The sequence below is a fragment of the Falco punctatus genome (assembly GCF_963210335.1).
Source record: "Falco punctatus genome assembly, chromosome: 1".
In the NCBI taxonomy this organism is placed as follows: domain Eukaryota; kingdom Metazoa; phylum Chordata; class Aves; order Falconiformes; family Falconidae; genus Falco; species Falco punctatus.
The window spans coordinates 118,870,388-118,939,400 of NC_137580.1; the positions used below are offsets into that span (position 1 = coordinate 118,870,388).

Genomic DNA, 69,013 nt, shown 5'->3' on the forward strand with positions numbered 1-69,013 from the left:
TCATGATGTACATCTCATTCCTATTTTAATTGACGCAGTGGTACCAGGCATGGCAAGCTCAGCCTGTAATTAAAATTCCAGTGCTAACCCAAAGATACTCCATCGGAAAAGCTGATTGAAAGCAATAATCTCGACCATTCCGCTGGAGCTTCCTGTCTGAGGGCAATCATGTGGCCTACCTGCCCATTCATTCATGGAAAAAAAGAGCAAACACTTCAAAGCAAGCCTAATGAAAGAACCGAGCAGCAAGGAAGCAGGTTTCCAAGCACCACAAACCCGTGCTCCGCATCTCGCTCCGGCTGTTTCAGGCACAACCCACCCCTGGCATTCGGGGGAATCTGTTCAGCACATCGCATCGGGCACTTCACTTGCCAGTGCCGCTCCCTCGTAACTGCTGGGTCCAAGCCCCAACTTTGCCCTTCCAAGCTCCACGGCAGGGCTAAAAGCTTCAATAAACTTTGTGAGTCTGGTTTTCAACACACAGGTGATTTGAGGGATTTTTTTTTTCCTCCTTTTTTTACATTTTTGTATTTTTTCCTAGCGCCTTCCACGTTAAGTCACAACACTGCTTACAAACCCCACTCCACTCACTTTCCATTAACATGACACCAAAACAAGTAAGCCAAGTTACCTCTCGGAGTGGTGCAAGGTGTTACCGGAGCCCTCGGGCAGAAGATCCTCCTCCAGAACTAAGTGGCCATTCTCCAGGGGTTCCACAGCCCCAGGTGATGGTGTCACCTTGATCCTCTGAATACTCTGGAGGCAGAGTGCTTGGTGTTCTCAATGCTCAACATCAACTACACGCCTCAGAGGTCAGGAATAAAACTTTATTGTTTTCAGATTTCTTATCTGTGTTCAACCGATCAGTTACCTGTCAAAAGTTGTTTGACATCAAGAGGCCAATTGCTGTTAGCTTTTTGTAACAGTAACCAATTAAAAAGTGGCCACAGTACAAGTTTCACTGGAATCAATCCAGGTATCACACAGATTTGTGGTAGGAAAGCAGAAAGGCGTTTGGTTTGCAAACCAAACAGGAGAACAGTTCTCAAAGTGATTTGATATAAAAGCTGAAAAGGAGAGAGAAGCTCAGGGTAACGTACACAGAAAGAGGTACCATGGGGCAGACGAACCAGCTGATGCCTGCGCCGGTTACTGCACGACCAGGGATCAGGGTTTATGAGGAAATCTGCCATTCAAGACCACGTTTTCTAGAAATTGTCACCTAATGATTAGATAAGTCTTCTGTGTTTCCTTCAACTCTACACTTTCCCTTCCTTTTGTAAAATCCTCCTGGCCCTTGGCATACAGAGACAAATGGAATTAGCCAGAATACCAGAAATTCCCATTGTGTTTCCATGTTGCAAAAATTAAACACAAGAAGTTCCTCCTCTTTCTCCTACTTCTTTCCAAGCACAGTCCTCTTGAAAGCTGCTTTGTACTTTGAGAACTCACAAATCAGATCAACTTGGAACAAAGAAGCAAACATTCATATTAAAATAATGGGAATTAACTCCCCCCATTCATCTGACATGCACCTTGCATGGAAAATTCCCATGACAACAACAATCCAATCATTTAAAACAGTTCTGTTTCCACCTCTATTAACTCCAATGCCTAAAAATGGAGAAACAACGCAAAGTCAGGACAACCAGTGCAGAAGAATTAAGGCAGCTAGAACAGATTGTTTCACTTTCCAGCCACAGACCGAGTGAAAACCCAAACATTGCTGGTGGAAACTTCCAAATACTTTATTTAAGAATGGTTCTGCCCATGTGCTGTGTTTCCCGCCCCCCCCCCCCCCCATTTAAATGATCACTGTTACGAAATTACCCGCATTTTGGAAGTGCCTATCACCACAGCACCTGGGCACTTTATAAAAAAAGCTGTCTGGCATGACAGAGATCTGTCACTCAAGAACTTACTGGTCTCCTGTTGCTTATTCCTCATTTCAGATGTGAATGCTGACCGAGGATGAGTAAAAAAGCAGCAGATGAACTCCAGAAAAAGATCATCTTGTTTTCAGGCAAGGTTTAGATCAGAGACAAAATTAACACCAAGAGACCCAACTTCCCATGAAGAACAAGGAGCTATTTCTAAAGCCACCCATGGAGCTAGTTTCCCAGGAGAAGGCTTGTAGGAATAGGTTCTATACTGTATTTAGGTATTTAACAAAAAGTGTATCAATAAAGAAGGATCCTGTTGGCCCAGAGTACAAATTCAGGTTATACTCCACCACAACTGGGTAACCATTAAACATTTGGTAAGGTATATGCTATCATTACGCATAAGGAAAAAGGCTCCATTTTGTCATTTCTGAATGTTACATTTTTTTAAAACAGAGGCTTCTGGGAGTCAGAAGGGAAAGAGAAGTTAGCCCCCTTGGCTACTGTTTCGTAGCCTTCGTGTAGGCAGCCTCACCTTGCTGGTTTAGTTTTGCATCTATTTCTGCCTCTGTTTCCCCATCACATCCAGATTTCTAGACCAAAATACCAAATTATAGAGTCAAATAATGGGGTGGAGAGAGGAATCAAATTGTACCTATGCCCTGGTCCATGGTACATAGATGTGTACCAGCCCCGAACAGGCCACTAGTCATAAAGCAAACTCCAGCTTCTCCAAGCAGAATGGCATTTCTCTGTGCTCCAGATTATTTTCAGCTATTTACAGTGTATGTATGTTTCTGAACAGATTGTTTGTCTTTAATACACTGGGAGAGAATGCAAGTGCACAGACATATACACAGAACACAGGGAAGAAGATGGTAGAACTTCCCTCTGTGGGTTTCAGGTGCAGATATTTGTGTCCTAGAACCTCTTGGAGCTTTTCCTTCAACACAGAATAAAACCTCTGATCCTCAGGGGGTCCTGGTTAACTTTTGAATCCAAAGATGCCCTTTATATAACCCGTGAGGCCACTCTTGGCCTTCTGCTCCACCTTGTCCTCCAGAGGTGGGAAAGCAACATGATTAAGGGCCAGGTCAAAGAACAAGGGTTTGCATGGAATGGGCTGGAAGCCCGGAGGGAAGTGCACGAGGCTGACTTGCTTGCTGACAAGAGAAGGATCCAGACAGAAAGTCTCAAACCGTTCCGAGAGTGGCTGAAAAAGACCGATGCAGAAACACAAATTAAACGTGTATCAAATCAAAGCTGACAATGGCGAAACAAGCAAAGACGATTAAATAGCAACTGGAACAACAGAAGCTGAAATTCTCTTTTGTGACATATTGGGCCCTTGACAATTATTCGAACCCCTGTCAAAGCATCACTGCAGGATCTCTGGAAAACCTTCCCTTGTGCAGGGAGAAAACTGACAGAAAAAAAAAAGATGATGCCACACTAGAAGCTGCAAGCAGCTGCCTAGCTCCTACCTAAGGGGTTCCTCTGTCAGCGACCTTCAGGACTTGCAGAATGAAAACCAGCCTAATAAAATCTCTTAAATACACTAGTCATGACCAAACTCCAGTCAGCATAACATTTCTTGAGTTGTGAGACACATTCAGGTAACAGGTTAGAAGTAATGTTCGTTAAGAACACTACTAGAATTTGCCCAGGCTCTCAGCTCTTACCTTGCCATCCTTGACCTGAGATGGAGACTCGGTCTCATGAGTATCATTTGCATCTGCAAAATTGAAGAAAAAGTGTTAAGAATAACAGGCTAGATCTTGGCATAAAGTAAGACTAACCCAGTCCTGTAAGCTTAGCTATGAACCCTGCTTTCTGGGATACAGAAGACCATACTTTCAGCAGAATCCACTGGCTTTCTAGACTAAGAGGATCACACATACTCATCTAGAGCCAACAGCTCTCCAGTAATGGAGTTTTTCCTTCGCATTGTCACAAGAAGCTCCTAAAGGAAGCACAGATTTTGAGTTAAGCGCAAAGCGGCAGATGGTAAAACCACAGCGTGGTCTGTTTAAACAGCACTAGGACAACAGAAGACAAGGCAATCCACTACTTATTTTGGGTTTCCAGCAGCAGGCACAGCAAAAGCAGCAGCCCAAGAAATCACACAGTTCATCAATACCCCCAAAGTTCTGCTAACCTGGTTGACAACTGACAAGGAGCAGAGCATCACCGCTCTCCCCTTTCTCAGCATTTCTCCCAGCTAGGCAAAACTGGGACGAATAAAGCCAACTTGTTTCCAGTAAAAATAATCAAACATTAAACACAGTGTTCTGTGCAGGTTACCAAAACAGATGCACATCTTCACGAAGTGTTTTTGCATCTCTGGGCAGGCAGCAAGATACCAAATGTCTGGTCACTGGTTGCCTAGCTGCACTACACACAGCTAGAAATGAAAGGGCGGGGGGAGCGTTACAGACATTTTCCAGAGCCGACATAGATCAGAGTGCAGTGGAAAAACCCTTGGAACTTCAGAATTTAAATAGCTGCAGAGCCATTATTCAAGAGACATTAGAGCTCTAGTATAATTCTGCAACTCACCTAATATAGCTGCTGCTTGCAAGGAGTATTTCTCTGCGTTGACTTGAGTGATCAGATCCTGAACATCAGGCAGCTCCTAGATCATCAAAAGAAAATTATTTGAGACCCTCAAATGTGCCAGTGTAAGAGTTAAGACAAAGGTCAAACCTGACAAAGAGCTAAGAAATTAAGTCCTAGTGCTGATAAGCCTTCACAGAAGAGAAAAGCTACAGTACAGTCCTTCAGGCACTACAGAAGTTGTATAATAGAAAATGCACATGTGAGAAAAAGTGGTAAATTGTTATGGAGCTGTTACAGCAAGTCTGCCTCTCCTCCAAAGCAAGCGGCCAGGTGAAGCATTTCCACATGACCAGGAAGTCTCTACCATAATATGTCAAGAAGTCACACTCACATTACTCTTCTCCCCAAAGATCAGTCTTGAATTGTAATGGCCTGACTCCTAATTGACAATAAATCCCAGGACAGAGTTTCTTCATAAACTTCAGCTCCCTTCTACTCACAGGACTGGGTTCTTACCTTCAAGCTGTTCCTATAAGCTCCGGCTCCTGACTGAACTTCACGGGCATATTTCTGCACTCTTTCGTATAAAACAAGAGCTTCGCTCCATTTCTTTACCAGGACATAGGACTGCGCAATGAAGAAACACCTGCAACAGTCAAGAGGGGATCCTTGACATGTTTGTTATCCATACCTTCTGCCAGCTCAAATGACTGATGTAACAGGAGATACTCTTAAGCAGCACCGGCCAGTTTCCCCTTCACAGAAGGGTAGTGGAAACTGCATTAAAGTCCTGTACAGAACACAGAGCTTTCAACCTTTGAAGATGTAATGCCTGCTAAAGAAAACCTGGCTGTTTCTCAGTCACCTGTAAGCTTTGTACACAAGTGTCTTCAATCCAATCTCTTTTTGGAAGTTCTTGTCCTCTTCTAGGCCAGGAAGTTGTGTCAGTTCCACGAGGTTCTGTGCAAAAGAGAGCAACAAATGCAGGCATTTTCCTATGGAATCTGCCAGAGTAAGAGAAAGCTGCCCCTTTTAACAAGTCAACAGTACACTCCCATGGAAATAGTTTCCAGTTTTCTAATTATCAGTATGCTAACTTTGTGAAGAACGCTCATTTAAACTTGTGCAAATTTGCCCTCAGGACAGATTTCCTGACAAAAAACGGAATTAGGACAAAGACTCCTCAGATTTCACATGAAGTAATTTTTTCATAAGGCATTTCCCTTTCCCATTCACAACTGCTTCAGCCACAGGCTCCCACAGTTAATAGAAAATTTATGTGAGAAACTGCTTATGAAGAACAAGTACATTTTAAGTACCTTTAACTGCTACTTTCTCCGGCCAGCAGAAGCTAAGGCAGCTATCAGGGTGCTGCATGAAATAGTTCAAAAACTATTTTTAAAACTGCATTCATGTACAACCAAGGGGACCCATTCTAGCAGCATTTTCGGTTCACAATTAGAAGGGGGGTTCTGTGTTTCACGTAGACGTCAAACATCTTCAACAAGGTGATGGGCGGTTGCTCTTCAGACTTCACAGGCAGTTCACTTGCACGGCTATATTTTCTACAATAACTTTTTGTACCAAAATTCTCCAGTTAGTATGAAGAATTACATTTGTTTCCCCACCATTACCTGCAAAATGATATCGTAAAGACGGATCAGGTCCTGAGGCCGTGGTGTGCGCTTGCCATCCTCTTCGGACCGCTGCTGCTGCAGCAGTGCCTTCTGCAGAGACTTTGCCATGCTCTCATTGCGCTTGATGGCTGTTGACAGCTTGATGTAAGTCAAATAACTAAGCAGATAAAATACCATTAGCAGACTGTCAGAACTACTCAGACATTACGCTTTGTTCTGAAAAAAATGCTCCCCCCAGTCTAAGCTGTTACTAATAGCGGGGGGGGGGGGGGGGGGGGGGGGGGGGGTATATCTGAAGGGTCAACATGAGTCTTAAGTAAAATGTTTTCAAAGCTGCATAAATCAGATCCTTATCTGTACAGTCATCCTTTGATATCTGAGAAGCCCAGAACAAAACCCCATAAAACAAAACCAAACAAAAATAAAATCCTGAGATAAGAACATGACTTCTTCACACTAGTGCAGGCAGCAATGTTTGCCTATTACCTGTGTAAGTACTGGATGTTGGACACCTTCCCAGAATCATTTTCCAAAGAGTGTTCCCGCTGTTTCTGCGGAAATTAAACAAAATACCATGTGATTCACTTAAAACTGGCAGCCAAGGGAAGAAAACATCAGAAACAACTCAAGGTTTGGGTAAATTAGGGAAGTTATAACAGACTTCCAGACAGAAGAATGAGGTCTCCTGCACTGCTATTCACTCTCTCCTGTTCTGAAGAGAATAAAATAAAACATGATAGACACTTCTGCAGCTTTTTATTAAATAAATCACAGTCACATCTATTGTTAAGCACCTTTAACAATAACAGATCTGTCCCAAAGAAATGCTATGTTGTTGAAAGTAAAACACTGATGTTTGCTGCTTACCTGGTCTGGTTTCAGATCTTCCCGAACAGCCTGAATGGCATCTCTACACTCACTGAGTAAAGATTCAAACAAACGTTCCTTTGTCTCCTCATTTTCTGCCTAAGAGCAAAGGGAAGTTAAGACAGATATCATAAATTTTTGTCTTTTGCGTCCCACGATGCAAGAATTAACTGAGGAGATTTAAACAAATTTAAACCCAAATTATGGCTTTTAAGATCCATGGATAGCTAGAACTCCAATCTGTAGCTGCCTGCAGTACGTTCAAGGGGACAAACTGTCCAAAAAACTGTAGCAGCAGTGAAGGCCTAGTGCACACAGCTCTGAGCACCTCCTCCCTGCAACAGCTACCTCCCCAGCACCTCCCTTCCCTTCCAGGATGGCACCCACATTGCTCCGAGAAAGCTGAGGCTGGACTGCACTGTGGGAAAGGCCCTGTAACAGAAGAGCTAAGCATTACTGCCCTGGCAAACTACCAATGTAGACTGCTTTTGTTATGCTGACTTAATTTTTCTCACGTGGTAAGAACGTGCAGATGATTATCTTCTCTGCACTCCCAGTCTAGTAATGCTCACGGTGGCAATAATTTGTTTGAAGCATTTTTAAAAGTAACCCTGTATTTTAGTAGCAGGAGTCACCGAGTGCTTTTCTGCTGTCACCACAAATTTTGTCAAAAAATGAAGCAGCTTTTGGCCTTCTGCCCCAGAAACAAAATTCGACGACCAACTTTTGAAAAACAGGTTGAAGCTTGACCTCTAATGGACTGGCATATCATGTACCTCATTAAACAATGCACCCAAAACCAAACTCCCATTCAGGTGACAGAGACAGTAAACAGATGGGGATCACAAAACAAAAAAAAAGAAACAAAAAAGGAAAAAACCACCCAGAAACAAACCTCAACCTTAGTAATCAAAGGAGGGCTTAAAGCGTATCAGCACTGTGTTATATTGCTTCCGTGTCATGTAATAGCATAAGATGAACTTTGCTGCAACAAATTTGCAATTGTTCAAATGAATAAAAAAACTGCCTAAAAACATGCTCACTCATTTGCCTCCTGTAGAGAGCTCTACCGTCTCTGCCTCTCCTCAGGTTTGCAAGCCCGTTAAGGAATGTTATTTTTACTCCCTCACAAAGCCTCAGGTATCTCGACCTGAGATGAAGGCATTTTTTGGGTTTGGTGGTTTTTGGTTGTTATTTTTTTTAAGAAAGATTTGCTGCAAGAATTTTTTAAGGTGGGACTGACTACTGAGAATAACCAGAGACGAGTCTGACAGCATTCTCAACCTCACCCAGAGGAGCACAGCAATTTCACTGTACGCACAAAAATGAAAACAGACATAGCTGGATCATCAGTCAAGCACAAACAGGGAAAGGGTTGGGCTGTGCAATGAAACAAAGGCTTTCCTTTCTAAGCAAAGCCTCCTAAGGTTAAGCTGATTCTACGCATAAGTACACATATGTTCTGATTTGGGAGATATCACATCATAAAACCAGCATACAAGTGCAACAGCTGGTTATTCAAGTGCCCCGATAGAACAGCACACGTTCACCTTAAAGGGATCAAGGGAACTGATCCCACTTAATCCACTTCTGAAAGTCTAGGGGTGCTCACTTCTAATTTCTTCTTTGTTCCAAAACACTGTGTATCATCTCTGAAAGTTATTACCACCCATTTCTGTTACAGTCCTAGTTACCAGAGATGACCACAGAATCCTTGAGGCAATACCAGACAGGAGCACACTTCCGTTGCTCTGCCCTTTAGCCTTCTCACTTCTACCTGGTTAGTCAACGGGGCCCCTTAAAGTCATCCAAGTCTACAAAAGGGCTGATATAAGTAATTTTAAGCTTGGATTTCTATGTCAATTTGGCTTATTTATTCTGTTTCTCCTATTACCAGTAAGATACTGAAAGCAACGGTATAATTGCACTGAAAATCTTGATTTTTACACAAAACTCACATTTGTGTTCGCTTCTAATCAAACCCTGAAGAGCACTGCTGTTCTGTTAGGGTTCCAACTTAGTGAAGACTAGCAGAAATGTGCCAAAGATCCCAGAAACCACAATGCATCCAGCTGAAGCTGAACTGCCCATCACAGCTGACACAGCAACTGCAGAACTGCTTTCAAAAGGCCAACTTTTAGCCCTCTGGGAATGTAAATACTGCTGCTGCGTGCTCAGCTCTCACCATTACTAGTTGTGACCTGGTAGCACAGAACTCCTCTGTTTAGTGAGGGCTTCCAAAGAACACAAAGCAAGATGAAAACAAATTCACATCACTGTTCTGCCAGAGCTTTATGGAACAAAGAGGGCCGACTGCTAGCCTGGCAGGGTGGAAATTAGACAAGGGAACATGGAACTCTAAGCTGCACTTCCACCTCCTGGCCATACCGATGTATTACCTACAAAAAAATATAAATTCAGCAACATACAATTTGTAACGTTACAACAAAAACTGGTTAACCCTAATGTTTTCTACCCAGCCATACCATGTTTATCCTACTCACGCTATCTTCTTAGCACTGTCTCCTGCTGTGGCCCACTTGCCTTATACCTTTGTAGGGTTTTCATTTTATGATTTAGATTTCTATTTATCATTATTCTGGTGATAAACGATTTTTAAGGCTGCAAAAATCCCATCTTTTGTAGTGACAATTGTTACTAAAGATCCTTTCGCTGCCTTTTCAAACAGCAATGGTGCCCTATGCAGCCACTGGGAAGCAGAATGCACCATCTGGGCACCGTTTCCAAGGAAAAAGTCCCATGTGGAAAACTTGGCTGCAATACTAAAGACATGCATAGCATGTGCCATTACAAGTGTTTCAGAACTATTACATTGGAAATTGATTCATTCAGTAACCCTCTTCCTGCTTCTGAGGATTTACATAAGTCAGGAAGAGACTGCTATAAATCTCATAGCACCTGTTTCACCTGGCAAATTGCTTTTTGTTGCTGAAAAACTTGATCGATATACATCTTTTTTCTTCTGGTTGCTCTGAAGTCAGAGCATTTAAGCAAGATACTTAAAAGAAATCAGAACAGTAATTCAAAACCAGTTACTCTTAAAATTTCTGAGTGACTTACAAGTAATAACGGTTATCAACCTGCCACTGAAAGGAGCACAGAATGTTCAAAAGAGCAGTAATACTCAGAACAGATCTCCCAGACTACCAGTTAGTAGATTGTGGGAGCCACCCCCAGCTGACACTTCAGCTTTGGGTTTTAGTCAATATTCCCACTTTTACTTTTAGCCTTCCAGCCCCATGTTTGACAAAATGCCTTTAGTCCAAGCATCATGTATTATCTTGCACACTGAAGGAAAGAGGACAGTTAGAACGCTGGCACTGGTGATGGTTTTGTTTCTGGGTTACCTGAACAATCGCTGCTTCGTTGTCTGCCAGCCCCAGCAAGAAGATCCTCACTTTGTCTATCTTCACTGGAACAGTTCTTCCTCTCCACTCCACCTCGCTCATCGTGGCTGCCTGCTTCGCTCGAGTTTGGGTAATCAAAGCCTGCAGAGAACAGACTTAATTTAACAAGCTTGAACTTTAAGGTATCCAATACTGAACCTTTCAAATTCACGATAGACTTGACTTCTGAAATCAAAGGACTTTTTAGGAAAGTGTGGTTTCCCATAGAGCCCACGCTTGCTTGCTCACTGCCGACATGTTTTGGCTCTCGACTGGTGTGCTGCAGCAATATTTGTGTTCAACAGAGTGATAATGAATGTTTCAACTTGAATCATGCAGTTAAGTTACCTCCAGTTTTTCTGCAAGAAGACCTTCAGTGCCACCAGACCTCAGTCTCATCTGCATCAACTCATTCATGGCAGACTGGTCACCTGAAAGAATTAACAAATCAAGATCACATTTCCATCCCAGTTCACAAATTATTTTAATACAGAAAAGCTAATCAATAGATTTTATACTAGCAACTTGGGATAAATAGAATAAATTTGCAATTTCATTCTGACTTCATAAGCAAACTAATGCAAAATGGCATTTTGTCTTTATACATAAAACCACATGCACTGTTGCACAATGACTGTATTTCTCCAGTGCTAAACGGACCCAGAATGTGTGCAGAATTTGCCCAAAACATTATGGACTCATGACACTTGGACCAGTATTTAATTATCAAGTCAATATTCCTTTCCTGTGAACAAGCTTTGCTCTTTGTTGGTGACAAGGTACTCCCTCCCTTTCCTTACCAATATTATAGGCACAGTAGCGAATGTTGGGTGAGATCTCTTCCACACGCTGGTTATACAGCACAGCTTGTTCTTCTGTGAAAGCATTAGCCAGTTTTTCATATATGGTCCTACAGCAAAGAATAAACATTAACACTGCAATAGGTGTTGATTTGTGAGATGTTATCTTAAGGGAAGAGTTTGTGTCTCTACTCTGTCGGATGGTTATTTCTTCAGCAGTACCTCCTAGTTAAGTGCACAATTAACTAAACAACTCAGAGTTGCTGTATGTACAATATATAAACTTACCAGACTGATCCAGTATTATTTGCTAAATGAAGCCAGTAAAGTGGGGGAACTCACTTGCATTTGTTGAAAGCCTCCATTGCTGCCTTCCACTCCTGGTGTTCAAAACGAAGCATTCCTGTGAGGTAAGCCATGTACGCCTGCAGACAGTGCAAGGGCAAGTTATTTCCCCAAGACAGACAGTCCAGTTTGCACAACCTTTAGTATGAAGGCTGCTGCAATGCCTACAGTTAAGTGCCTAAGCCTTGCCCTATTCATCTGGTCTTTCCACAGAAGACAGCTGATTTGGATTACGGGTTAAGAGCTACCTGCCTTTTTTTTCTTTTAACTGACATTGCTACATTTCTAAGGAGACAAAATGAAAGATGTTTCTTGCTTGCTATGCAATCAAACATGGCCCACTGACATCACAAAACTTTTTCCCCCCCAAGCAATAAGCTACAAAACAGCAGTTTAAATTAACCAAGTATACCATTGCAGCTCCTTGTTCACAGAGGCCAATATCACAACACAGCTGCTTTCTATGTTCCATGAACCAAAGCTACAATCGCTCTAGGTGGCTACTTTAGGGCACTTAAGAACAGATAAGCACAGTTTCTTAAGCTGTGTTGCATCACTTTAGCCTCAATTCTTTTTTTTTTTATTAAACGATTGTCCTTGCTTTGAAGAATAGTAATTAGATACACTTAATAAACTCCTAAAAACCAAGTCCTCATCTTGGCTGGTGCCACTGGTTATTTCTGCAATTCCAGCAGCTGCATTAACAGTAAGTCCAAGCCATTCAAAGGGAGACATTATCCAGTTCGAAAATTAGTCAATTTTGATTATCTATTGCTAGATGAGAATAATCTCTTCAACCAATATCCAAAGGTTTCTTGTTCAGCTTTTGCTGTAAAACAAGAGCAACGTATCAGTGGTTACCTGAGCTTCCAGCTTTGTTTTGGCATCCACCCGGTTACTTTCACACAGTCGTTCCAGCTCCTCAGCATGCTTCACAGCTTTGCGCAGGCGAGACAGCAAGTGAAACCGTTTGCGAGGCTCTGTGTTTGCTTCCTGTTTCAGCTGCATGGCGTAACTCCAGGCTCTCTCTGCATCCATCAGAATCAACAGCAAATACCTAAAGGGCAAAGGAAAACTAATGAAAAATAATGACATTCAAACAAGTATTACCACATCACCACTAGTTCTTTGCCATATGATCTGCAAAGTTTGGTAACAAAAGTTTAGCTTGGTTAGTAAGAGGTAGATGCTTTTATTTCTTAACTTTCCAAGTGCACAAATTCCTATTACTCCTAACTGTTTTCTACTGTATTTCTCACTACAGAAATGTAATTACCCAACCGAGGGAGAGAATACGGTATCACTCTGTAGCGCCACAAGACGTTGCAATGACAAGGGAATTATGATTTAAGGTCACTCTTGGTTTACCCATATTGGAACACTGGTTCAATACAGGTAAACATGTCTGCTTTCCCATCAGCTAATGCTATAATGCATCTGGCTTCATAACAAAACAGGTGAAGACAACAGCATGTTTTCTTTTCCCCACAACAAAAGAGGAGACAGCAGACATTTCAATTGTTTCTAGAAGACAGGAAATGAGCCCAAGATCTTGGCTATTCTCTACATATTCTGTCAGACAAGCATTCTGCCAAATTCTGAAAATCTAAGTAAAACCTGCAATCCAGTATTTCTGTTCAAAGGGAAGGAATAATGTCTCCAGCCTTGCTAGCTACACCCTTTACATTACCAGCATTTACAAGGCTACCTTACAACAGATCTGAATAAGCATTTCCTCCTTAATATCGAAGTAGTTTAGCGATTATGAGAAGAACCCATTTTAGCAACTATGAGGGAAGAGACAGAACTGGCTGTTGCTGCTCCCTCTTCTCCTACTTGTTCACGTGATGAAGCAGGATCTGAACAGTGCCTCTTCCTCCTGCACTGCAACCTGAACTTTCATCTTTTATTGGTATCAACAACATACATCTCTAAAAGAAACATTTCTGAGTATATTTTACAGAACAGTTTTCCACCACATCACACGCAATTACCGAAATGAAAGAAACTATTCACTTATATACCGAATGCTCGATTCCATCCAGTGACTGTACCTGTTGTCTGAGAGAATCTCCTCAGTTACTTTCTTCCCAGTGAACTTGTGCCTGTTTCCCATCTTGAAGTTGAGAGTTTTACGGAGCCGCCTTAGCCTGCGGGAGCAATAACCCCTAAAGAAAAGATGTTCACAGTCAGTTTGCCCAAAGAACAACTTTGCTTCTGTTTGCTGCTCTCTCCCACCAGAAAAAAAAAAAAAGGACTAAAGGCTGTGACAGGCAATGTTTTAACAACTAAGAATGCCATATATGACATACAGTAAGAGGTAGTTCAGAAACTACCTGTAAGCCAACAGCTAGCAGAATACAAGAAACATAGTAAGACATGTAATAATTTTTAATCTGGAAAAATCTAATTGCTTTATGTATGTTTATTGAACGCTCAGTTCTGGAAGAGTATAGCGATTATCAGTGAGGAGTTAACAAACAAGCTCTTAAAAGGCAATAGAGAAACAAGAGCCAGCCTGTACCCTCCTAAATGGAACAGTCACAGCACATCACATCTAATGAAAAAAAGCATACATTGCTTCACACAACGCACCCTATGAAGGGGTATTTACTTGGCAGATCATTTTTGTTGCCTGCTACAGTGGATTTACATTTTATATGAAGTTAGCCAAGACGCACCAGTGACTCCAAGACACGCACACTGTTTACTAACCTGTACCTCTGGAAGTCTCCGTGTCTTAAACCGTGCTGCTGCTGAGACTCCTTCACAATCTGAAGGACTGCAATTTGTGTTAAGGCAGATAGACAGAACTGTAACCAGTTCTGTTATTTTGGCGTAGAATGAAGAAGGGAACCCTATAGGTTCCATTAAACAAACGTACTTCGGACAGAGCAGCACCCAAAAACATCGTAAAAACAAAAAGCTGAGAGAACTGATGGTCCTAAAAGACCTCACGCCTTCACTGCTTACTTCAGAGCTTTATGACTGCCAAGGCCAGGACTAAAACATACCACAAGCACTTCGTCTTACAAGCCACCATTAGAATCTTGCTGTTGCTAGAGCTCGTTTCAAGATAAGCTATGCCAACAGACACATCTAGGCTAATAGAACTGACTACCCTAGCTACACTATACCGCCTCCGCAATCACACTTGTGACACAGTTTTGTTGGCAAAATTGAAAGAGAGAACAGCTTTCCAGCCCTTAAACATGCCATCTCTCAGGAAAATAAGTACACTGAACAGAAACACTGCTGCCTTCCTGATGCAGCTTCCACAAACTGCTTTCGGACAGAAAACCTCATAAGAGCTTATGGGAAGTATTCAGGGGGCTTATTTTCTACCCAATTTTTCAACACATTTCCAGTCTTCCTGCGTATTACTGTAACAAGTACCCTCTGACAGAATGCACTGCCTGTGACTTGCAGTAGCATCCCTATCCATCCAGTATCTGCATGACTTTCATCCAGTCTCTACAGTCTTTAGCATATTTGCCCATTTCCGAGCATCCTGTACTTACTTTATTCACTTAGTTATGCTACCAAATAAAATCACGCTGTATTCTAGTAAGTCAGCTGATGTTTTTAACTCAGTTTGCAAGGCAAATTATTTTGTAATATAAAGTCTCCATCATAAACAAGAACTCTCCGTGCTGTATGCTTTATACCCCAGAATTTCCTTTACGCTTTACCAAGAAGCCTTAAGAAAACCCCACAAAACCAGAACCAGACTATACAATGACCCCACCAAAAGAAATACTAATTCTATACCTAGAGAAAAAGAAGCTACCAGACTTAACGTTTAGAAGAGCAGATGCCTATTAAAGTGTTTTCTTGGAATTACACCTAAAAGAAAGTCTCTTTAGTTTAAGTACTAAAAAACTGCATTCACAGTTATTATACTGAATTAGTTCGCACTTGTAGAACAGAAGTCATACTGCAATGTCTCAACACAGCGATCCCTGTTCTTGCTGTCTACCTAAGGGTTTTTTTCAGACTGTTTTTTATCCTGTGCAACTACTCACTGAATTCATATCCCCTATATTACTTAGTTTTTCATTGACCTAGATGTTCCTAACATTATCGGGGCAAATGTCCACATCTCACTCAAGTTACCAACTTTACAACACCTGCTACACACTAAATGGAAAACTGCAACCTTATTTCATTTGGGTTTTCCTCTTACCCAGAAGATAAAACTCAGCTCAACCACAGCTGTGCAGCTGGACTAGTTTCACATGAAAGTTTCACATGCAAAAATGCCACTAGCTTTTACGTGCCGCATCAGATTCTAGAAGCGCTAAATCTGAAGGAGCCAGTTTGCCATCTCAGCATATTTGTTAAGATTTATTTTGCCCATTGTTGCCCACTTCAGCCATTAATACTACCACCAGCAGACTGCTGACAGCCTACTCTCATCTAAAGCCCGCAGCCTAGCACAGAGTTCTGCTTTGAAGGCTGACGACAGCTGCCACACGGTTCGAAAGAAACTGCAAAGGTAAAGAATAAACCCACAGTTCAGAGACGGACAGCGGACTCCCCTGTTTCACCCAAACCAAACCCCCACCGCCAGGGCCGGCCGGGACCGCGGGGCTCACAGCCCGGCTCCGCCTGAGGCCCCGCAGCCTGCGCCCACCCGCCGCCCCGGCACAGGGCAGTGCAGCCCCGCCGCCCCCTCCCGCGGGGAAGCCGAGTGGGCCGTGCCCGCCCGCCCGCGGCCTGAGCCCCGCGCTCCCCACCGCGGCCGCCACATCCCGCCGCCCACGGGGCCGGGCCTGCCACGTCCCCCCTCCGCCGCCGCCGCGGCACAGGATACTCTCCAGGCCCAGGCTGTCGCCGAAGTTACCGGCCTGCGGCCCGGTCGGCCTCTCGTTCTCCTTGTTCTCCTCCGCGCCGCTGCTGCCGCCACCGCCGCCGCCACCTCCCGCCCCGCCGCGACCCCCGCCGGCGCCCTGCCGCTCCGCCGCCATCTTGTGCGCGAGCCGCCGCCGCCGCGCTGCATCATGGGCCGGGGGAGGGGAGGCGCGCGCCGAGGCCATGACGAGCGCGGCCGCCGCGGGGGCGGATGGGATACGGGAGGATGGGGGGGGGGGGGGGGCGGGGATGGCTCCCGGGGGGGGTGAGCCGGGGGCGTGCTCGCCCCCCGGGATCGCACAGGGTTTAGTGACATTCCTCGGGATCGAGCCCTCCTGCCCCTGCCCCCCTCACGCGCTCCGGGGCTGCCCCCCCGCCCCCCCCCCCCCCCAGGATTGGGGTCCGCAGCCCTGTCCCCCTCCTCTACCTCAAGGCTGAGTCACCAGGATAAACCCCCTAGCCCTGACCCCCTCACCCACCCGGAGCTGACCCCCCCACGGTCACCACCGGCCCCATGACCAGCCCCCCCCCAACCCTGACACCCTCACCCACCCTGAGGAAACCACCTCCCAGCCCCCTCCTCTGCCCCAGTGCTGAGCCCCCAGCCCAAACCCAATGCCCACCCTGGGCTGACCCCCCCAGGCTTCCCCTTATCCCTGCTGAACCCCTGGCTGAAAGGGCCGGCTCTGCCCTGCTCAGCATCAGCCAGGCAGCTGAAACTCGGTGAAACTGTGTCTTTCCCAGTAAAATAAGCATATTTTGGGGTGTGGGCTTGGAGACCCTCAGGAAAGCTGCTCTGCAGGGCTGGCTCTGAGGCGTTCACCTCCCTTGAGCTGGCTGAGCCACTGCAGGAGGCTCACGCAAATGGCGGCACCGTCATTAGCCAAAGCATCCCGGGAAAGGGCCGAGGACGCGCCCGTGGCTGTGGACTCAGCATCAACCAGCATCAACCCTGGCAGCTGGGGGTCCCTGCAAACCCAGAAACGGTGGGTCCCACCAGGCTGCTGCGGGGCAAGGGGGGACATGCACACCCCAGTCCCCAGCCACCCCAGGCACCTGTTTCTGGGAGCAGGGACTCGGTCCGGTCCCTGCGGAGGGATGCTGTGCGTGGCCGGTGCTGAGCCACCCGCACTGCTGCAGCAGTCCCAGGGGAGCCTCTGCTGCCCTGAGCACCTTCCCAGGGCACCGGGGGAGCCTCTGCTGCCCTGGGCACCTCTGCTGGTGCGGGCAGCCCTTTCAGAGAGGGGTTAAACGCCCACAGGCCAAGCATTAGCCAAAATCTCCCACCTTCAGCCACAGTACCTGCAGGGCAGCAGGGAACATCTTCACCCCTGTATGACTGTAAAAGAAGAGACCCTCTGTTGTTATTTAAAAGCACCTCCCTGCAGCTATTTAAAGGTATAAACCTGAGCAAAACAGTTAAGACCAGCGTTTAAATACTAAATATTTGAACCAAGCTTCGAGATACTTCTTTAGGGACAAACACCAAACTGTGGGGTTTTTTAATACCTGCTATCCTAAATACTTAAATTGTTGCTCTTCTGCCCTTCAGAGGGCTCAGCTATGACCTCTTATTTCTGATTTCAAAGCTCTCCTTCCCTCTCGCGGACCTGAAAGCTCAAAGGCGAAAAAGAAAACCGAGACCTCAAGCCATGGCTTTCCACTGCAAACCTTTTAAGCCGTTTCTGCCTGCTCTGGGTTTCCACCGCATCTCCCAGGGATCCCATCTAAACCAAACCGTGTTTCAGAACGATGCTTGAACCCAGCAGAGACGTTTCAACTGAAGCATGTTTTACAAAGAACAGCTCCTCTCTCCTGGCCATGGTGGTTCGGACAGGCTCGATTTAGGTTGGCACTGCAGCACCCGCGTTCAGATGCCCCAGCGCAAAGCCGTGGGCAGCACACACTAAGGGACCCGCTCCAACAGCAGGACAGCCGTCAGGCTTCGCTGAAGGCACATTGCTGCTGTGCTGCCTTCCTCACACGCTGGCACGGAGCTTTGGTGTTCCTCTGGAGTTTGTAAGTGGGAGGATAAAACTGTCAGCTGCTGGCTTGGTGCAGATTGCTGCTGCAGAGCTGGCTCTGCTCTTCTCCCAGGGCAGAGGGAGAGGAGGACAGCACAAATTCGTGGCACCACGTCGAGCAGAGCCTTGCAGCAAGGCGGTGGGTCTGAGTTGCCTTTGGTGTCACAGGGAAAGCTGCAGGGAATAAATCCACTGGGGGTTACCAGCTCCAGAGACTCACACCATACAGACCGTCCCTGTGCCACCAGCCCCTGCAGCTTGGGACCGTTGGTAGCCTTCCAGTGTGCCTTTTCCTTTTGCTTTCAGCCACCCTTGGATGCCAGACCCCCAGCCTGCCGCAGCCCTGCCCAAATAACCCATCTGCATCTCAGGCAGCAAATTTATTTTGTGGTTTCTGGATGAGGGGGGTCCCGCTGCTGATCATTGTGTACGACACTGGGAGTTGCACGTCGCACTGGTGTTTGGAAAGAAACTGGGTGTTTTCCCTCATCTTTACTAATAGCCTCAACTCTGCAGCGTAAAGGTAGTCCTGTCCTCTCTGAGCTGATGGCAGCTCAAGGGAGACCAAAGGTAGCACCAGCATGGATCAACCCAAACACTAATGCCACGCTGCGAGTATCTGAGGGCACAGGGAGCTGAGGCAGCTCCCGCAGGGTGAAAGCTCCCTGGGGCTGGGCTTTCCCCACAAGCTGGCCCTGCAACCTCCGTGGCCATGGCCGGGGATGATGCCCCTTGCCAAGGGCAGGAGTGAGTCCCTGATGGTGTGTGGCCGGGCTGGGATCAGGAGAGGAAGGCAGAGCTGTGCTGCTGTGGCTCAGCACCTCCTTGTGCCCTGCAGGATAGCCGGCTTTCCCCTGCGCTGCTCCCAATCGCCTTACACCAAGGTGGGGTGCTTGCTTCCCCCCATACCTCGGCTGCATAACTGAAGAGGAGCCGGTTTGGTGGGGGGTGCTGCGGGCTGCCAAGGGGGAAAAGGGCTCTGTATCCTGTGGCAGCAATGTGACAGGGCTGTGACTGTCCCCAGACCTCCCAGCACTGCCAGCAGGCTTAGATCTGAACATCCATTAAGACGATTGCGAAGCTGTGGAGTGGGTTAGTTGTAGGAGTAATCAATACATCAAATATTTCTCTCTCCACAGGAACAAAGCGAGGCAGCCTGGGGGCTGGATGAAGTGGCCTTGGAGAGCTGATTGCACCGGCTAGTCCTCAGACTTCCATCTGCAAAGGCTCTGAAGGAACAAAACAGGCAATTTTGCAGGCAAGAAAAGAAGACGGATGTGGAAAAGATTTGTTCTTGCTGCAGTGAATGACCCTGATACCCTCACCCCTGGGGGAAAATACAGATTCTCCTACAAAGCTGAGCTCACCTCCAGGGTGTTTGGGTGCAAGGATTGAGCTGTGTGCTGTGTAATTTGGCCACATTCGCAGTCCGAGTGGACCCCCGTTCCTAAAAAAATACAACCCGAAACCCCTGGGATTAGACGAGCCCTCTCCCGGTGCTGCTGCAGGGGGAGCAATCAGAAAACCCCCCGAACACCCCACTTTGGGTGCCCAGCTCCCTGCGGGTGCCCAGCCCAGCTCCCCCAGCCCCTTCCCAGCGGGTCACGGCACCGAAGACCATTTCACGCCGCCGGATTTATCCCCCCCACCCCCGAGCAAACCGGCCCCGGCCCCTCCGCCCGGGGGGGCTCCTGCGGCGGTCGCTGGGGGGGCCGGTATCGACCCGTGGCGCCGCCGCCCCCAGCCCCCCCGCCGCGGCGGCAGGGGGAGCGCCCAGCCGCGCCGCGCCGGAGCCGCCCCGCAGGAGGCGAAGGGCGCCCGGCTGCCGTGCGTCCCCCCGCACCCCGGCCGGCTCCCCGTGCCCCCCGGCGGGGTCCCTGCACCCCCTTTCCCGCGCACCCCTTTTCCCGTGCAGCCCCGGTACCTTCCCCGACCTCCCTCTTCCTTTGCATCCCTGCCGCGCTCCCACTGACCCCCCCGTGCACCCCCTTTCCCGGCCTCTCCATGCACCCCCTTTCCCGGGCATCTCTGCCGCGCTCCCACTGACCCCCCGTGCACCCCCTTTCCCGGCCTCTCCATGCACCCCCTTTCCCGGGCATCTCTGCCGCGCTCCTACTGACCCCCCCGTGCACCCCCTTTCCCGGCCTCTCCATGCACCCCCTTTCCCGGGCATCCCTGCCGCGCTCCCACTGACCCCCCCGTGCACCCCCTTTCCCGGGCATCCCTGCCGCGCTCCCACTGACCCCCCCGTGCACCCCCTTTCCCGGGCATCCCTGCCGCGCTCCCACTGACCCCCCCGTGCACCCCCTTTCCCGGGCATCCCTGCCGCGCTCCCACTGACCCCCCCGTGCACCCCCTTTCCCGGGCAGCCCTGCTGTGCTCCCCACTGACCCCTCCATGCACCCCCTTTCCCAGGCATCCCTGCTGCGCTTTCTGTGCACCCTCTGTGCATCTCCCCAGCACATACTCCCCGGTCCATCCCTGCTGCGTGCTCCGTGCGCTCCCGGCCATGAACGGCTCGGCGGCAGGCTCGGAGGAGGGCTGGCAGCCCGAGTCGGTGATCATCCCGCTGGTGTACCTCCTCATCTTCCTCGTGGGCACGGTGGGCAACTGCCTGGTCCTGGCCGTGCTGCTGCGCAATGGGCAGGTGAAGAACACCACCAACCTCTTCATCCTCAACCTGGGGGTGGCCGACCTCTGCTTCATCCTCTTCTGCGTCCCCTTCCAAGCCACCATCTACACGCTGGAGGGCTGGGTATTTGGGCCCTTCATGTGCAAGGCTGTCCACTTCTTCATCTACCTCACCATGTATGCCAGCAGCTTCACCCTGGCCACCGTCTCCCTCGACAGGTAGGAAAAGGGTTGGGAGGGGCTCCCTGCACCCTGAGGCTCCCCCTTCTCGGGATCACACCCCGGGCAGGAGAGAGGGCAGAAGCCCCTGGAGCCAAACCCTGATTGCTGCAACCTCCCAGGGGAATCCAGGAATATTTCCCAGTTCAGGTGTTCAAGGAAATGCAGCCACTGAGGATGGGGTCCAGCAGCGAGGGTTGTGTTGGGACCCCTGTCCCCAGTGCCCAGCTGGAGGAAGCTTTCAGACCCTGGAGCTGTAGGACTGGGGTTTATCCAGTCATGCCAATTTATCCAGAGGCTCTGGCAGCTGAAGGGGGGATAGAAAACCAGAGAGAAACGAAGCTCAGTCCAGATCTTCCTGGGAAGCACGGAGAGAGCCCCTACCCTAACAGCCCACAGCAAAGCCAGCAAACCTCAAGGAGGAAAAGACATGGATCCGTTTGGTCTGGGACACTGCTCTTCCTACTGGGAGAGACTTCCTACTCTCCCCTTTTATTAGCAAGAAGCCCCTTTATGTCCCAGTGCTGGCCCAGGGTGGGTTTTGGCTGGGAAGCTCTGTAAAGGCAGCCGGTTGCTCCTGCCTCGACTTTACCCCGTGCAAGGTCAGCCCCTGCCTCTGCAAGGGCTAGTGAGTTACCAACCTGCAGCAGAGGCAGGGAGCTCCCAGTACTGCTTTGCTTTTGCCCAAAACCTGTGAGATGGCATGTGGAAAGTCCCCATGAAAGTTCCCTGGGAAGGGCCACGGCAGCCCCAGAGCAGGGTTGGACGTGTCCTGCCACCCTGGCACGACACCACCCTGGCTGCTGCGACATCCCCCCCCAGCCCCCCGGGAGCTAAAACACAGCCGGGGGCTGCCTCCCCTCCTGCATCCCACACAGCTGGGAGGAACAGCGGTGTTGAGTAAATAGGGGCTTGCACAAGCCCCCAGGTCTGGGCATAATTAAGGAACCAGCTAATTGCAGAACTGAAAATGGGTGATGTGCTTTCACGGGTGCCAGCATGAGCAACACTGTGGCTGGGAATCCTGGGGACTTGCTCCTGCCTTCGTATCCTCACTGCTGTTATCATTTGTGCCAGCCAGACTGATGGTCAAGTAAGGATTTGCTGGATTAGGGAGAGGGACAGAAGGGGACCATTCTCATCTTCCCTACAAGCACTGCTGGGAACAGAGAAGGTGACAGGACAGGTCAGGGGAGAGGATCTTCACTCCACTGTGCTGCACAGGGATCCTGAGAAGCACGAGGGAATCAATCCATCTCTTTTGCCCTTTCTCCAGTCTGCCCCTGGAGCTGCTCTCCATGCCCTCAGGACTGCCGTCATATCCCGCTCCTTTTCCCATGCAGGTATTTGGCCATACGATACCCCCTGCACTCAAGGGAGCTGAGGACGCCCAGGAATGCCCTCATGGCCATCTGCTTCATCTGGGGGCTTTCCTTCATCTTCTCGGGCCCTTACCTCAGCTACTATAAGGAGTTCCAGTTGGCCAACCTGACTGTCTGCCATCCCATCTGGGAGATCTCCCAGCGCAAGGTCATGGACATCTGCACCTTCGTCTTCAGCTACATCATCCCAGTGCTGATCCTGAGCCTCACTTACATGCTGACTATTCGCTACCTGTGGAGGTCTGTGGACCCTCTCCAAGATATGTCAGAGTCCAAGAAGGCCAAGCGGAAGGTCACCAGGATGATCATCATTGTAGCCGTCCTGTTCTGCCTCTGTTGGCTGCCCCATCACCTGGTCATCCTCTGTGTCTGGTTTGGGTACTTCCCCCTCAATCACACTACATATGTGCTCCGCATCCTCTCGCATCTCCTCTCCTACGCCAACTCCTGTGTGAACCCCATCGTCTATGCCCTGGTCTCCAAACATTTCCGCCAGGGCTTCAAGAAGATCTTCATCTGCCTCTTGCACAAGAAGGCAGCCAACAAAGTGCACATGGTCCAAGTGACAAACACCGTCAGCGCACTGGAGGCGGAGCTCAGCGAGGTGACCCACACCAGCGCAGCCCTGCCCAGCTGCTCCTCCGTGCACTGCAAGGTCCCAGCCCAACCCTGGGGGGAGGCAGAGCTGGTGGGAGGCTCCATCACCTTCAACATCACCTAGCAGAGCTTCTTCCCACCCCATGGCTTTGCAGTCTCCCATAGCATCGCAGGCCTGGGGACGGGCTACCTTTTGGGTTGAAATGCTTCAAATCGTACCCTTTTTCATTCAAATGCACCCAGATAGCATAACTGCGATGCCATGAGCTACAGACTCAACCAAGCAACTGACCCAGGATCGAAGGGCAGGAAGGACTTACTTCCATCAAGCACTGGCTGAGAGCAGAGAGATCAAGCCACTAAATCATCTCTCATGCGTCATCACCTGTTCCTCTGTCACGGATGGACTTACACCCTGTTGCATCTATGCCTGGAGCCTATTGGAAAGCTCTGGTCCCTCCAACCAATGCAGCGCCTGGCTGGAGTTAGCTGGGTTGCACTTTTAGGGACATCTGGGAAGTCTTGGGTTGTTCTGTGTCTCCGTTCAGGAGCTGTGTCCCAGGGCAGTGCTGGCTGCAGCCATGGGGGTGCAAGCTCAGCTCAGGTAGGAAAACGCAGGAGAAAAGCGTAGAAATCAGGAGACAAACCTCCCTGGTGCAGCTGGTGCTGGGTGGGCTTTCCTGTCTCCCTGGGGCTTGTGGCTTGCGGGAGGTTTCCCCAAGATGGAGCACCGCTGGAAGCAGCATCCATAGCTGAGACAAGTGCTGTAGCCCAAGTACGGGACCGCCAAGGGCATGGGGCACCATCCTGCGCTGCTGACTGTGGCTCGTGCTGCCGTTTTGGTGCGTGCGAGGCTTTGCAGAGCATCCAGATGTCACCAAGGCCTGGCGGGGAGGGAGACTATTTGCCAGGGGACCACAGCCGTGACCTCACCGGAGAGGGTGTGCTGCCAGGGGAAGCAGAGCGGGACATCAGCAGGTCAGTGCTGGGGGAGGATTTAAATGCTTCCAGACCGCTCGGGCATGGCTCAGCATCTCAGACCCAGCAAGGCACCTGTGGAGGAGAGCAAAGCGGAGCCCTGGCACTGCTTTCCTGCAGCTGCAGCGTGGGGCTGGCCAGTCGGGGCTGTGCGAGTGCTGGGGGACCCCAGGCAGCTGGGGAAGCCTCAATAAAGCCCTTCTCCATCCCATGTCCCGTGTCCTGCTCCCTTGAAACACCCCACAGTCTGCAGCGGAAGAGAGGTGGGTGCTGGAGGGGTGGTGGGACCCGCTGGTGTGAGGGAAGCCGTGGCAGCGGAGGGGGTGGGTTATAGCCAAGCACATCCATCAAGACGGTGCGAGGAGCAGCACTGCGCTCCCCTTCATACACAGGAGAGGCTGACGTGGCTTGTGCACCCCCACTCAGCACTGCAAAGGGTCCACAAGCAGCTGAGCCCTGCAGCCGCCAGCAGTCCAGGGCTTTATTTAAAGACCCGTCATTTTCTGTACCAGAAGAGCATCACTGGAATAGGATCAATTAACTCTCTTGAAAACCCTGTGGCAAAGCACAGCCAGAGGAGCTGGTGAAAGTGCACGGGAGCTGTGCCAGGCTGTGCTGAGCACCCCTGCAATTCCCAGCTCTGTACCCTAACAGCACCAAGCACCTGTGAAGATCAGATTTCTATAAATTACCATTACAAAGGGTATAAGTCTGTCTGCACGGATTTCCCTCCTTGTGAATCCCAGTGGCAGAGCTCCCCAGGACTGCCACGCATTCCAGGAGGTTATTTCTGTCCAGGACACTGGCTCTTCCCAGGGGTCTGCTCCAGGGCCCAGGTCCCAACACAGCCCTCCTCCGCACTGCGCCCGCCCCCAGCACTTGGCCTTCCTTCCCAGGAAGCTTTTGGCTGTAAAACGTTTGTTTTCCCCTGCTGAGTGTTATTATAACCAGGTCTTCCTGTCCCCACACAGAGGGTCATAAATCAGCCACTGCCTCCTATCAATAACCATTATGTTTAGTCTAGGCGCGCTCACCCGTAAGTCACAAAGAGCGAGTGTATAAACAGCTCCGTTACTTACATCTGTATTTATCTCCCCTGCTCAATCCTTCCCAGCCAGGGAGAACATTGAATCAGTCATGCAGACATGGCCAAAACCTTATCTTCCTCCTGCCCCCATCCCCCTCTGCTTGGAGGGCCGCAGGATCTGGCTCTGATGGGTCCCCCCACACCAAGGGGTTCAACCCCCTCTCCCGGACACAGTTACCACCTTGCCTTAGGGATGGAGCTGTTGTCCCACCACCTCTGCACTGCCCAAGGACGGGGGTCCCTGTGCTGCCATGGCTGGAGGCGCAATGTCCCCTGTCCCTTTGTGCATCAAAGAGGAGACACCCACCAACCCTGCTCCTGTTCTTGTCCCCCCCAGACCTGGTTTCCCATCACACCTGGCTGTACCCACGTATCTCAGCCCAAGATGCTGCAGGGCATCACAGCGCCAGCACTGGGGCCGCACCACAGGAAGCCCCACGGAGTCGGTGCTCATTTTTCAAGCCCAGGTTTTTCCCTTCATACAGGGCTGAATTCCCAGAAAGGACAGGAGTTGCTCCCAAGTTCATCTTTTTATAGCATTCACAAGAAAATAAAAATAACTAGCTCACAGATGTCCAAACCAGCCAGCAAATCTCAATCCATGCATCATGCCCCTGCAAGGGGCTTGAAACCCCCCAGAAAGAGGGAGACTTTGCTTTGAGCCCTGAAGGGTGGGGGGGAAGGAACTAGGCTGGTACCCATGTATCTCATCTCACCGAAGGACCCAAGAGGAGAAGCAACCCCCCAAGGCTGTACTGGGGCTGCTGCTGCTCTTGCTACCGATGCCCACAGTGTGACCCAGCACACAGTGCCTGGCCCCAGGGGACACACAGGGAGCAAGGCCAGGCGGAGAGGGGCTGGCTGTGCCCCAGGCTCCTCACCCAGCCCCAGGGAGGCTCCTGGTGCCCCCCCCCCGAGCTGGCCGTGGGAAAAGCTGGGGCCACAGACCTCTCAATCCCCCAGTGCCAAGCTGTCCCCCAGCTGGGGGATGACTGAGCAGCAAAGCTGGGTCTCTGGGGACGCACTTCTCACAGCCATGTTGGAGCCTTTGGCAGCAGCGTGGCCACCGTGAAACAGCCAAAGAAGAGGGTGATGACTGACAGGTAGCTCTGACTCTGGGTGACGGCACTTGGGCTGAATCCTGCAATCTCACCTGGCGAAAGCAAGCTCACAGCAACTTACCAGGAGTAAAGTGCTAAACTACCGTGGATTTTGTAAACTCGGTTTGTTTCCCAAGTATGCTGGCATTGCATGGGAAAGGAGGCTCAAAACAGCATCAGCAGCTTAGAGCTGTGACTATCAGCCAGATGAGAAAAGGGAACAGGTCACCTCTTCAAAGCATCTCATCAAAACCATACCCACTGCAGCAACCCCGCTGCTCCCTCTTGGCTCGGCTTTGCTGCAGGTCGCTGCTCAGTTCGCAGCTTTGGGTCTTTCCAAGGAGCCTTGACCTTGCCAGAACACCAGCACAGCAGGTGCCGTGGGATGCAGGCACTCTCACCCCACTGCAAGGCTCACATCCAGCCCAGCAAATAATAAAAAAAGAAACAATGGGAAAAGGGGGGGGGTGTGTGTGTTGCAAATCGCAAGGTCAGGGGTGCAGGCGGTGGGGCACCAGGGCAGCTTTGCAAACAAGATGCTGACTGCTGCAGGTATGACACGGCTGGAGCATCCCACAGCCCCTGCCACCCGTATCCAACAGTGGCAGCCTGGATGCTGGGAGAAAGCGCCAAGGACAAATAACTGTGTGTAAGAACAAACTAACACCTATGCAACAGCCTCCCTGTGGTGCCTCCTGCCCTAAATTACACAGGGGCCATGTCCTGCACCACCCCAGGGGACACCCAGCCCTGGGCATTCTCCTAAGTACACCAGCCATGCATCCACCACTGCATGCCATGGAAGCAAGGGCAAGGCAAGAGGGCCAAATGAGAAGGCAGCAATGTGATAATGAAGCAAAGCCTTTGCCAAAGCTTGGCAGAGCTGCTCCCCCAAAGGAGAGGCTCAGAACTGTCTTTCTGGACAGTTGGAGACACACAAAAGCAGTGCTGTGATGCTGCAGTCGAACATGTAGAATCGATGGGAACGTGTGTGTGTGGACATGCAAAAAAGCCTGGCAAAGAAAGGACAAGCAATTTTCTTTTAAGCATCACAAGGAGTAATTTTATGTGAACAATAACAATGGTTTGCAGAAGCTTCCAGCACATCCACTAATTATATTTAGTACAACCCCTGCAAAAATTGACTTTACTGACTCTGCCACCCGTCTCCCTCTCAGTGCCGGGTGGGCACTAACAGAGTTGGGAGCAGCACTCCAGAGATACAACAGATCCCTGGGGAGTGACACCCTGAGAGGGTCTGCAAGACAGAGCCTGGGAGGACACCGCTGCCCTCCACCCACAGACATTTTCCAGGGTGCTGCTCATGCTGGGGCTCAGCAGGGTCTGGGCGCCGAATGGGGACAGCTTCAGAGAATGGTACAAAACCAACATGCAAAGAAAGGAGTTTGGAAGCACAGTTCTGCTCTGCACAAAGCTGTCCCCAGCCTCTCCGACAGCCTCCCAAGCCCATGGCTGAGCCCTGCCCTACCTGGCTCTAGACCTGTCCAGCCACCCCCATGATCGCTTTGAAGACGTGCCCTGGGACACCCCTAACGCAGCTCTCCCAGCCCAAAACATCACTGTGCCCCCTCTCCCTGGGCACCACCGACACCAGCTTGTTTCTAGTCACCCTTCAGCAGCAAGAGCCCAGAGGGTGACAGTGAGCTGGTGGCAGGCTCTGCACAGCACCTGGCCTGGGGGGTCTGCACCTTATTCCTGCCTCCAGCACCCCTGAATCCCCTCTGGCACGGCCCATGGCTCGCGTGACTGCTCTCACACAGGAGCAGCAAGGTCCGGGCTTTCCCAGCTCTCTGCAGTGTGACACATCCAACCTGCCCTCCTCGTTTATGGATCCTCACCCATCAATTGGTACTTACTCATTCTAGGCAATAAAAATGAAGCCTAGGCCAGCTGTTGGGTCATTACGCCATTTACAGGATACTACAGAAATAGAGGGGGAAAAAAAGCACCCTCCAGCTCACCTACCATCACCCCTGCTTGTCTGGGGATGGAACCATCACCCGCCCACCCACCCCGTGCCTCAACCCTTCAAGGGCAAGCATGAGGCTTTGCTGCCAGCACAAAACCATAGTGGGAAGCGATTTTCCCCTAAAAAAAAAAAAAAAAAGCAGCATATCAGGCCCAGATGGAAAACACAAGAGCATCACAACCTGCTGCCACTCAGCACCCTCCCAGCTGAGCAGGGACAGGCTCACAGTCTGTTGGCTTGGGAGGTTTTATCTTAAGCTTAGGGAGTTGCAGTGGTGTTCATTTATTACAAGCAGATTCAACTGGAAGTGGAAAACAAATAGGCTGAACTCAGCTCCCATCAGACCCAGCAGTGGGCAGGGAGGCGAGGGGCGCTTGGCTGAAACATCAGGTTGGTGCGAGCTTTCCAACACATGGATTCGTCACTGGTGTTGAAGAAGCTGTTTTGATTCATGGCTTTGTTTTGTTTTCAAATGCTTAATCTGCCAAGTTTGCAGTCTAGTATGAGGCAGCAGCCAAGGGGGTGGGGGCTGAAGCTTTTGAGCCTCCCACCCTTGTCTCTGCTGGACACAGCTCCCAGCTGCAAACCGCACCAGTAGTGACCCTGGGCGGCTGCAGGGACCCCAGAGCCAGTCTCTGTGCCAGCAGGTTTGGCAAAACCCTTTTGCTGCCCCAAAATAATGGTCAGTGCCAAGGAAGTCATGAGAGCAAGTAGCACACCCAGACTCTGGCACATCCCTGCAGCCCAGGCCATCTCAAGGGGTAAAAAAAAATGAAAAATAAAAAGGCAAAACACCTAAATCCCACCCACAAAAAAAAAAAAAAAACACCCACAAAACAAAACCAAAAAAACCCCACCACGGAGAAATGGGGCTTTAGCCCCAAAGCACTGAGAAGCGGACACACATCCCCCAGCCTGTCCCCATCTGTGGCAGAGCAGAACGGGAGGCGAGGGGAGCACGCTGAACCCCACAGGAACCTTGGGAGAAGCAGAGGGGGGCAGCCTCGGCGCCGGGGGTCAGCCCCAGGTCAGGTCTGTGGTCCCTTCCCAGGTCTCAGCATCACCTGTGGCTCCATACTCAGCTCTTGAGGGGGATGTGAAGTGCTGAGAGTGTGGGGACGGTGCTGGCTGCCACGATCGCTCGCTCTTAATTAACGTCTTGCAAAGACATTCCTTACCATAAAAAGCCAAGGAGCATGCGGAGCCATTCCCCAGCACTAGTGTCGGACACAACTCAGACACTGAGGTCAGCCCGGAGGGAACGAGCAGCTCCCCCCACCCCCAGCCCAAGGAAGGGTGGCCCTGGCCAAAGCTGCTGCTGCTCCTGGAGCAGCTGTGACCACTGCAGCAGGTGCCCAGCGAGGCTGAGAGACTGTCCACCTCCCCATCGTCATTCCCTGCACAGGGGAGAGGCAGTGTGGGAAGGGTTAGCGCCAGGGCAAGTGGGAGGGTGGATTTAGGAAACTGGGACTGGGTGGCTTTGCTTTCTCTCTAGCTCAGGGGAAATGAGTCTTGGACTCCCACCCAAAAGCCATACACCTGGGAGCAGCAGAAGCTACCTCTGCCCTGCATACTCACCAACTCCAGCTCCTCCTTGCTGCACAGTGGCCACCACGCTAGGCTCTCAGCCCACACCACCCTCTTGCCCTCCTTCAGATGTGGCCAGGGCATCCCCGGGGTAGAAAACAACCCAGCCAGCTTCTGGTGCTGGTAACTGAGAGACCAGGAGAGACCAGGGTATTTTGCACCCTGTCTCTGACTGCATCTCTCCAACTCTGAGCCAAGCTGGACCAGCTCTTCACCATCCCCAGACCGATACCACTTTCCCAGAGGAACGGGCTGACAGCAAAGCCCAGGAATGCCTCTTTCAGCGTAGGCCATGCAGGGGCACCCAGAGCCTTTGGAGAAGAGAACATGACCCCATCCCAGACCCTGAAGAATCTCATTCATTTCCTTTGGGCTCCAGTTAGCACAAGAGCATCAGCACAGGGAGGGTACCAGCTCCTGCACACTAAAGCTCAGACGCTCCAGAAATGCTGCAGACAAAGCTCCCCCCTCCCTCCCCTGGCTTTGCCTGCAACTGTTCCAGGTGAATGGCCTCATCCTCAGAGTGGCTGCAATAAAAAAAATGTTTTACAGACTCAGCCCGAGTGCACCAACAAATTCCACCCACTGTCCTGGAGAAAGGAATTTAGATCAGACTGCTGCGGTGGCAGAAATGGATCCAGAAAGGTGAAAAAATCCATCTCCTTCTGGTGAATGTCTGCACGTGTATCCACCAGGCTCGACGCTGCATGTAATGCAAGCCAGCAGTGCTTTGCTTATGCTTGAAAACACTCTGTCCAGTGCCTGCCAGCCTTCAGAGACTCTCGGAGCTGGCAGAGGGACAGCCAGCCAACACTGACGTCTCAGGTTTCCTCAAGCCTTTGAGGTTTGAAAGCAGGAGAGAAGGTCCCTACAGGAGGGTTCTCCGGTCAGTGCTGTAGCCTGCGTGGCCAGACACATGAAAAACAGCCAGGCAGGTGTGATCAAGACTTGAACCCACAAGCCTGTCCAACCTGCTGCGTTTCAGGCATTTGCCACACCGCTGAGAGCGGGTGGTGTTTCAGAGCATGCTCGGGTCCAGGCTGAGGAGGAAGGTCAAGGGTTCAGAATAACCAGGAGCTACCTGAAAAAAAGCTGTCTGTGGAGACAGCAGCCCAAGCAAGCGGCTGGGTCTGCCACAGCAGGACCTGCTTTTGCATCCAGGCTCTAACATCCAGCTCCCATGTGACATGGGGCAAGACAGGTTGTCACCTCTCTGCCCTTTGCTACTCTGTCTCTCTTATCCACTGGCATTGTAACTGCCGGGGGCAGACCTTGCCCTGGATGTGCAACCCTGACTGCCCCAGAGAAACAGCCCATCTCACAGCTGTGACACTGCACAAAGCAGCCTCCCCTGCTAGGACAAGGCAGGGTTGGTGGACACACAACAGCAGAAGGGTTAGAACACAGCTCTCCACCCTTCTGCCGTTCCTTCTCACCCTCCTTTTCGTGCCAAGGTCTGCTGGGAGGTGCAGAGGGCCAGGCAGAGGTGCACACAACAGCTCTTCCACTGCTGGGCTAATCAGACACCAGCGTACATTCACTCCTGTAAACACAGGCTCAGGTGAATAATGGATTTGTTCCAGATTGCAACGTAGCAGCTACCGTGAGCGCTCCTAGCTCTAAATCCTGTATTTCAAGTGCTACCATGGGCAAATAATGCAGAAGATCCCACAACAGAGCAAGCAGCAGGAATAAGTGAGGTGGGAGCAGGAGGTGCCTTGCTAGAGACCACAGAAACAACATACGAGCGCCAAAGCTCTGAAAGGTGTTGCTGTGAAGATGGCAGAGTCCCGCTCCTGCAAAGCCTGCCGGCATCACCCCAAGGCATGTGGGAGAGCAGCACTTGTTTCTCATGTGATGCCCATGGGTTAAGTGAAGGGAACGGACTTGGCTTGCAGGAAAGAGATGCAAGACAAGACAGGAGACAAAGAAAAACAGGGAAGGAAGAAGGTGCTCTGCAGAAATCAGCATGGGAACACTTCTACACATGCTCTGCCCCAGGTCAATGAGGAACAGCACCTAGTGAGGATGCCACCCGATTCTCACTGCTCTTGTCATGACTCCAGCCTGCCATCACCCTGTCTGCTATTGCCTCATGCAGGCCAGAGAGCTGCTACTAGGATAGCTGGTGAAATTTTGGGGTAAAACATCCCCAGTACACAACTAGACTGCAGATCTGCCAGGCACCACCACATCACAGAACCTGCATCTCGCCCTATCATTGAACTAAAGAACAGTTACAAGTAACTCTGTGTGACAATCCTTTGGGATCCTACAGGACTGAGATTCCCAAAACCCATCAGGGAAGCAGGCACCACCATTTGAAACAGACAGCCTCCTGCCCTTAACAGGAGAACCGTACTCATAACAGGGTTTTGTTTGTTTGTTGTTTTTTCCCCACACTCACCATTGTCTGCCGCACATCAAAGCATCAATATTTATACCCAGGCCTGAGGATTTGCAAACCTAAGAGCCCACACAGCAGCCTTTGCTCCAGATCCAAAGGAGGAGGCAAAACCAGCCAGGAGGTAGTGTTTCCACAGGTTTATAAATCTGATAAATACAAGTATAACACCCTGCCCACCACAATGGGGCAGGGGAGAAGGGAAGGGAGTTCCAAAGGTTGCTGAGAGAGTTCTGACTTGTACTTGGCAGCTGGAGAGTACACAACAGCTGGAGATTTATGCCGATGTGTCAAACAGCTTCTCAATCATCTCCCCCACCTGGTCGACCTGGTATTTGATGTACTTCTCTGGGTTCTTGGTGAAGGGCACGTTGCCATATCTGCAAAGGAGGACAACCCACAGGTGACGAACAACAGGAACACAACAAAGAGACCCACTGACCCCTCCTCTGTCACAAATCAGCTCCACTCCAGCATGTCCCACTTGAACCTGACAGGGTATCTTGTCGAGAGCAAGTGACCTAGTTACAGCTGGTCTCCCGAGTTCTACATGAATAGCCCAGGGTGGCTCAGAGCTTTGCGGTAGCTAGAACATCTGCACTCACCTTGACCAAGGAACCAGGGTGACAGCAGATGTCTGCAACTAGTGGAGTTCAGCTTGGGGATGTTTTACTGTGCAAGGTAGAGAAACTAAGACAAGACAACAGAAAAGTGCCCCAGCTCAGGCTACTCTAGGCCCCAAAGACCTCAGTAAATCCAAAGAAGAGAGCACAACGTTGCAAGAGGTTCTCACCTGTTCAAGAAGGCACCATAGGTCTCTTTCACAATGGTTTTCTGTGCCCGGCGGATTTTGTCCCGTTGCTCCATGTCTGGGATTGCCCAGGCCTTCTGAATCTTACATAGCTCCTCCAGCCCGTCGTTAAAACCCTGTCCGAAGTAAAACTCAGTGAGCGCACTATCTGCAATCGTGTCTCTATACTGGGTCTGATGTTCTTCCCCTCCACTGCTGATCACCAACAGGCAGTCATCTCCTTCAGCAGATCTTTCATCTGACTGCCTGTCCCAATCAACCAGGGGATGTTCTTAGGCCATCCAACACCTCCTTACCTTAAACCGTTCCTTTATCATCTGCCTCTCCTTATCCTTGAGCTGCAAAAAGGAGGGAAAGGATTTTTTTATTTAATCTCCAGAAATAAAATTTCCAACAATGTTTGCCCACAAATCCCCATCCAAACTAAGTAATATCCTGCCTACTTGGCCTGAATTCCCTCTCCTAAAGGGAAGAGAGCTGCAGCGAGCAGCACACCGTACATTCAGCAATTGGCTTTTATCTGAAGTAGGTTTAATAAGGGTAATTTTCAGACAAAACAGACATAAAAATAGACCTCTTTTATGCTTCCAGCCCCTTCTAAGGGGAGGTCTGAACATTCTGCAAATCCAAAATAGAAGCATCTGCTCAGGTGAAAATACAAGATTAGAGGCAGAGATTAAAAGACTTGTATGAATCTGGGGCAGGGAAGATTATAAGGCAGCGCTGTGCTCCATCTTGTTCCAGCCACAGTAGTCAATCTGCAGAGCAACACTGGCATGAGACATAAAGGAGTTTTCTGGGATTTTTTTTTTTTTTTTAATATGACAAAGGAAAAGTTTGTGGCAATTTCTATTATCTGAAAACCGTCCTTGCCCATCCTCTCACCTTCACTCCTGGTTGAAAGACAGGTAGATTTCTCTCCAGGATGTAATCTGTCACCTTCAACCAGCTGCAGGTGAAATGAGACAGGAAAGAGGCAAAGAGGAGTTACTCATGCCTCACCAGAACATCAGTCTTCACCCATGACCCAAAGGCTGCCCCAGACAATACACACCCACAAAACTTTCCACAGTAACCCCTTCAAGTCAGATTAATCACTTGGAAAGCAAAATATTTTGGGTTTAGACAAGTTTCTGGTTTAGGCTAATCTCTCCCACTGCTCCAGCAGCATTGGCTCCCAAGCTCTCAAACTAACAAAACTAAGGGAACTGGAGAGGATGTCACCTGACCTGCGCTGGTAGGTCTGGATCTGCTGTTCAATAAGCTCCCGGTAAGACCTCTCAGCTGTCTTCTGTGTCACAGCTACCAACTGGATCAGCTCAGATCTGAAAGAACAGAAAACCTGAGGAAGCACCTGAGCCAGCTGCTCTCAGAGCTGCTTGCAGGATGGAAACATTTCAAGCCCTTATAACAAATACTTTACTGCCCTTTACAATAAAATGGACCTTGAAATGCACAAACTGGGACAGAGAAGCTACTCTAAGTTACTTTCCAAAGCTACATCCTCAGTCCTCCCAAGATCAAAGGATGCTCTACAGCCTAAGGCATCTCTGATGCTTTTATCTTCTGCTCTTGTGTAATGTAATGGTTATAATAGTGCAAAGCTTTCAAAAGGGCAGTTTCAAGAATGGAAGAAACAGCAGAGGTGAGACAGGCCAGCAAATAAGTGCACTCAATGCAGAACTCTGCTCCAAAACCACGCTTAGAATTAGCCTGGACTTCAGGGAGATTTGCCCAGATACACACTTACTTTTCCAGAGATTTCAGAATGTAGTTGTAGTTGTTGTGCAGAAAAATAGCACTCAAAGCTGGGTCTTCATAAACCTTAGATTTACTAAGAAGGTTAAGCTGCAAGTTGCCCAGTACTTTGCCTTAAAGAGGGGAAAAACAAAGAACAAAAAGTTTTGCACTGAAACTTCTCATTCCCGACAATTCAAACTGAGAGCTCTGTAATGTTGCGGTGGGCCCACAGCAAAGTGAACAGCACAGCCCCAACTGCACGTGCAGACAAGGGTATAATTACGTGTACTTAAACCTGTAATGAGCATTACACTGATCTTTACTCAGCAAGTCACCAAAACTGGTGACAAAAGCTCTGCAGCACAGCAAGCTGCTGCACTGTGCTTTGTCTTATCTAACTGTAACAGTCTGAAACTTGCAGTTTGATGCTTTTTTTTTTTCATCCCTCCCATCAGACCCCAGCTCAAACATGGAAAGATCACATGGACTAAGAGACACAGCCTGTGCTCTTCACCCAGGAAGAAAACAAGGGAAAGACAGCCAATGGGGCAGAAATGGGAAGGTGTGCAGAGTACTCACAGATGTAGGTGCTCAGCAGACGCCTACTGAACTCCAAACTGTAGCTACTAGCTGAAGAGCTGGTCTCTGAAAACAAGAGAGTTGTAGGACAGTTAACACAGCATGGGGAAAGGGGGTATGTGTGGTCAGCCTGCCTCTATTCAAACAAGCCTCATCCCCGTTGCTATGGAGTTAGTGCAGAGCTTCCGTTGACAGTGAAATTAGCTCCCTGCTTCAGTGCTACTTGTCAGCGGCTTATCCAGGGTGAGGGTGCAAGAGCTCTGCACCCCTCAATCCCTCTATCTGCATCTAGTGCTGAGCACCCCAGCAGAAATCTCTCCTTTCCTTCCTAGTGCTCAGACTACATCCTCTTGATCAGAAATAGAGTCATTAAACACATCTTCCCCATCCCTCTCTCACCACCTGAAAAGGGTTTGTAAGCACTAGAAACTGGCAATCAGAGAACAAATGAGCTGGAGCTGTTAACGGCAGGCACGCAACAGTAACTGAAACAAGCAGAAGGGCTCTGGAAAGCTTCAGCCATCCCCATGGTTGCTGACAGGCCCTGCTTGGCTCTCTATGAGGGACTGTGCCAGCATGGGAGCCTGCCCTTACAAGCAGCGACTCCATGCTGGCACATGTCCCTCTGTCTATGCGTAAGGGATGGCTTTCTGCCCTCAAGGGCTTGTGGGCTTGGGTCCCACAGGACACATCGGGTAGCTATCTCCTCCTCCCCTCATCAGTTTGGCAGCCAGGCCTAGCTCGGGTGGTCCAAGTTCATAAGCACCCCATGGGAAAGGCCTCCAGGCTCCTGTTGCTGGGAGTTGGACAATAAGGAGCCAAGCACACATGGGATAAAGCACGATACCAGCTGGGCCAATTTGCTACCTGTGCCAAACGGATTTAGTGCCATGAGAGTGTCTTTAGCCTGTTTCAGCTCATGTGGCATCCCTCATTGTCTGCTGGTGACAAGACCTCCCTATTCTCTCCAGCCCGCTGGCAGGAGTTACTCACCCTCCCCTTTCTCCCTTTTCAATTATGTGTTAATTTATTTACCACTCCTGGAGGATAAAGAATTAACATACATCACCAGAGTCCGAGGCAATATGAACAGGTATGTGTGGGTAAGTCTGCTTACCTCTGGGATCTAAAGGAATATTGTATGTGTCCCCAAGAACTACGATTAGGCAGAGCAGAGAGAACAGGGGAGGGAGGAGAGAGAAAAAGAAACGCAAAGTGCAAAAAGACAGGTTAGAGACCACCATCCCTTTGAGAACAAAGCAGATATTAATACAGAGCAGCCACAGACAGCTACACAGGAGAGCAGGCAGGAGTCCCTCCAAGGCCACAAACAGAGTGCAGATCACAGAGGAAAGGCAGATTCTAACCTCCTTCCCCTGCTAGAGACATTTTTTGTATTTAGCAAGACACCTCATTCCAAATGAGTTCAAACTCACTTTCGAGGGAAAGCTTCCCCTCATGCCGGCAGCAGTTTACTGGTCCCTGAAATGAACTGCACAGCCATATATAACCTTCCCAAGAACCTCAACAAAGCCATCCCACCCTCACTCTGCACTTTAGCATCCCCCCATGGCTATACAGGGCCCTACAGAGCCATTCAGCGGACGGCAGCAAGGGATTGGCATCACTGCATTTAACTGATCAACTTTCCTTGCCTTCAGTGGTAGCAAAACCATTACAGAAAAAACTCCATATATTTCCCACCACTTGGGATCACTGCAAGAGTTATCTAACCCAACTCCAGATACCCACACCTGAGCCAGTAACTGGAAGCTATCATTAGAGATAGTCACCCTTGGCACAAGCCAGCATCCCAGAGATGCCTCTGTTTGCAGGAGCAACTCCCCTCTTAAACTCTGCAGACATAATCACCTGTCATCTGATGATGCTTAGTGATGTTAGGTCCAGTGCCAGACAGGGACCACAACTTTACCAACATTCAGTAACCAGTGTCACTGAAAATGAGAACAGCTCTGCCCTGAGCAGGTGCCCTATGTTGGGTCAGGCCTAGCTCTCAGAGCAAGCGACAGAGCTGCTTCTGCACGAGAACAACATTGGCAGAAAGCAGGGAGCATCTGGCTGCAGATGGTCCCTCTGGCCCAACTGCAGATGGAGAGAACACAATTTACAATACTTGAATTGTGGGTCATCTCATGCATGGTTCTGAAGTACTACATGTCAGCCCAAGTTACCAGATCTGTTGCAATTACACTGACTTCAAGCTTTAATAATTGAACAGACGGCAAAGAGGCATTTTTCCTCAAGCTGTCTTTACACAGCAGGACCCCTCTATACTCGATGGGACACCCAGTCACAATTGAAAACAGCTTGTGTCATGGATATGGCTACATTTTGTTATATGACTGATATAAAAAATAAAAAAGCCTATATGCTACCTTTTGAATCAGCTCCTATAACTGACCTCTATAGCATGACAATGTATCAACACTTTGAAACCACAGTGCTGACACCACCACACAGGGAAGCACATGGGAAACAACTGGTTTCTCCAAGAAAAAAACGAGACCACCTCTTCGACCAAGGAGAGAGAGTCGAGGCCTGGGAGGCAGGCTCTGAGCGCACTGAGCTTGCAAGTGGAAAGGGCGCAAGACAGTGGCTAGAGGAGATGTGGCAAGAAGCAGAGACATCCCAGCTTCAGTTAATTTAGAACTGGCAGAATTTTCCAATCAGGAACTGGAGATAACAGTCTGGAGGCAGCTGTAAGCTTCCTTCTTCCCCTGCTCCTAACGAGCTCCCTAACCCTCACCAAACACCAGCGAGTGGCCTGTGACCCCTCAGGTCCCTGTGGCCCCTGAATCTCCAGTTTTCCACCTCTCCAGCCTGCTCTATTACAACCTACTTGAAAGCAGGAGCTCTGCCAAGCCTGAGGGCTCACTACAGAGCTGGGAGCTGCTGCTCTTACGGAACAAAGAACCACACTCTAGCCAGTACGCAGCAGCGTCCTGTTACATGAGGCAGCAGCTCTCAGCTTCCGATCTAGGTATTTCCTTCTGGAATCAGTCTCTTTAGTGTTCCGGAGAGCAGAACTAAAACTTGTCTCTCTGTTAGGGCATGTGGCACACTAATAACTCATGAGTCCCAGCTTGACCATGGCTAGATGCTGAGAATATTCTTGCTGCTGCTGTTACATGCTGACCAGAAGATGTGGCAGGGAAAGGAGACAATTCGTCAACACACAGCCTAACTAAAGGTAACTCAGCTGGATCAACCACCCTCACTCCAGTAGAGTCACAGAGGACCAGCCCAGTGTCAGATCCGAAGCTAAATGACTAAGGTATCCTCTCTTGATACCACATAGCGGATCAACAATAAACATCATCCCAAGTACCTGACAGGAGCAAGGCCAGCAGGGAAGCTGTATCCCTTGGAGTTCTCCAGATAACCAACTACATGGTCATGGCAGGTTGGAGGACAAGACAAACCACAGGGTGAAGGACAGGAGGAAAACAAGCTCACAGTGCACATTAAGGTTTGATCTTTTTAGGGAAGATGTTCAGACAATTTGGGGAAGGAACTGCATGCCCAAACAAGCCCCATGCACGTATGTACCTTGTGATGCCAGCATGGCACCCGCCGTCTCCTGGAAATCCAACAACTGCTGTAGGAAAAGGATAGCCTAGAAGCAACGGAGGGAAGTTACAAGCAACTGACATTGTGTTTCCTATGGTCTGCTATTAAGAATCATGAGGGACCACTTGTCCCTCCAAACTTAAAAGCCTTCAAGAAACAAATCACTACATTCCTTTGAGTTCCCGGGTTTTACCCAAACAGTCACATCATGGCTTAGCAAGGATAGCTAGCTAACCTCTCCACGGAAGCCGGTTACTTGCCCTTCCAATACCAAGACAGCTTAACTTAAGAAATTTCCCCACTGCTCTTTATAAAGGTTCTTCAGAAACTGTTTTTCCACAAATAATGGTTTAACACATACGTTGCTGGTGAGTTCATGAACTGTCCCGTCTTTTGGCATGTTATACTCCTTGTCTGGATCATTCTAAGAGGGAAGAGTCAGATGTAAGGTAAGCACGTGCAGAATTTGAAGGCACCTACAATATAACTGCTGCTGCAAGTGAGCCACATCCTCAGACCTGGCTCTTGCAGTGCCATCTCCTGGTGCTCAGAAACCACAGCTCCTATGCACCAGCAGCTCAGAACCACAGGGGTTTGTTCAGCATGCGACCATCAAACATTCAGCCCACCCACCAGGCAGTGCATTCGCCAAGCCAGTGATACACAGGGACAGTTTAACAAGAGTCCTTCAAAACTTTAAGTCAGCAATTTTCCTTTCTTTTTGAATAGGATTAAATTCAGAGATCGACTTGATATCTGCAGAGGGCTGGAAGTTTATGTCAAATCATTTGTTGTATGCCTGTTAAGGCTCTTAGGCAGACACCTCCTGTATTTGAAGTCAGTACCAAGCATTTGATACATGCAGCTGACCATCCAGATCAATCCAACAAGGTCCTACTCTAGATTCAGAAACTATGTGTTCTCATGGAAAGCTGAAAGCTAAACTGGGGCTTCTGCTCAGAACCCCCACCTTCCAAGCCTGCTGGTCTTGCCAGAGAGAACATTGAGGAGAATCCTACCTTAATGTTGTCTGCAAACTCTTCCAGTGCCTTCGCACCAGTGGTCTCCATGGAAGTGATCAATCCTGGCAGTTTGTTCTTAGTGCCTGCGGCAGTTCCCTGGAATGGTTCCATAACAGATCAGAGAAGGAAAACAAACAGTATGTGAACTTTCACCCAGCACCCATCCTCCCTGATGCCCCACCCCAACATCTCATTCTCAGTTCTCTGTGTGTCAGGAGAATATTTACAGTGCTACCACCAACACATGAAATCCTGCATTCTTCTGCCAACCAGAAAAGGAAGATGTTGTGACCCTAACGGTGACCAGGACTTGCTACCTCTCATGTTTCTTCTTACACAGTACCTGATATAGGAGGATGGTGCACCACAGTCACCAGCTGGAAGCAGATGGAAAGGAGCTCTGCTAAATCTGGATGCCATATCTGATACCTGGAGAACCTTGTGGCACAGTCCAAGCAGGCTTCCCTTCAGAGCAGCCCATTGTCCAGGCATCAGCGAGCATAGTCTAAGCTAAGCTCAACAGTATCAGAGATGAAACACCTCAGAGGCTATGTACACAGCAGAATAATGTAGACTGTCCATCACTGGATCATGACTTGAACTGAACAGAACTGCTGCTGAGATGCTGAGTTGCTGGCTGACCATCACAGAAACGAGAAAGCTGCATTTGTGTCACTTCCAGTCCATGCTGGAGAACAGAAGCAGCACAGCTTTGTTCAAAGCCACTGTGATAATCCCTTTCAAAAATTTCTCCAGACAACCCAAGCCACAGGACCCTCTCCAATCCCATCACGCTTACCTGCAAGACCTGGTCAAATTCTGGCTTCATCTGCTTAAGGTGCTTAAGGATGGGGAAGATTGTGAGCACAGCTGAATAGTCATGTCGGATGATGGCTTTCCGGGCAGCTGAGACAATGTTATCCCCCTCCATGATCAAGTTATCTAATGATTCCTGCAACAAAGCCAAAGTGTCAGAAGGAAGCAGCATGATTTTTGCCCAGGCAGCACAAGGGGCTTGATGCAGGATACCCACTAAGGATGCCAATTTAGCTGATTGGTCATTTGCAGTACCCAGTGACTGACTGAGCACAGGTTCTCCAGGGCCTGGTGCAGGCCCCAGTTCCTTAAACAGGTCCTGAAGGACAATTCTAGCAGAGGTGGTGCTCTTGGGCACCCACAGCAGGTGGTGGAATCTACATCCTCACAATGAGGGGAAAAAGACTTTGTGCATATTCTTCACAAGAGAAGCCAAGCAGAGGTGCTCAACTGACCTGGATGAGAGAGTCAAAGGTCTTCTTTTGGTGGTGCTCTGGGACAATTTCTGTCAGGAGCTGGTATTCACTCTGGGCCAGTTTGACAAAGGCACTAACGCAGTGAATGTACGCATCAATCTCAATGTCGAAGACATCATCCCTCCCTGTAAGGGCAAGATGGCTTTAAGAGAGAATTCACACTGAGCTTCCAGTAGTTCTGCTCACTCCAAGGCCTTGGTTTACACAAGGAGCACAAGGTTCTTCTGGAAAAGGTTCTGGCTTTGCAACCATCCTTGTGTGAGAACAAGAGTCATCTCACCAAACCTGGCCCTGGGTTTGTGCATGGGAAGCTACGCATACCCTGCAAGAGGCATGCAAAATCATCTGCTGTTCAAGAAACAGGCACATCAGGACACCAGCTCTTCCCAGCCTCACGACAGAAGGCAAGTCTGGAGCTCTTCTGGGATACTAAATTTAATGAAGGGCTTGAACACAGAGTACTAAACTCAGGAAGGTCTGAGGTAAATTATTCAACATCTCTGCTTGTATTTTTAGAATTCTTTATCTCCATCCATCATGCAGACGAAGAACTGCCATTTTGCATCAACATTCCTGGGAAATCCAGGCTGTCCTAGAAAGCAGCCTCTTCCCACAGGCCAAAACAGAAGATAAAAAACAGGCAGATGGACATTTAAATCCTATGAAGCAGGACTATCAGCACAGCTAGGTGAGCAATCTGCCACACAACGCTGCATACAAATGCAAATATTCGAATAAAGATCCCTCAAAGAACCTAAGTGGCAGGCATGAGAAGTGCCAGTACGATACAAGGGCCCACACCAGCTCATGCCAACCATCATCTGGATGTGTCAGCAGGACAGACACAAGCAGACACACACCATCCTGTATTACTCAGACCCCTGTAGTAACCACTGTCTTGCGATAAGATTACACAGAGAGGCCTTCTCTAAGCCACAGACTGCTGCTCCTCTCCTCCCAGCAGCATATGCAGCTTTTGATGGAGAAAGAACCAACTCTTCTCTACACTGCCAGGTCCCTTGGGTTGATCTTTTAAAAGGTTACGGTCAGCAGGGACACACAAATCTGACGTGGTTTTACAGGCCGCCTGCGGTGCTGTATTACTGCATGTCGCACGTGGTCCCTTTCCCGTTTGCTTCACTTCAGCATCAAACAAGCCAGTAGCTACCTATAGGAAAGTGCCCCTCAGCATGGTGGCCACCAGTCTTTGGTTGGACAAAGTTGGGGTTCCCTGTTTGAGGGCTTGGGGTGTGTGTGATTAGTAGGAGTGAATTCTACTGAGAAGAGCCAGAGCTTCTTAGTCAGAGAAGGCCCATGCTCCAGGACTGCCCACAGAGACGAACAGCCACTGGCTACAAAACTACTGTGAAACATGCTGAAAAGAAGGGATGTTAGCCAGCTTGTTATGAAGTGACAACATGGTACTTACCCGCAGCCGGCCCATGCTTGTCGCTCAGGGTATCGGAAAGGTGTTTAACTCGTAAATCATGCTCATGACCTAGTGAGATGTCAGCCGGCACAAACAGAAGGCGCAATTTATCCAGGGTGGTTACAGCACGGATGCTCACACTGGCTGGAAGCTGCTTCAAGCTTGGCTTATTTGATCTGATGGACACTTTTTTCCCTATACAGTCCCAGGAATGCTACCTGACCAAATCCCTTTGTTGGGCTATGTAGCAGTAGCAACCCTTTGAAACCTGATGAGAAGTGAGAGTTATTTGTTGGGCCACAGGAGTCCCTTGAACCTCCTGCCATAAGTTCTGAATGGGACAGAAATCCAATTTTTACCCACAACCATTACAAATCCAAAAATCAAAGCCCATCTCCTGCTCAGCACAAGAATTTCCACACACACACACCCCAAAAAAATGAATTGTGTTGATCACCTTGGGTTTAGTGGACTACAGTATAGGTGCTGAAGAGATCTACTTTGGGTACATATGTAGCAGGAGGCAAAAAGGTCTTACAGATGCTTTGAAGCAAGTGACCCCTTCTCCTTTATCTGGTACAACCTCTATGAGCACAGGAGATTAGAATACGGAAGACAACCACTTAGGTAGGTCTCCACGAAGATGACACACCAAGCTAGTTGTGGTCTGACACTTCAGCATCAGGTTTGGAAAGGTCACTACGAAACTGAATGTCTCAAAGTCCAGGCATCAAGAAAAGGGAACAGAAACACCACAAGCAGATGTCATCACAGGAGAGCTTCCATTAGCCAGGGGGCTGTGGTGGGTCAACTGCTTTAAGGTAACATCCTTTCCACCTGTATTCACGTTTACAAAGACTTTGAAATTCAGACACTAAATTCAGAAAAATAATTTGGCCCTCCAGCATCAATTTGGCTCCCCAAGAATAGCTGTACCTATCCAATGCTGTCCACCAAGCATGAGGCTAATGGAAGTCCCACCTGGAAAAGCAAGGCTGATACACAGAGAAAGTCAAGAGTGAAGTAGCCAGAGCTGTGATTACCTTCCATAGGTATGAGGTTAGAGGCCCCCTTTTTCCCATCTAGACCATGCTGAGAGTACTGTTTCAGAAGGTTCTGAGCCTTACGGATCGTGCCTGTCACCAGAGCCAGAGAGAAGAGACAAGAAGACCTAGAAAATGAGTGAAAGAAAACAAACCCAGAACACCAGCCCTCCACCAGCAAGTCACCTGGGCCCAACAAGAGGATGCTGGGCACCAACGGGCATGCTCAGTACAGGAAGGTGAACCCCAAACTCATGTCCAAGTGTGCAGGTAGTCTGGAAATGCCATTGTGTTTCCCTGCTTTGAGGGTGAAGGCGTGAATTCCAGCCACCGTTACAGAATCAGGGAGTGCTCAAATCAGTTTCATGAAACTGTGTGGCTGGGTGAGAAAACATGATCAGAGAAGGGAAGCAGTGAAGCACCCTTCCCTCTAATGAATTTATTTAAACCTGTAGTCCGCATCCAAGCGGAGCACAAGGTTTGTTGCTCTTCCTCAGCTGTGCAAGCAGGGCTTTGCCAGTACAGACAATTCCTGTCCAGCAGTATGTTGCCTGCTCCCCAGAGCCACAATCACAGCCACTTGGTTAGAGCTGCAGAAAGAGGTGCCTTTCTGAGGGGTATTTTCAGAGCATAATCAATACAGACCCATCAGGAGCCCCATAGCCAAGACAAGGAACGATCTCTGGAAGCAATAAAAGGGTGACAACCTCTGGGCTCGAGAAAGCAACTGCAGCAGCAATTCCCATCACAGCAATCACAGGATAATGAATGCTGCCCACCCATGTCTAACTTGCATTAAGTCACCCTAATCCCCAAGACACTTCTCTTCTAAGGAACTGCAAATCAATTAAAACCATGGAAAAAAAAATAACACTGGGTTAAAAGATTTATACTTAACACACACAAAAAACAGACAGAACTGAACAAAAGCCAACGCTGGATATAGAGCTAGAAAGCACAAAACAAAGCATTAATGTGACAACTGAAGACTAAGCACTGTTTCCACGTTAAAAGGTTAGTCGTCATGCAACAAGCTACAATTATCACAAGCACATGGACACCCTCTCACAGCAGAGCTTTGCTGTTGCCTGCACAACAGGGAACAAAGTTTTGGGAAGGTAGAAAGAGTTTCTATAGGAGATTCAGATGAAACAACTGGGCTGAGTAATTGAAGAAGATTCCAGGAAATAAAAATGCTGCTGGCAAAATTAAGAATTGTTCTTCTGCTTTAAAGCAACAAATACTTCAGACACACACAAAATCCCTACTTCAACCAGTAACTGTGAGCCACACTGCAGCCTGGAAATGAGTATTGGCTGCCCATATGCTGAGGATCGCTGTCCTGAGGGGAATCCTAAGTACACACTGCTGGAGAACAGCATCCCAGGGTGCAGGACAGCTTCATCCCATGAAGGGATATGCAGCAGAGGGAGGAAACTTCATGCCTCCCAGACTGTGCATCTCTAATGGGGGAGAACAAGAGAGAGAAGTTCCCACTGAATTACCAAGCTGCCTTAACCTTGTGGACTTAATAACAGAATGTGGTTCCTAAAGAATGTTTCACTGGCAACATTTTTCTTCTATCAGTTTGGAGCGTACTCAACCATTTAGTGGAGAAAAAAAATCATATCCATAAACCACATTCTTCTAGGGGGAAACTTCTCCCCTACACATCCACACCAGGGAAGGTGGGAAGACTTACACACCCTTGCTGTGCTGATGCATTTGCTCCTAGCTTCCATCACGTGATCAAATGAGAGGACTATGCCTCTTTTTCTAAGTTTCCCAATACTCTTCACACCCAACACTTCACTTGATTCTTAGCTACTTTCAGAAACCGTAAGAGCTTGGTCACAGCAGCAAGTTCCTCTGAGCAAACAGGGCTGTAGCAAGCTCTGGAGATACACACTAAACTCTTCTGGCTGTTACTGTGGCCCAGCTGATGTAGAACAGCTCAGCCCAGGTACTGTTCTTATCAGTTCTTATCATCTTTCCCACTTTCAAGCACCCGGAGAGGGGGGATGGGAAGAACAAAAAAACCCCAAAAAAACAAACCAAACCCCCCCAAAAAAAAACACGTAAATTGATGTGAAATCCAAGCAGACAGTAAGCTGCTGCTGCTGTCAGTAGGACCTTGCTTCACAGGTATGCAGTGCACGTCTCCACAGCCCACCCTGACAGCTTCTTCTCAGAGAGCTGAAACGCCTCTGCTGTATTTTATTTGCACAAGCACAATTACCTGTGTTTACAGTAACACACACCGAGTATTCAGTGTTCATGGGCATCACTTCAGTGCTGCTCTATCCCTCTTACTTAGCATTGTAATTAGGCTTTAACAGATTCTAGTGGAAGCCAAATGCTTTTGTTCCATGATTGTTTTCCCCTATTAGGCAGCTCACGAGCCAAATGGGACTGTGTTTCAACTGCTAATGAAAACATCACATTCAAGCTAGGCAGTGACCAACATGGGAAGCTGGAAACAGGAACCAGGAACAGGCTCTTTAATCTGCCACACAAAGCCTCCACAGCCTGCCTTCAGGTAGCGCCTCACAGCTAGGTAAACTGGAGCATTAAGTAAACTGGAAAAGGGCTCTCCTATAGCTTGAGGAGAACCCCCAATACCCCCAAGTGTCAAAAAACACCTGAAACTTTTGCTCCTGTTGCCCAATTGTTAAATAAAGCAGCTTTTGGGCATACATGCGGCACAGTTTTCCAATTGCACATTTTTCTCCTGTTTCTCTCTTCCATTAGGCAGTTTTTAACCAAGCAGAAGGGCAACACGTCCTTTTGTCTTAAGTATGAGCTGCAGGAGTTTCTGTAAAACTGGCTAAAGCTCTCTGGCTTTTGCTTGTAGGCAGCCAGGCTGGGTGCCACATCTTCTGGCCGTGTTCTTCCCTGGCAATGCAGAGCTTCTGAACTACCTGCTGCTCTCCCATCAACAAAAGAGCACTGGGTCTATGGGCATCACAAACAAGTGGTATTTCCCGTGCCTGTATTTGCAGCAGAATGATTTGGGAATCTGAACATGCTTGCCCTCTAAGACAGACTGCTGACATTTCAAACAGCAAACTGCATAAAACAAAAAAGACCACAGATTGCTTCATCAGTTCAACTTGACAAGTTTCATTTAAGAGAAGACAACTCTCCTTTTTAAGCATCTCCAGCAGTCAGATTTTCAACTGCATGCTCTAACAGGAGACAGCACAGGGTACACCAACAAATGAAACAAATGAATTTAAACCCTCTGAAATGACATATGGGTATGGAGCATGTTCTCCAGAATCCAGGGGAGAGGGGAGATCTCTGCCTTGTTATCCTATCCCTAATACCTCACCTTCCCTTTAGCTGTAGCCTCTCTTCCACTTTTCTTTGTGGGTAAACAAGTTTAGTACATCAGATTTAGTTTGTTATTTATCCCTTGCATCAGGTTAAAAGTGTACATTGGGGTGTGCACTGGGATATTCTTCCTTAAGGACTAAGGATATCAACACACTTGTGGGAGTTGTGAGAACCCCCTTGACTGAAACCCAAATTGGCAGAACTTGACTTTACTTATTGAAGCAATAGCACAGAAAAATATTCTTTGTCCATAACTGAACAAAGGTTAAAACCAGGGGAATCAAACACCACAAGAAGAGCATTGCTATGAAGAGGGCCACTGTGCCAGTGTGAAGAAGGTGTAAGACTTCCACCTCAAGAGCTGTCCTTGAAAGCTGATGGAATTGCAGAAAAAACAGTGAATACCTGCTCAAAGACTATTTTTTCCCCTCCATTTTTAATTTCATTTAAGTACAATTTAGTAGCCATAAGAGATGGCTGGTGTATGAGGTTTAACCACCCTGTTCTTCAAGAGCTACAGTCTGATTCTCTGTCCTTGTTCACGGAAGACTGGAGACAAATTAGCCACCATTTTTTCTTGAGATCAACAATACCCCAATAGATCATCTGAAATGCTCTTTCCTTCATACACCGCCAGCTCCATAAGCGCATTCAGACTGTGCTCTGTGCCTTCTACCCGGCCCATCTCACAAACTCCAATTAAACTGGGCAAAAAGACATGAAAATCTCCTGGAAAACCCACAGCCAAGACATTAATGGTAAGTAATTTTGTACGCCCGTACGCATCCATTTTGGAGGATCACTGTTTGCTTGTGGTCTCAAATGTGTGGGCTCCTTTCCATACTCTCTATGGGAGCATCCAAGATCTCATCCAAGAGACTCATTAAAAAAATCCTAATTATTTTTAATCTCCCCATGAAAAAAAAAACATCTCGATCCCTGACTATTTACCTAGAGCATAGGGGAGATGTTATCATTTGGCAGGCTGCTCAGAAACGTCTGCTGACTGTGCTGACTTCACAACAATCAGAACCCACAGATCTTTTCAATATCAGGTAGTAAATGAGAACTGTGGGACAAATCTGAAGCACCCACAACCCCAGTTCCCTACAGCTCAACTACAGATCCCCAGCTGGCATCTTTCGAGTGGAGAGCTACTGAACCACACAAAATTTATTTTTACCTATTGTAAACATGCTGCTGGGCTGTTCAGGAGCTGAACACAAGTGACTGCCCGCATGCTTAGGAGCAATTTTAAACACTGTTTTTCTGCCATTTGCAGCATAGCTAGTTCTCCTTAGCAGAAGGATACTGTTCTGCAACTTGTACATCAGCTTTCAGAAACAGCTCCAGGGCACAGCAGCAATGGCACAGACTGATTTTAAAAGACCAGAGGGGTGATCTCCAGATGTCAGAGCCTGACCCGGGCAGCCCTCCCTCTCCAAATATCCCAGGCACACCCTCTGCTTTAGCAAGAAGAGGCCCAGCAAAGCCTCTCCACAAAGAGAAGTGAAGAGAGTGAGCACCAGGGCCAGCACACGCACACATAGACACACATTACCTGGGATGAGGACTGCATTCACATCAGGATTATAAAAATAAACACAACACAATTAAAATGGGTATTTCTTTTCCTCCCTTTCCCCACCCCACCCATTCCCAGCCCCTACTCACATTTCTTATTATTCTCCTGAACCCAGTAAGAGTAATTGGACAACACAGGGAAAAATACTAGGGTGGGAGCATATCAGCCAGGTAAACCCGCAGAAATCTAAGCTTTTCTGGCTTTCATCGCTATTACAGATGAGACAACAGGGTGCTATGACACACAGAAGGACAATATTATTGCACTGGTGTGGGAGGTAAGTGGTAGCTCTTGCTGGCCCTCCTCCTGGCCCTGCTCCCACTAGATGGCACATTACAGAAATGGGAACTCCAGTCTGCACTCTGGTACACTGGAGTGACTGGACTCATCGGCTGCAGAAAATGCAGCAAAACTCAATTATGTGGAGAGGTGAAATAACCCACCAGCCACATTCATAGCTCTTCCAAAGACAGGCTGAGGCAAAAGCTTTAACAGCCCTTCCAAAATTCAGAAAGCTTTGAATCTCATTTCTGTAGGCACCTGCCTAGTCCCTATCTTAACTCCTGACAAGTTCTTAGTTTCCTAGCACAGTAATAGTTTATTCATAACTAATGACTAAAGTGATGTGGCTTATGAGATCTGAGTTTTCAGTTTTGCTGTGGCACAGTCTATATTCCATATGCCAAGGCTGAGGACAGGTGTTCTCAGATCATATTCTTTTATAGCATTCTCGGGTCTCTTTTATTCATTTCTTTGTTAAGGCAACAGCTTTTCCTCTCCCTCTCCTCCCAGAGAACAAACCTAATGACTTGACAAACAAGAGACATAGCATCTTTAATCTCAGTGCTGAATCCAGGGCAGAGAAGAGATGCTTATCTCCAAAATCTCACCCCTGTTCCTGTCCTAAAAGCACGTTTTAGACACAGAGGCTACCTCAGCAGTGACAAAGCCTGCAGATATGTATTCAATATGCAGGCAAGATGATACACAGTACAGTGATCCCCCCTTCAGGGACTCACCTGGTCTCTTGATTGGCTTCTTGGTGGGGGTATCCTTCCTTTTATTCTGAATGGCAGGGGAATAAGGCACCCCTGTGGAGGAACTGTTCTTACGAAAATGGTCTTTCAGCCCCTTTATGGAGCGGTCAAGCTGGACAGAGCGGATTTGGAAGTAAACAGTCATGAAATCTAATGAGACAAGATAGAAACAAGGTTATACACAAACAGGGAACACTATATAGCAAAACAAACCTTTCCTGTAACACTCTGTGCCCCTAAGAGCACTTACTAGCTTTGATATGGGACCCCAGGTAAGTGTTTTTCCCTCCCAGAGCCTCTCCTGTTTTCTTCAAAAACTTTTTCTTCCTTCCCCTGCAGTATTCATTCCAGCCCTCCCACCACATACAACATTAAGTCTGTGCACCGCTAGGAAGAGCACATCAGCTGTGAAACTAATGGGAGACATTTGTGCAAGACATTGTCAATTTAAGTGCTCAGTTTCTAGCATGAGTGACTTTACACACTTCTCAGGATTCAGGGCACTCGGGAACCTCAGGAACGAGGTGTTCACCATTTGAAAGCAGAATACAAACCAACTAACAAAATACACTATATATGCTTAAGTCATCTTTGATCATGAAAAAATTCTTAAGAAGCTTTTAAAGATGTTCATCGTGCTTGGTCAGCACAGTAATTCCCACTCAGAAGTAAATCATTGAGGTGGAGGGGAGGGTGACTCTAGTAGCTATATGTCTGTGAAAGCACGTTTCCTCTAACAAGTCCACAGTCATTCACTCCCAACAAGAAAGTTAAAGGAGTATAAGGCTGTAGGCACATAAAAAAAACACATGGACCTGTGGGAATGAGTCCAGAGGAGGGCCATGAAGACAGTCAGAGGGCTGGAGCATCTCTCCTGTGAAGACAGGCTGAAAAAGTGGCATTGTTCAGCCTAGAGAAGGGAAAGCTCCAGGGGGACCTTACAGTACCTAAAGGGGCTGGCAAGAAAGCTGGAGAGGGGCTTTTTACAAGGATGTGTAGCAATAGGACAAGGGGGAATGGTTTTAAATAAGGGAGAGTAAATTTAGATTAGGTGTAAGGAAAAAATTCTGTACTGTGAGGGTGGTGAGACACTGGGCTACTGGAAGGTGTCCCTGCCCAGGGCAGAGGGGCTGGAACCAGACGATCTTTAAGGTCCCTTCAAACTCAAATCATTCTATGATTTTGATGCTGCCGAACAGGAAAGAAGACACATGCAGACTAAAAGTATTCTGTGCTGCCTTCCCCCAACCCTTCATCACACTTAATGCAAAGTGTTCTGTTCATAAATAGTTCCCAAATAGGAGTAAGTGACCACTGTCTTGCATGTTTATAACACCTGAGCACTAGATAGTTGCAGCTCCATCAGAAGGCATTACAGATGCAAGTTAAATGGATTTCTGCTTAGGACAGACTATGCATTAAGATAATTTGTGCTTTATTTACAGAGCTCTTCTCTTCATTATATCCACCAGGAGATCATGCTGTTCAACTGACAAACCATCACTTCAGTCTCACTACAAACACTGTAAGAAAAGCAATGTTTTAAGGTGACTGAAAGGAGATTGAACTACTCATCTAAAAGGTGCCACTAAAGCAGTCACTAGATCTGCTAGCGCTGCCGGCTACCAGCAGCAGTGTGACTCGCAGCCTGTTAGCCACAGCAGCACCTGAGCAGAGGCTTCGTGGCTGAAGGCGTGTGATCTACAAGGCAAGCTGTGCAGCGCTACATACAACCCTCAACACCCTACTTTTGGTCCCAAACACGTGTGAAGTAGCTGGAGAGCACTCACCTGATACAGAACTACAAGGGAGCAACACATAGCACTACCAACCTTGATTCCTGCCGTTTTCCACCAGCCAGCCAGAAATGCGGATTATATCATGCAGGACATTCTCCGGGAGGTGCTCCAGTGACATCTCCTCCTGCGTCTCCATTTCCTCATCCCCACTGATCAGGTCCAGGATGAGGATGGGTGGGACTGGCTTGGTGTGTCGTGTCATCAAGCTGCGGAACTCTGATTCCAGGGACTCCTTGCCCCTCTCAAAGAGGGATTTCTGGCACAACACAACAGAAGGACAGAAGCAGCACAGGGCTTCTATGATCAGTCATTCATGATTATTTCTGCATAAGAATGTACTTCCTGCAGCGTTTCCAATCACTGTCAAGTATCACATCCTTCAAACTCCAACAACACTTACAACTAAGAGACTTTTAAAGTAAATTAAACAAAAAAAAAATGCTTGGGAGTTGCTCAGTCTTCAAGTGGGATTTAAAGAGATCTCTCATTCTGCTCAAGCAGTTGAAGGACTGACAAGAGCTACTCTGGAAGAGGTTCTATGAACTCCACCACATGTGCAACATATGCTTTCAGAAGTCCTACTGGCACAATGCATAGAGCACGCAAGACACCACAAGCAGAAATACTGCTGAGTGCACTTAAATGGAAGCCCAAACAATCATTTCTTCAGCTGTGTCCATCCTTCACCAGGCGGCAAGCCCGTCAGCCTCCCACAGCAAGAGAGCAAGCACCAGGGCTACATCTGTCACCCAAATGAGGTTCTAGAGTTTTAGACCCACAACCTACCACACGGTTCAGCTCCGGGCTGTCTGGATTGTTGTCCTGGAAGTATTCCACTGCCTTCTGGATTTTGTCCATGCAATTCAAGTATTCCTCCAGCCTCCCAGTGGGGCTGAAAATAAAAACAAAAATAAAATGCAGTGCCCCAGAAGCTAAGAAAGAAGATATCAAAGCAAAAAGTAACAAGGAAAATTTCAATTTCCTTTTCTTCAACTAGGAGATCATGGGATTCCCTTTTGCCTCCACTGAGTGCCACAGCAGAATACCCAATCCACCAGCAAGTGCAGAAGTACTGATGACTGAGCAGCACACAACTCTCAGCCTTGCCTTCCTCTTCCAGTCAGGCCCTGATGGGAAGGTAGAGGAAGCTACACATTCTACCCCAGAGAATGGCCATCACAACACCCTCCCGGAGACTGAAAGCAGGGTCCAGAACAGTTCCAGTTCATCCTGGATGCACCAGCAACATCAGCAGGGCAGGAAGAACCTTTGGGAAAAGGGTGGATTAAGAAGAGAAGTCACCAATGCTCACAGGATTCACATGGCAGCATGTCTGCAAAACCTGGAAGAGACACCAGTGTAGAGTCTGAGCAGACTTTGCCCTCTGGGGATTACTGAAGGTCAAGTCAAGCAGCTTTATTGTAGACTGGTGGTGGGCAAAGAGTGCGGGAAGGGTACAAGAAACATTATGATGTTATGAGGTGTGTGGAGTCAGCTCTGTTCCAAAAGTTCAATAGGATGAAGCTCCCCAGCAGTATCTAGCTGCCCAACTCACCCTTCCTTTATGATCTTCTCTGTGTCCTTAGCCACATGGTAGTAACTGATGACGTGATCCAAGCAGGACAGGGTCTTCTCCACATTCTCCTGCAAGCGCTGAAGGTTCTCTGTCTGTTTATGGACAGGGATGATGGAGTTCTCCAGCTTCATCAAACGACTTTCAAAGGAGGAGAGGATAGAAACCTACAAGCCAAGAGAGGAACAGAGAGCTAAGGACATCCTTCCACACAGATCCATACAGTAGGGTAGTAGTCAGAACAGGGCAATCTGAGACCTTCAGTCTTGGCTTCTCTTTTTTGGCTCCGCTACTAATTTTCCTTGGTTCCTTAGGTGGGCTCTTTAATCCCTCTATGCCCTAATTTCTATGAACAATCACAGAACAGATCACATGCCATACAGGGATGGGCCAACCTTGAATTAAATGTTTGTAAAGCATGAACATAATATTCCAACAGTACTAAGGAGGAGCAAAATGTTATTTGACAGCAGAAAACAAATCCACAGAAACTGCCTGGAAGCACCCGGGGTAAAAAGAGCAACAAAAGCATAAACCAGCTGCCACTCAGCACCATACCACTAAGACCCAAACGTGAAACACACACATGAAAGCACAGGACCACCATAGTGAGAACCTTCTTTTCCATCATACGCATTTCTTTTTTAAAAAAGGACTATGATATTGCTTCTGAAAGGCAGAAAATCTTAGTAAGCTCATAAAGGGTGCCTTAATGTCATTTTTTTAGACAAAAACATAATTCTTTCAAGACTGACTCCTATGTTATGCTTTTCACACTTCTCTGGCAGTGCTTCTATAACTTTCTCAAAGCACTGAGCCCAAAACTGGCGATAGTATACTATCCAAGGGTTCACGAACAATTAGAGCACAGTAATTGCTTTCTACCTCTTAAACAACATTACCCAAATAAAACTCCAAACAAGACCTGACTTTATGAAGCAACAACATGATGTTGTTACACAAATTGTCTGGGGTCTATTAACACCTCTTCCCAAGAGAGAGGACAGACTGTAAAGAGATGAGGCCAACAGCTCATTTGAGCCCTCATCAAACTGGGAGAGAAGCTTAGGACTGCAACATTCATCAGTTTTCCCCTTTGACCAGCCACTGAAGTAAAAAACACAGATGCAGAGCAAGTAGTTCATTACTCTGCATTCCTCCGATGGGCACAATGACAGCCCTGAAAAAGATTCTCCTAAGAAAAAGCAAACCGAGGCCCAACATTAGAGCTGAACTTCAAGGACCTTCTTACCATGTTCTTTGTAAGCTGGTCACTCTTCTCAAGGCTTTCTTTGATAAAGGACAGAGTTTCTTCTTCCTGCCAATATGATGAAAAAACAGTCTTGAATCCTGAACACTAAGCTTTTAAGTCACTAAACATTATGTGTAGGTTTTTACAAGTCCTGGTAAACACTGCAGCAAACCATGTTTGGTCTGATGCTGAGGCCACATTTTAATACGCTACCCCTTAACAGATATCAGGGCAGCTGACCCACGATCAGAGACATATAAAATTAAGAGTGATGTTTTTATGGATTATTCACATCCCTTTGATACCATGACCCCAGGAGCCTTCGCACACTAAAATCACAGCCCAATATAAAATGAACACTTCTACCACAGAGGCACACTGACTCAGAACACACGTTGCCCTGCCACAGAACAACACAAGTGTTGCACTGACACCATCCAAATCCCATACACAGCCACAAATGCAAGCGGCCAACACAAAGCAACCACCAAGGCCTGTTTTCAACTCACCGAAGCCCAGAGATAAGGGACACGGCACCCTGCAAAGTCTAGCCAAACAGGCTGGACCTGAGGACCTGAAAGGCGAGTCCCCAAAAGCTACCAAGCCCTAAAGGGGGGGGGGGGGGGGGGGGGCGGGGGGGGCAGGCCCGATGTGGAAGGCAGACCCTTGACCCTGAAAAACCAGGGCCCTAGGCCCTGAAGGGAACCCAGGGATGCTGCCAAGTCCTGAGAGGGATGCCCAGTCCCTTAGGGGGGTCGCAGAACGCTCCCAGGCCCGGTGGGGACCTCCAGACCAGCTCCCAGCTCCATCTCCCAGGCAACACGCCGGGACTGCGGGCCCAGCCCAGCCCAGCTCCCAGCCCAGGCCCCAGCAGGGCCCGCAGCAGGGCCCGACCCCAGTCCCACCTGCTTGAGTTTGTCCTCGATCTCCCTCCTGCGGGCCGACACCTCCTCGGTGGGGATCATCCTGCCGCGGGGCGCCGGGCCCACGCTCCGCCGCTTGGTCCCGCTGTAGACACCACCGCCCGCCGGCCCCGTCACTGCCGCGGCGCCATCTTGAGAGCGGCAAGGCGCGCTGCGCACGCGCGGCACGAGGGAGGGGCCGGGCTGGCCCCGCCCCCCAGGCCGAGGCGCGGCCGCAGCAGGCGGGAGCCGGCGCACGCGCACCGCCTGCCCTAATGGCTGGTGCGGGGGTGGCGGGAAGGCTCTGCTGCCATCTTGGAAGTGTTGGTGCGGGCTGCCGGCGTGGCACGCTTGTTTTACCCCGGGAGGCCTGGCATCCCAAGCCAGCTATCCCCACTACGGCCAGGCTGAGGTGAACCACCTCCAAGCCCAATAGCAGCGACTCCCCGCGGGACACGGGGTCCTGAGGGGGGTCCGAAGCAACTTTGCTTACCCCCCTTGCTGAGCTGCTGGGGTGGCGAAGCCCAGGCTCACTCTGCCACACGCGTGGGGGGATAAACAAGATGTGGAGGAAGATTATAGGGGTTAGGGCTCTGGGAAATGAAATGACAGAAATTTGAATATAAATTATGGAAACAGGCATTTGTAGGAGTACAGGTCACTCTGCTCATGTCCTGCGTCTATTTTCCAGAAAGAAAGGCTACCACAGCAGGGAAGTTGCCATCTTTTCTCTCCTGCAGCATAGGTGGGGATGGCTGGGTCTGACATGCACCAGGGCAGTTATGGCGCTCTGCATCCTCATAAATAATGTCCAGCCTGGTGCAGGGAGCTGGCTTTATCAGTACAGCCAGTCCCAGCTTCCTGCTGTGTCGTGTTACTGGGAGGCAAAGCTCCTGCCACACGAAGGCACCAGTGCGTTCCCATCCATCTTCCCCTTGTCAAATAACCCCAGGCTCTGGAAAGGAGCTGAAACAGCCCAAAGGGCCTCTTTTGTTCAACGACTTCAGCACGTTTCATAACCCACCTTATCATGCTGCAAACAGCTGTGCCCGGGCTCTGGCTGCTGCAAGAGGCAATGCACAGCCAGGGCGCTGCGTTTTCTGTGTGTGACATTGCCCGGCCATGATTGCCTGCCCATGTTTTACGGGGACACCTGCTAGAGGGGACCTTGTCCTGTGGGTATGAGAGAAGATCTCAGTCGAGGGTCAGTGCCCGGCACCTCTTGTGCTGTTCCCCCCAGGATGATGTGATTGGGAAGATTTTTTTGCCTGTAGAGCAGAGCTGTCTTTTTTTTTTTTTTTTTTTATATAGCAATCCATGCTCTTTCTGCCAGCACTCAAAGGGCAGCGAGAGCCAAAAGGAAATCTCCCCTTACAGAGCCTGGGGAACAATTGTGTGTTTTCCCCAGAATAGTGCTCAGTATCTCCTGAAAAGCCAGCGAAAAGCTCCCTCACCGCCTGAGGGGCTGACTGAGACTTCAGAGCAAAGAGGGGGAGCAGGGGCAGAGACACCCAGCTCGGGTCCCAGCTCCCAGGTGGGGTGGCAAAGAATGAATAACCGTACAGAAAGTCAGTCTGCCAATAAGTCGTGTAAAAAATGCTGGAGGCTGGGCAAACGAGAGGTGCAACACCACATCCAAGGGGAGGCTGCAGGAAAAAACAAAACAAAACAAAAAAACCAAACCAACAAACCAAAACCGGCTTGCTGGCCAAATGCGAAGAGTCAAAGCACCCGGGGTTTATTTCTGGTAAAATGAAAAAGAAAGGGCAGAAGCGCTGCAGCTGGAATGTGTCTTAAAATACAGCGCGAAAGGGCACGAAGCGCACCTGGGGTCTCTGGGCTGTAAATACCCACGCCCGGCTCCTTGCTGGCAGCAGCTCCGGCAGCTCCGGCAGCTGGCACAGCGCAGGCGGCAGGTCCCGCTGCCTTCCCGCCGCAGCGCCGCAATTCCCGCCTCACCGACCGCCACCGCGGGGCCCGGCGGGCCCGGAGCCACCGCTTTCCGCGCTCCAACTGCCGCGGCAGTTGAAAGGGGAACGTGGTGACTCAGCAGTGGCCGCGGAGGAATGCAGAGGCACCCTTTGGTTCACCTTCCAGGAGACAACAGGGAGAAACACCCACCCCACCCACCCTTTTTTTTTTTTCTTCCCCAAGGAAAGGACTTCCATCCAGGTGACTGCACTCGCTGTCAGCGTGGGCACAAAAGGTGGAAAACGGCCAGCACAGCTGAATAAAGATTGCATCCTCAGTGCAGCGAGGAGAGAGCTAACAAGGCTTTTGCAACATTTGCCGAGCAAAGCGTGTTCCAGCGCTCTGAAACCCAAGGCACAGGATCAGATCCGAGCCCAACACCTTTGGGGTGTGGAAGCTGCAGGGCTTGAACAATGTCATGGCCCCATTGTTCAGCAACGGCAGGTTTTGCTGCCACAGGCATGAGGAAACGGCTCCTGCTTGTGGGGACGTGACAGTCGCTTCACCGAGAGGACAAGGTGTTCAGGCACTGGTCACCCAAAACGCTGCAGAAAAGAGAACTGACCCGATTTGCAGGTGGGGAAACTGAGGCAGAGAGGGGCTTTGCTTTGCCTGCTCAGGGCTTGGCTCCAAGTCACTGGAAAGACCCAGGTTTCCCTCAAATTCGCATTTCTATTGACTGCCTTTATGGTGGCAAAGGTCCTTGCACAAAAGGTGTAATCTTGACAAGATTCGGATAAATTCAATTAATAGTAGCTCTCAAAGCAGCGACTTTCTGTCCCCTGCATTGTAGCTTGGTACTGCTCACCCCAGGAACAGTTCCTGCTTAAAAAAAATAGCCATTTTACTGCAAAAAATGAATTATGCCTGCCCTTGCCTCCCACTGGCAGGGTTAATCCTGCTCCTGCACAGAGGGGACAGTGGGGACGCAATGGGGCAGTGGTGCTCCCTGAGCTGCAGGAGCTGCCTGCATGCAGCGGCAAGAGCAAAACAAGATTAATACAGTCAGGAGCCTCCAAAAGGGCTTTGCATTTGATGTGGGAGAGGAGAGAGATCAGAGTATGGAGGAGCCGGGATTAACATAAAATTACAAAACTTTCATTATGGGCTGAAGGGCTGTCCCAGGCTGCGTGCCCCCGCAGTGTGACCCGCTGGTGCCCTGGGCTGCAAGAACGCGTGGGAACACCGTTGCCGGTGGCAGTGCCCTCGCCTCCATCCCAGACACAGCCTATTCTGTCTCCCCTTCGGTCAGCTGGATAGAAAAGGCGATTAATCTTTAGCCAGATTAATCTTCAGCCAGAAAAACCAGGAGCTCGGAACTGGCTGAGAAGTCCCCAACTTTCCCTTCCAGGTGGGATTAAAAGGGGAGAGCCCCTGAAAGAGGGAGCAAGCATGCACAGACAGGGCATGGGATGCGCCCAGGCTGTTATCATGCCCATGAACTTGAAGGGATGAGACAGGAATCAAACCCACCAAAGGACTTTGCCTCCCTGGTAACATCTCCAAGCCCCACCGGCTTCACTTTGATCCTGACCTGGGTCCAGAGCATCGTGATGTGCTGTAGAGATGCGCAGGGCTCCTGGAAAACTGGGTCCATGTGGAACAAGAGTTGATGTTTGGGTTCCTGCAGCTTCCCAGTCCTTCCCGTGTGGCACCGAGGAGCCATGCCAGCCTCACTGCTCCAGGGAAGGGATGCAGCATGGCAGCAATTGCACTGAAACAGTGTCCAAGCAATCACCTAATGGGGAATCCCTCAACGATCCTCTGCTCCTTGCAGGAAAGGGGTTCATGCGGATCAGCCCCTTGAAGGATGGCCCCCAAAGTCCCCCCCAAACTCATCCATTGCAGTCACAAGCTGTGCTTTCCCTCCCTCCAGCTTTATTTGTGAAGGGAATTAAGGTCCTGCTGGGAAAACCTCCCCTGTGCTCTGATAACTGCCTTCATAGGCAGCTCTAAATGTCTTTTTGTAAATGAATGACCAGGATTAACGAGGTTCTCCTTGTCACTGTTTACTTAGTGCTCTGCCAGAGTGGGGGGAACAGGCAAGAGACCCCCTCCTCCAGCCGAGCCTCTCGGGCCACCAAGGAGCTGGCACATACTGGGAACCAACATGGTGCCACCCAGCACGTGGCTGAGCCCTTCCTCTCCTCCCTAGAGCAGGAGCTGAAGTTCCCAGCTGGGTTTGGGCCGGGTGGGATGTGTGTGCATGCGCCAGTAGGGTCAGTCCTTGGGACAGGACAGAGGAACTACACGGCACCGTATTTTGTGAGCTGGGGGCCAGGCTGGGGACAATGCTCATTTTCTCTCTACGCTGCGTTGCTGGGGAAGGGGGGTGTTTGCCATGTGGGCTGGTGTTGGGCGTGCATCCCCCCACGTGATGGGAACAGAGAGGCCATGCAGGGCTGCAGCTGGCCCCATCCCCTCAGCAGGAATGCGCTTGGCGACCCCAGAGCCTGCCAAGGGGTGCAGGTCCAATGAGCGCTGTGCAGAGGGGACCCTCCTCTGTCATCCCTCTCTGCCCGCAGTAAGGTGTGGGGGTCCTGCCTTTTCCTGCTGCACTTGCAGGGTCTGGAGCCGTTGCTGCTGCCTTGCCACTGCCCAGTTCTGACCTTTGGATGTTTGCACATCGCTGCCTGTTAATGTGTCTTGTAACCAGAAGCTGTCAGGATGGAGCATTAGTCCTCCCAGCACCTGCAGGTCTGCTCCCCCTGTTCCCCAGCTGGGAATCAGCACTGACCGTGTGCTGGGTGGGAGCATGCGCTCCTCAAAGGAGCAAAACCAAATCCTTAGCTCACACTCAGCCAGCAATGCCTCTGCTAGAAGCAGTGAGCACCCCACCTCTCAACACCAGCGAGCCCAAAATGCCCACGGAGCTCCCAGGGCAGACAGCAGGCACCTCTCTCGGCCAGGCATGGGGAAAAGAAACGCCGTTTCGGAATGTAGCTGCACTTCCTTCGGCTGCCAGGCTGGCACGCTGCCTGCCAGCTCGATGCCAGGCCAAATTCTTTGCGATTTCTAGGTCAACACCCGCCTCTCGTAATGCTCCCAAGCCCTCCCGCTGCCTGTGCCAGCCTCCAGCCCAGCAGCCCCCATGGGCAGGATGGGAGCAACCCAGGGGATCAGCACCCAATGTCCCCATGCTGCTCAGCCTGGCTGGCCCCATCCGTAACCCCCAGATATTCAGGTCTTATGCCCACATTGCCCTAAGTTGGGCCATTCCCCAAATGCACCTGCTCCCCCTCATGCTGCCTTTGGTGTCCAGCTCTGCCCGCAGCAGCACCCATGGGTGAGCTGTATCTGCATATCTGCAGGGTGCAGAACCTGCAGCCTGCCGCTGCTTGCAACTTTTCGGGGGGGGGGGGCGGTGTTTAAGTGTTTCTCACCATCTTGATGGCAGTGAAAAAGAAAAAAACATATCTCAGGATTTGGGATGGCCCTAATGCTCCGAACCTGGAAATAAATCACCTGAAAAAACAGCCTTTGTAAAGAAATCCCTGTGGCCCCAGTGCTTGTTTGCAAACCAGCCAAGTTTCGACCTTGGTGTAACGTGGTTTCTCAAAGAAGGAGGTGATGCTGGCACTGCTCTGTTAGCTCAGCCCCTCCACTGCAGGGGTTGGATGTGTCCCCCCTGCCCATAGGGCCCACTTCCCATGGCATGGGCTGGGCTGGAGGAGCAGAAGCCCTGTGGGGTTGCAGCCCCATACTCAGGCGCATCTTAGGGGGATGGTGAGGAGGAGGAGGAGGAGGGGGCAACATGCCGAGCACCTCCTCGTGACGGCATTTACGCAGGGGCTGTTCCATTGTGGCTTGGGCGAGCAGCCACCGGCACTCCTCCCGCCACAGGACAAGCCCTGGCCTGCCGGCACATTGTGCCAGCCACGCTGCCGGGAACGGCCACTGGCAACAGCCCACTGACCCATCCCAGGGCTTCCTGGGGCACAGAGGGAGGCAGGTGCTGGAGGAGAGCTTTGCTGGATGGGATCCCTGGTGCCAGCAAAGTGCGCCCCAAAAACACGAGCGTGCAGGCATGCTGCAGAAGTGCTGCCCAGATAATCAGGTTCTGGTCCACATCAAACCACTGCCTTGCCCTGCCTCGGTTTCCCCATCAGGATGCTGTAAGCCATCCAAGCTATGCATTGCTGCAGGTCCCACTGACCTCTGCTAGCAGTGCAAGGTCACTGCTGAAAAAGCAGAAAGGGGGCTTTGGCCTCTCTCTGTTCTCAAAGCCACCTTTCCCAGAGCTCCTATGACTTCGCAGAAAGGTGTTTGCACTCAACCTGGTCCCTTCAGGCAGAGATATTGGGGTCCAGCCCTGGGGTCCATCTCAGCCTGTCTGGGGTTTGCTGTGGCACTTCCATCCCATCAGATATAACCCCCCTCTAAAAATCAGTGTTGCAGGAGCAGGGGGGCCCTGAGCTGTCCCCAAACTCTACCCTTCATTGCAGGCTGCCCCAATGCCATTGTGTGGTTCCCATGAGATTTCTCATCCATGTGAACTCCTGGGTGCAGTTTGGGAACATGTTTTTTCCCAAACTTTGGAGGTTCCTTCATTGCTATGCAAGGCAAGTCCATTCCCTACCCTCATCCATCCTGTCTCCCCCTTCTCCCCCCTCACCACTCCAGCCATCCCAGCCTGGGATGTTAAAATGGGCTGGATTTTTCACGATGAAGAGAGAAAAAACATAATAATAAAAAAAGAGAAAAATCTGGGGGTGGAGGGAGAACCCATGAGCTGTGACCTCCTCCAAACGCACAGCACCAAATCCACACAAGGGAAACAAAAGGCATTGAGATTAGCATTTCCAAACAGAGCAGAGATGGCCCCAATCTTTGAGCTGTTTATTCTAGGCGTTGATTTTCAATATTTAGGATGATTAGCAAGTGAAAGCCGGCTGTTGCCAGAATGGATCTGTGCCAGCCCCGCACTCAATGGAGGGGAAAGAAAGACAGGGCAAGAAAAGGAGAGAAAAGAAGGGCTTATGTGTATATTTCCCCCCCCCCTCTGTGAACAGGAGATTGGTTTGAGGTGTCAATGTTTGCCCATCAGAGAGGGATGATGGATGAGGGAACGGCTGGGGGAATATAAATAAATAATAAAGGAATAATTGCCATGTGCTTCATAACCAGCTGGGGAAGGAACCTGTCTGGGGCTGCAAAGGCTGAGTTGCAGGGAATTTTTGGAACTGGATGCTTCCCAGACCCACTTTGGTGGGATGCCCCAAAATGCAGCCAGCTATGGGTGTAGTGACTTGGGTTTTCATTGCAGGATGCTTTGCCTATGCATAGAGCAGGGGAACACTGCCAGCTTGGGGGTCCCTAACCCATCACTGCCCCTGTGCTGGGTGAGCTGGGGCAGCCTGCAGGGCTGGACCAGCCCCAGCCCCAGGCTGCAAGCCTGCTGCCAACCGGCAAGCCCAGGCAAGCTGGGTGCTGCCAGGTCCTGACCTCCCTCCTGGCACTGTGCTTTGCCCCAAGCACACACGGGCTTTGTGTGGGCAGCAGCGTCCTGTCCTGCCTGCCTCTGCGCTTGTGGGAAGCCATCCCTCACCCCATGGAACCCCCAGTTATACACCTCCTGGCTGCTGCTTAAAAAATAGTACCTACCCCCCCCGAACCATTTCATTGAAAGAAAAAAAAAATCACATCCAAGTAGGTTTTGTTGCTTTCAGAAGCTGAACAAAATGAGGTTGTTTCAGGCCTCGCCTGCTACCTCCTTTATATTCACCCTTTTTCACTTTAAAGCCCTCGGCTGGCTCCGACAGGCCGGAATACTTTTTCCTGGCCAGGCTGTTCTCTGCACTCGGCTGTCAGTGTTGGGGTGCTGGGGGCTCGTCCCTTTCCAGGGCGGGTAAAACCAGGACCTGCGCGGTTGTGCCGGGCAAAACAACGCAAATAAGTGGACCGAGGGACCAGGGGGCTGCCAGCTCTTTGCAGCCCTGCCAGTGGCACCCTTACCCGGGGGCAGCACAGAGCAGCTCCCGCAGTGCTACCACCAGGGTGCTGAGAGGAGGAGAAGCCAGGACCGGGAATTCCTTATTGCCTTTTGGGGTTCCTGGTCCCCCGCGTCCCCAAGAGGAGAGCCCAGATCTGCCTCCAAACTCCAGCCGCTGCTCCTGCCAGAGCCCCGTGAAAGCTGCCACCGCCAAGGGATAACCCTACCTCATCCCAAGGGTCACATCCTGCTCTCCCGGCACGAAGCACACACAAGCCGAGGCTAGGCTCTGCAGTGAGCTCAGCCCTTATTTTGTGTTGAGACTGGCCAGCCTGGGAAGAGCTGTGACCCCTGCAGAGCAACCAGGCAGCCCTGGGGCTGACGGCTGCAGTGCCTGGTGCCCATGGCATCCAGCAGATCCCGGGGGAGGTGACAGGGTGCTCCTCACGTGCTGGGAGTCTGCTGGGGAGGGCTGTGTCCCTAGGGCAAGAGGGACGGGACATCCCGGAGTGGGTCCCTCTGAAGGATGAGCCCCAGGCAGGGCGCGGAGGGGGATCTCTGTCCCTGGAGATGCTCCAGCCTGACAGGGGGGATGAGCAGGCACGGTGCAGGGGCCAGACCGCCCTTCTCCGGAGTCCCCCTCCAGCCCCCTTCTCCCAGCATCCCGGGTGACAGCCCTGCCCCACAGCTGTGGGCACAGAGCCTGGCCCCGGCCTCCCTCGCACCCAGCCCCACAGCCCTGAGCCAACCTGCCCTCCCCGTGGGGCTCCCCAAACCCGCTGCCCCCAGACCCAAACCCGCTGCCCTGTCTGCACCGGCTGCGCTGGCAGCTGAGTGTGCGCTGCTCTTCTTCCCCGCTTGAGCAGAGCCCAGCTCCTCCTGGGCGTAACTGGCCTGGCGAGGGCTCAGCTATTCCTGCGGCTTCTGTGCAGCTCCTCTCGCCACCCTGTACCCGGGAGGCTCCAAAGCCACTTGTGTTTCCTTCCCAGGGCATCTACAGAGCCGGGTGGGGACATGGCACAAGCAGAGGGGTAGTCCCGGGCGCTCCCACCACCACCATGTCACCCCCAGCAGCTCCCTGCAGAGGCGGGGAAGGATGCTCCAGGGGTTGGGAGCAGCTCCCAGGACTTGGGACACTGAGCGCGGCCACCCTTGTGCCGCACGGGCAGCGTGTAACCATTGCCACGCAGGTGGTGGCTTGTGCCTCAGTTTCCCCATGGGGAATTGCTGTGGCGCTGCAGAGGGGGAGTGGTAGCATCCATGTACAGGGGCTGGCTGTACAGCCAGGGCCGGGCTGGTGAGATGTCCCCTACCTCCAGGTCGGGAGGGTCAGACTGAGCCAGGCGCTGCTGGAAGGAAACAAGGAGGCAAAAAGGAGTTTTCTTCAGGGTTTGTTTTTTTTTTTTTTTTTAATATTTACAATACTTTCCATGAAAAAGGTGAAATTGAACACGTATCTCTGCAATCCTACATCATCACTATAGAGTCCCCAGAACAAGACAACATAACAAAAGCAAGAGAAAGCCAACAAAACCAAAAAGAAGCATTGTCAATACAGATATAAACATCTACGCCGACCCCCAAAGCCCCCCCAGAGACATGGCCCTCCTGCCCCGGCCCCAGGGACACCATCCCCAGCCATGTGGTGGCATCCCATGGCAAAGCATCCCACCGGGGGAGCGTCCCAGCCCCAGTGCATGCTTTCATGCACTGAACGTGACGGTTCTCAGCCTGGCCCATGCTCATCTGCTAGTAGAGAGGCATCGTGGAGGTCAAACAACTGCTCCATGTTGGCACAGTTGGAGAGGTAATCATTTGTCCCTTTATCCCAGGCGTGCTGCAGGAAAGAAGTGGCCATGAAGGTTTCGTCCAAGTCCAGGATGTTCTTGTTGGACTCAGTGAGGACCTGCTCCTGGCCCTGGGGACAGTCGACGTGGTCCCCGTGCACCGCCAGGTCCAGGTTGTGTGTTACGGGGCTGATGGCAGGGATGAGGTCCAGGTCCCCCAAAGCAGAGAAGTCTCCGTCCAGGCTGGTGTTGAAAATGGCTTCCCAGTCAAAGTCACCTTCCAGCGACCCCAGCTCGGTCTGCTCTTCCTGAGTCAGCAAGGCCGAGCTGGAAAGCCGAGGCACCTTGGCTGTTCTCTTGGGCGAGCTGTGCCTGCGCTTGTGCCCTGCCTTGCCGTCCACCGCATTCCCGTTGTGGCCACCGGTGACTTCTTCAAACTCTTCCAGCAGCTGCTGCAGCTGGGTGTTGACAGTGAGGATGCTGCTGGAGGTGCGAGCCGGAGCAGCTGGGCTGGTGGCAAACGGTGCTCCGGGCTGGGCCCCGTTGGTGAAGGCCGGGTGGATCTGCACGGGGGGCGTCCTCCGCTTTTTGACGGCACCGTTCTCGAGCTGGCCGGCGTGTTGGGGGTCCAGCTTCCAGAAGCTGCCTTTCCCCGGCTCGCCTTTCTCCCGGGGCACCTTGACGAAGCACTTATTCAAGGAGAGGTTGTGCCGGATGGAGCTCTAAGACCCAAAAGAGAAAAAGAATCCGTCTGAACGCTTGTGTGCTGCCGCAGCACCTACCTGGGTGCACGGGAGACTGGTGGGAAAGCACATTTTCGGCAACCAGAAATGGGCAAAAGCAAGCAGAAATGGCAACGTCAAAACATGCCGGGTGCGTGCCCAGCAGAGACACCCCTGCCCTGAGTCACCGGCCGTTTTCTTGCCCCCCGTCTACTCCAGCCAGCGATGGCAGGAGCCACGGCGCTCAGGCTAGGACTTGGCAACCAGTGGGAAGATTTTGGGCATCCCCATGGGACCTTGCCTCGGAAAGCCCTCCGTAGCCCTGTGGGGAGAAGGGAGACGGCAAGAGGTCTCCAGATCTCCTTCCTACCTGCCAGGTGGGATCAGCGTGTCGGAAGTAGCAGAAGTTGTCCATGATCCACTTGTAGATGTCGGACACGCTGATTTTGGGCTTCTTGCTGGCCTCCATTGCCATGCGGATGAGGGTGGGATAGGAGTAGGGTGGCTTGACGTGCGGGTTGGTCTTGTAGTCAATGTCCCCCGCGAGCTGCGGGTGCACGGCCACAGGGTGGTTGGCTGTGCTCGAGGTGCAAGAGGAGCTGGCAGGGCAAGGGGTGTGTGACATGCCCACGCAGGCCGTGTCAGAGGTCGTGGGTGAGCACGGTGGGGCAAAGCTGGGGACCTTGTGACCGTTGTGCGGGTCTGGGCCACTGGGGCAGCAGGAGGACTCGTCCAGGGCGATCCCAACGATGGAGAAGTCACACAGCCACATGAGGCTGGTCAGGCTGTCGTTGAGATCATGCGAGTCCCCCAGGCTGCCCGTGTGCCCTCCGTCCTTGCCTGCCTGCAGGCTGTTCAGCCACCCCTCAGCCATGGCTCGGTGTGTCGGCAGCTCTTGCAGTCCCGGGGCGCACGTGAAGGGGAAGGAGGGCGCGGGGCAGGTCCTGCAATAAGAGCAGAGAGGGGGTTGGGGCTCCCCGAGGCGCAGCTGCTCTCTGGCACGCGGGCAGGACCGGGTCTGGGTGCCCCCAGCACCACTGAGCGAGACCCACCCCGGGGTGCTGCGCACCAGAGCCGCAGTGCCTCCCCCGGGGTGCTTCGGCAGCCCCAGAGCTCGGGGAGATGCCCTCAGAGCCCCGCGCCCCGGTGTCACCCACCCCCACCCCGGCGGGCTGGTGCTGCCCGGCAAGCCTTCGGCTGAAGGCAGAATTTTCCAAAACCAAGGGAAACCCCCGGGAAGAGCCAAAGCCCAGCCCCGGCAGCCCACGGAGCGGGGCCGTTTGTCGCACCTGCCGCTAGCAGGACTAAATGTCAGGCTGCGACACCTCGGGCAAAGCCCTTCGAGTCCCCCCCGCTGCCCACTCCCTGGGTTCGGGGCCGTTTCTGCTGCTGCCTTCACCTGGTCCGCCCGGGCCAGCCGGGGCCGGGGCGCGGAGCCCCTCTCAGCACCGCGCTCGCAGCGAGCCGGCAGTTCGGCTTTGGCTTCTTCCCGGGCCGGGGGTGCGGCGCCTGTTCGCTGGGGGCTGCAGACGCGCCCCCCGGCTCTGGCAGAGGCAGCGGCGGGGCTGCCGAGGCCGGCCGGGACCGGGGAGCCCCGCACCGGCCGCGCCGGGGCTGCGGGTTCCGCCCGCGTTTAAACGGTGCCGAGCCCAACAGTCGCGGGGGGCGCGTGGGGGGGCGCGTGGCGGGGCGCGTGGCGGGGCGCGTGGCGGGGCGCGGGCGGGGGCGCGTGGGGGGCGGGGCTCAACCACCTGCCCCGTCCCGCAGGACGGGCTTTCCCCGCGCCGGGGAGAAGCTGTAGAGAGCTCGATGGCGAGCGCCGGAGGGCACGGTGCCTGTGAAGGGCCTGGAAGGCTGCGGGGGAGGGAAAGGAGGAGCTGCGGGCCGGGAAGGCAAAGGGGACGTGGAGCGAGGCCGCAGCGGGTGCGCGGTGCCGCGTCTCGGCGGCTGGCTGAGAACGTGAAACTCACAGAAACGCACCGAGTGCGGGGGGGGTGTAGCTTAGGGCTTAACCCCTTGTCTGTAGCCAAGAAGAAAGAGCGTGATCAGTAGTGACTGACCAGGGATGGTTTGGTATGTTGCGCGTGGACAGTGACGAGGACAGATAAGGTGGGATTGGGACTAACGAAGGGTCTTGTGGTCAGACTCAGGAGTCCGTGCCTCAATCCCCTCCAGAAGCCTCGGGCAGTGGCAGCTTGTTTGGGTACCTGGCCCCCCAGCATATTCACCCTTTCTCGCTTTAAAGCCCTCGGCTGGCTCCGACAGGCCAGAATACTTTTTCCTGGCCAGGCTGTTCTCTGCACTCGGCTGTCAGTGTTGGGGTGCTGGGGGCTCGTCCCTTTCCAGGGCGGGTAAAACCAGGACCTGCGCGGTTGTGCCGGGCAAAACAACGCAAATAAGTGGACCGAGGGACCAGGGGGCTGCCAGCTCTTTGCAGCCCTGCCAGTGGCACCCTTACCCGGGGGCAGCACAGAGCAGCTCCCGCAGTGCTACCACCAGGGTGCTGAGAGGAGGAGAAGCCAGGACCGGGAATTCCTTATTGCCTTTTGGGGTTCCTGGTCCCCCGCGTCCCCAAGAGGAGAGCCCAGATCTGCCTCCAAACTCCAGCCGCTGCTCCTGCCAGAGCCCCGTGAAAGCTGCCACCGCCAAGGGATAACCCTACCTCATCCCAAGGGTCACATCCTGCTCTCCCGGCACGAAGCACACACAAGCCGAGGCTAGGCTCTGCAGTGAGCTCAGCCCTTATTTTGTGTTGAGACTGGCCAGCCTGGGAAGAGCTGTGACCCCTGCAGAGCAACCAGGCAGCCCTGGGGCTGACGGCTGCAGTGCCTGGTGCCCATGGCATCCAGCAGATCCCGGGGGAGGTGACAGGGTGCTCCTCACGTGCTGGGAGTCTGCTGGGGAGGGCTGTGTCCCTAGGGCAAGAGGGACGGGACATCCCGGAGTGGGTCCCTCTGAAGGATGAGCCCCAGGCAGGGCGCGGAGGGGGATCTCTGTCCCTGGAGATGCTCCAGCCTGACAGGGGGGATGAGCAGGCACGGTGCAGGGGCCAGACCGCCCTTCTCCGGAGTCCCCCTCCAGCCCCCTTCTCCCAGCATCCCGGGTGACAGCCCTGCCCCACAGCTGTGGGCACAGAGCCTGGCCCCGGCCTCCCTCGCACCCAGCCCCACAGCCCTGAGCCAACCTGCCCTCCCCGTGGGGCTCCCCAAACCCGCTGCCCCCAGACCCAAACCCGCTGCCCTGTCTGCACCGGCTG

General features: G+C 50.7%; 5 protein-coding genes across 16 annotated transcripts in view; 1 reads left to right on the forward strand and 4 right to left on the reverse strand.

Annotated features, from left to right (window-relative positions):
- Positions 1-1,795: 1,795 nt before the first annotated feature.
- On the reverse strand, positions 1,796-16,552 carry SRP68 (signal recognition particle 68). Its single transcript, XM_080393474.1, has 16 exons — positions 16,315-16,552; positions 14,214-14,280; positions 13,553-13,666; positions 12,360-12,555; positions 11,496-11,578; positions 11,154-11,263; positions 10,702-10,784; positions 10,315-10,455; positions 6,947-7,045; positions 6,566-6,630; positions 6,077-6,236; positions 5,308-5,402; positions 4,959-5,088; positions 4,443-4,518; positions 3,566-3,618; positions 1,796-3,096 (listed from the first exon to the last, which is right to left on the reverse strand). Exons 1-16 carry the CDS (start codon positions 16,535-16,537, stop codon positions 2,869-2,871), a joined length of 1,923 nt encoding a protein of 640 aa, XP_080249600.1. The 5' UTR covers positions 16,538-16,552; the 3' UTR covers positions 1,796-2,868.
- Positions 16,553-20,689: 4,137 nt separating this feature from the next.
- Positions 20,690-23,329, forward strand: GALR2 (galanin receptor 2; the record flags this gene model as incomplete). Its single annotated transcript, XM_080367316.1, has 2 exons — positions 20,690-21,226; positions 22,570-23,329. The coding sequence occupies exons 1-2, from the start codon at positions 20,886-20,888 to the stop codon at positions 23,327-23,329; spliced, it is 1,101 nt and encodes a 366-aa protein (XP_080223442.1). The 5' UTR covers positions 20,690-20,885.
- Positions 23,330-32,476: 9,147 nt separating this feature from the next.
- On the reverse strand, positions 32,477-55,529 carry EXOC7 (exocyst complex component 7). Of its 12 annotated transcripts, XM_080393499.1 has the most exons (22): positions 55,349-55,529; positions 54,444-54,509; positions 53,174-53,358; positions 52,405-52,510; positions 51,652-51,874; positions 49,802-49,969; positions 48,759-48,770; positions 43,859-43,951; positions 42,816-42,884; positions 41,366-41,511; positions 40,894-41,046; positions 40,092-40,190; positions 39,434-39,496; positions 39,052-39,118; positions 36,599-36,637; positions 35,482-35,547; positions 34,913-35,033; positions 34,392-34,487; positions 34,048-34,111; positions 33,459-33,500; positions 33,145-33,278; positions 32,477-32,731 (listed from the first exon to the last, which is right to left on the reverse strand). In XM_080393499.1, the coding sequence occupies exons 1-22, from the start codon at positions 55,406-55,408 to the stop codon at positions 32,629-32,631; spliced, it is 2,175 nt and encodes a 724-aa protein (XP_080249625.1). In that variant the 5' UTR covers positions 55,409-55,529; the 3' UTR covers positions 32,477-32,628. The 12 variants fall into 12 exon arrangements, with proteins under 12 accessions (XP_080249625.1, XP_080249626.1, XP_080249616.1 ...); XM_080393500.1 differs by lacking the exon at positions 48,759-48,770; XM_080393490.1 differs by lacking the exon at positions 42,816-42,884 and having other exon boundaries at positions 55,349-55,528.
- Positions 55,530-64,929: 9,400 nt separating this feature from the next.
- Positions 64,930-67,379, reverse strand: LOC308066386 (forkhead box protein J1-like). Its single transcript, XM_080393605.1, has 2 exons — positions 66,128-67,379; positions 64,930-65,757 (listed from the first exon to the last, which is right to left on the reverse strand). Exons 1-2 carry the CDS (start codon positions 66,629-66,631, stop codon positions 64,975-64,977), a joined length of 1,287 nt encoding a protein of 428 aa, XP_080249731.1. The 5' UTR covers positions 66,632-67,379; the 3' UTR covers positions 64,930-64,974.
- A 657-nt stretch (positions 67,380-68,036) lies between these two features.
- The window catches only part of LOC308058433 (forkhead box protein J1-like), a 4,286-nt gene continuing 3,309 nt past the window's right edge, over positions 68,037-69,013 (reverse strand). The window contains exon 2 of the mRNA XM_080374164.1: positions 68,037-69,013. This exon is cut by the window's right edge and continues 1,687 nt beyond it. The gene's annotated coding sequence lies outside the window, so the exon portion shown is untranslated.

Coding starts and splice junctions, on each gene's coding strand:
- SRP68 (XM_080393474.1), bottom strand. CDS start 16,537: ATGGCCTCGGCGCGCGCCTCCCCTCCCCCGGCCCATGATGCAGCGCGG. Junction 10,785..11,153: donor CTACTGTGCCTATAATATTG/GTAAGGAAAGGG, acceptor TAATTCTTTCAG/GTGACCAGTCTGCCATGAAT. Junction 3,619..4,442: donor GCAAGCAGCAGCTATATTAG/GTGAGTTGCAGA, acceptor TCAATTTTGCAG/ATGCAAATGATACTCATGAG.
- EXOC7 (XM_080393499.1), bottom strand. CDS start 55,408: ATGATCCCCACCGAGGAGGTGTCGGCCCGCAGGAGGGAGATCGAGGAC. Junction 54,510..55,348: donor TCGAGGACAAACTCAAGCAG/GTGGGACTGGGG, acceptor TCATATTGGCAG/GAAGAAGAAACTCTGTCCTT. Junction 36,638..39,051: donor TGCCATGCTGGCATCACAAG/GTACATACGTGC, acceptor GCCTAATCGTAG/TTCTTGGGGACACATACAAT.
- LOC308066386 (XM_080393605.1), bottom strand. CDS start 66,631: ATGGCTGAGGGGTGGCTGAACAGCCTGCAGGCAGGCAAGGACGGAGGG. Junction 65,758..66,127: donor ACGCTGATCCCACCTGGCAG/GTAGGAAGGAGA, acceptor TTTGGGTCTTAG/AGCTCCATCCGGCACAACCT.